Below are 72,089 nucleotides of genomic sequence, written 5' to 3'. Positions count from 1 at the left end.
TAGTGGTTGTAGAGGGTGCAACAGGTCAGCACCTCAGGAGTAAATGTCAGTTGGCTTTTCATAGCCTATCATTCAGAGTTAGATAGCAGGTGCGGTAGAGAGAGAGTCAAAAACAGCAGGTCCGGGACAAGGTAGCACGTCCGGTGAACAGGTCAGGGTTCCATAGCCGCAGGCAGAACAGTTGACCAGGTGGACTGGGGACAGCAAGGAGTCATCAGGCCAGGTAGTCCTGAGGCATGGTCCCAGGGCTCAGGTCCTCTGGGAGGGGAGGGGAGGGAGAGGGAGAGGGAGAGAATTAGAGGGAGCATAGCTAAATTCACACAGGACACCAGATAAGACAGGTGAAATACTCCAGATATAACAGACTGACCCTAGCCCCCCGACACATAAACCTAACCTAACATGCAGTATAAAACTATTCCAATTTACCAATCCAATCACTGTATATATTTATCAATGTTAAAACTGTAATGAATGTTTCTGTGTCATGCAAAGATGATTTAAAAGGATGTTTATTATTATTATTTTTTAAATGTGCCTAACATACAGTATAAAACTATTCCAATATACAAATCCAATCCCAGTATATATTTGTCAATGCTAATGCTAAAACTGTATTGAATGTTTTTGTGTCCTAAAAATATGATTTATAGGGATGTTTCGCATCTCATTCATGAGTTACGGCCTAACCTGTTGTCATTTGTGGTAAACTATGTCATAAATTGATATGAAGTATCCAATTGAGCAGCAAACTAAGGCAGTTGATTAATAACGGTTCATGCCTGAAGCCCTTTGTGCCCGCTCCCATAGCCTATAATTGTGTATTTCTTTGCCTGATTTACACAGACAGCCCAATATGATATTTTTTCATTAATTTGACTTTTGACCAATCAAATCAGCTTTGAAAAAGAGGTGATGTGAGAAGATCTAATGCGATTGGTCAAAAGACCATTTAGTGAACAAAAGATCACAATTGGGCTTCCTTTGGAAACGCAGAGTTTGTGATGGTAATACATATAGAGGTAGACCATAGACGCTACGTCCCTGATTGGCAGATTGGCTGATTAGAAGCACCTGCTGCTCACCGGTTACTCACCTGTCTTCCCTATAATAAATACTGTTTCTGATTTAAAAAGTTGCGAACCTACACACTGTAGAATCTCACACAAATTATCAATGAACCTACCAGGTACAACCCCAAATCCATAAACACGGGCACCCTCATAGAAATCATCCTAACTAACTCACCCTCCAAATACACCTCTGCTGTTTTCAACCAAGATATCAGCGATCACTGCCTCATTGCCTGCATCCGTAATGGGTCTGCTGTCAAACGACCACCCCTCATCACTGTCAAACGCTCCCTAAAACACTTCAGCGAACAGACCTTTCTAATCGACCTGGACGGGGTATCCTGGAATAACATTGACCTCATTCCGTCAGTAGAGGGTGCCTGGTTATTCTTTAAAAGTGCCTTCCTCACCATCTTAAATAAGCATGCTCCACTCAAAAAATTAAGAACCAGGAATAGATAAAGCCCTTGGTTCACTCCAGACCTGTCTGCCCTTGACCAGCACAAAAACATCCTGTGGCATTCTGCATTAGCATCGAATAGCCCCTGTGATATGCAACTTTTCAGTGAGTTAGGAACCAATATACACAGGCAGTTAGGAAAGCTAAGTCTAGCTTTTTCAAACAGAAATTTGCATCCTGTAGTACAAACTCAAAAAGGTTCTAGGACACTGTAAAGTCCATGGAGAATAAGAGCACCTACTCCCAGCTGCCCACTGCACTGAGGCTAGGAAACAATGTCACTACCGATAAATCCACAATAATTGAGAATTTCAATAAGCATTTTTCTACGGCTGGCCATGCTTTTCACCTGGCTACCCCTACCCTGGTCAACAGCCCTGCGCTCCCCACAGCAACTCGCCCAAATCTCCCCCACTTCTCCTTCACCCAAATCCAGATAGATGATGTTCTGAAAGAGCTGCAAAATCTGGACCCCTACAAATCAGCCGGGCTAGACAATCTGGACCCTCTCTTTGTAAAATGATCTGCCGAAATTGTTGCAATCCCTATTACTAGCCTGTTCAACCTCTCTTTCATATCGTCTGAGATTCCCATAGATTGCAAAGCTGCCGCGGTCATCCCCCTCTTCAAAGGGGGAGACACTCTAGACCCAAACTGCTACAGACCTATATCTATTCTACCCTGCCTTTCTAAGGTCTTTGAAAGCCAAGTTAACAAACAGATTACCGACCATTTCGAATCTCACCGTACCTTCTCCGCTATGCAATCTGGTTTCAGAGCCTGTCATCGGTGCACCTCAGCCATGCTCAAGGTCCAAAACGATATCATAACCGCCATCGATAAGAGACATTACTTTGCAGCCGTATTCATTGACCTGGCTAAGGCTTTCGACTCTGTCAATCACAACATTCTTATTCGCAGACTCAACAGCCTTGGTTTCTCAAGTGATTGCCTCGCTTGGTTCACCAACTACTTCTCTGATAGAGTTCAGTATGTCAAATCGGAGGGCCTGTTGTCCAATTCTGGCAGTCTCTATGGTGGTGCCACAGGATTCAATTCTCGGGCCGACTCTCTTCTCTGTATACATCAATGATGTCGCTCTCGCTGCTGGGGATTCTCTGATGCACATCTACGCAGACGACACCATTCTGTATACCTCTGGCCCTTCGTTGGACACTGTGTTAACTAACCTCCAGATGAGCCATACAACTCACCTTCCGTGGCCTCCAACTGCTCTTAAATGCAAGTAAAACGAAATGCATGCTCTTCAACCGATCGCTGCCCGCACCTGCCCGCCCGTCCAGCCTCACTACTCTGGACGGTTCTGACTTAGAATATGTGGACAACTACAAATACCTAGGTGTCTGGTTTGACTGTAAACTCTCCTTCCAGTCTCACATTAAACATCTCCAATCCAAAATTAAATCTTGAATCAGCTTCCTATTTCGCAACAAAGCATCCTTCACTTATGCCGCCAAACATACCCTCGTAAAACTGACCATCCTACCGATCCTAGACTTCAGCGATGTCATTTACAAAATAGCCTCCAACACTCTACTCAACAAATTGGATGCAGTCTACCACAGTGCCCTCCATTTTGTCACCAAAGCCCCATATGCTACCCACCACTGCGACCTGTATGCTCTCGTTGGCTGGCCCTCGCTTTTTACTCGTCGCCAAACCCACTGGCTCCAGGTCATCTACAAGTCTCTGCTAGGTAAAGCCCCGCCTTATCTCAGCTCACTGGTCACCATAGCAGCCCCTACCTGTAGCACGCGCTCCAGCAGGTATATCTCACTGGTCACCCCCAAAGCCAATTCTTCCTTTGGCCGCCTCTCCTTCCAGTTCTCTGCTGCCAATGACTGGAACGAACTGCACAAATCTCTGAAACTGGAGACTCTTACCTCCCTTACTAACTTTAACCTCTCTGGGGTATGTGGGATGCTAGCGTTGTTTTGCTCGATAAAGTTTATATTTATATCCAAAAACCCCATTTTACATTGGCCCGTAATGTTCAGAAATGTTTTTCATCCAAAAACTTCTGGTGAATGAGCACGCCAATTTATAGAAATACTCATCATAAACGTTGATAAAATATTAAACTGTTATTCAAAGAATTATAGATAAACATCTCCTTAATGCAACCATTGTGACAGATTTCAAAAAAGCTTCACGTGGAAAGTACACTTTGCAATAATCTGAGTACAGCGCTCAGAAAAAAACAGCAGGCAATACAGATACCTGCTATTTTGGAGTCATCTAAATTCATAAATAGCATTATAAATATTCACTTACCTTTGATGATCTTCATCAGAATGCACTCCCAGGAATCTCAGGTTCACAATAAATGTTGTTTTGTTCGATAAAGTCCATAATTTATGTTCAAATACCTTCTTTTTGTTAACGTGTTCAGTAAGCTACTCTAAATGTAGGAAGCGCGCCGAAAATTTCACGACAAAAAGTCAAAAAAAGTTATATTTACATTCGTAGAAACATGTCAAACGATGTATAGCATCAATCTTTAGGGCCTTTTTAACATAAATCTTCAATAATATTCCAACCGGACAATTCCAATGTCTACAAAAATGTAATGGAACACAGCTACCTCTCACGTGAATGCGCGACACTGAACTCATGTCATTCTCTCAGTCATCTGACTCCAGGCCCTCTTGTTCGCTCTCTGTTCACTGTAGAAGCCTAAAACAACATTCTAAAGACTGTTGACATCTAGTGGAAGCCTTAGGAAGTGCAAAATGAACCCCAATCACTTGAAAAAACTACAATCCTCAGATTTCCCACTTCCTGGTTGGATGTTTCTCAGGTTTTTGCCTGCCATATGAGTTCTGTTATACTCACAGACATCATTCAAACAGTTTTAGAAACTTCAGTGTTTTATATCCAAATATACTAATAATATGCATATCCTACCTTCTGAGCCTGAGTAGCAAGCAGTTTAATTTGGGCACGCCTTTCATCCGGACGTCAAAATACTGCCCCCTACCCTAGAGAAGTTAAGCACCGGCTGTCAAAGCAGCTCACAGATCACTGCACCTGTACATAGCTCATCTGTAAATAGCCCATCCAATCTACCTCATCCCCATACTGTATATATTTAAATATATTGCTCCTTTGCACCCCAGTATCTCTACTTGCAAATTTGTCGTCTGCACATCATACCATTCCAGTGTTTAATTGCCATATTGTAATTACTTTGCTACCATGGCCTATTTTTTGCCTTACCTCTCTTATCCTACCTCATTTGCACATGCTGTATATAGATTTTTCTACTGCATTATTGATTGTGTCGTGACGTTGTATTAGTTAATGTGACAACTGTTGCTCATCGAATGATTAACTGTTTATTATTGCGTGATTAAATGAATCAAGCAATGAATCAAGCAATTATTAATTCATTAACCTGGGGCACCATGGGAAAATTAGTTTTATTGAGTTTCTATTTCCCAAATTAACTCAAAGAATATCAGAATATCGATTTTACAACAGTCGCTAAATTAATCCATTTCCTCCAATGTCTCATTTCTGAACGTCGCATAATCCGGGAATCTGCACGAACCGGGGCTTCACCGATGAGTTTACCACACCAATCTTAGTTGATTATTTATTTACTAACAAGCTAAAATGATGATAAAAATACACATACACAAAACACAGTCTAGGCTATTGATTAGGACTTAGTATAACGGGCCAACACACTATGGCGCGTGTTACCAAAAATGGGGATTTAAAAGAGAGAGAAACAAAGAAAGTACACGAGAGAAATATACATTTGGGTTCATTTGTCAGCTATGCTTATTTAAACCTAGCCTTGCCCCGAACTGCCGCTCTTATGGGTCAGAATATAATGATGTAATTACGTGATGGAGATCTCAGAGGGGCGTCCCGCGTGGCTCGTTTAGGCTTCTCAAGGACGCACTGCTCCGACGCAACTCTCTGTCCTCACGATGTCAATGTCCTTCTTTTCTCTGTGGTGTCGTCTGAGGACATACAGCTCTGTAGCTCAGAGCTCACAGCGTAGGAATGGAATAGCGTAGATACCACGATTCGATGAAGAGTGGAGGCTAGGTGGTTCGGCTTGAATTCACCCGCTTAGACACAGCTACTCATCCGTAGCTTGGGTAGAAAAAGATTCCTTTGTCTTCAAACTTTGTGTTGCGTTTTGGGGTTCGTTGACCATTCAGACTGTGGCTGCAGCCTGGGGTCAGTAGTCTGATATGTAAATTCTTCACTCCCCTGTCTTATAGCTTCTGGTCAGAAGTGGGCGTAACCGCCTTTAGGGCAATTCTCTGGGCGTACCAAGTTAAGAGCAAGACCTAGATTTTACTCAAATCCAATTTTAGACACTTACTTCACATCTCATCTTTACCAAAACATTCTCTTTGATTTGGATATTTTCCACACAACGTACAATGTATAAACATCAGGCATATACTGGGAAAACTCTTAAAGGTACAATGTTTTCATAATAACGTAATCTGTTAACATTTAATAATAAAACAAAAATGACATACATTTTCATATTCCATCTATCGTTATGACCACCATTGTGGCTGATGGAAACCATTGTTCCAAAGTCCCTTTATTGCATGTTTAATGTTCTGAGGCCAGTTCTCCATAGTGAGGACAAAGGAATTTCTCTGTGGCCTAAGACTATCATGGGCGTGAGGGGTCATAAAACCCCCACATCCTCATACCCTAGATCTCTCCTCTGTTGGGAGTTGAGAGATAATCTGTAGGTTTGTGGTCTCCTGTAACCTGACCTGATCAGGACAGTCATGACAATTGTATGTTTGTTTATTCCATGTGTAACTCTGTGTTGTTGTATGAGTCGAACTGCTTTGCTTTATCTTGGCCAGGTCACAGTTGCAAATGAGAACTTGTTCTTAACCAGCCTACCTGGTTAAATAAAGGTGGAAAAAAAGAAAAAAAGAAGGCTGTTTAGCCGAATCATATGTGTATGCTATCCTGATGTAGTAAAAAATAAGAACAATATATACAAATTAAGTATGCTTTATGCGATATCTTTTGTGAAAAGGTATAAAAATACGCTTTTCTGTTCATATTTTTATGAATGGAGATAGAAGTAAATTTGAAAATCTGCTTCATGACTTTGTAGAATAGTATACACAGGGTAGCTAAGAGGTGGGAATGAGGAGGATCCATGGTTGTAGAAAGACAGTACTTGATTTATAGTAGATGCAGGATTTCAGCAAACATGATGTGGCTTGAACAAAAGTTGACATTAAATTATAGCCATTTAGCAGACTTTCTTATAGAGAACAACTAGATTTAAGTGTCACGTCCTGACCAGTAAAGGGGGTTATTTGTTATTGTAGTTTGGTCAGGGCTTGGCAGGGGGTGTTTGTTTTATGTGTTTCGGGGTTTTTGGTTTATGTTCTATGTTAGTATATTGCTATGTTTGTTCTAGTGTGTCTATTTCTATGTTTAGTTTCTTGGGTTGACCTTCAATTGGAGGCAGCTGTTCCTCGTTGCCTCTAATTGAAGGTCCTATTTAGTAGGGGTGTTTTTCCATGGGTTTTGTGGGTAGTTGTTTCCGTGTATCGTCAGTGTACCTTACAGGACTGTTTTTTGTCGTTTGTTTAGTATAAGTGTTTTTGTTTTCTTCAATAAAAGAAGATGAGCATACATATACCCGCTGAGTTTTGGTCCACTCACTACGACGCTTATGACAGAACTACCCACCAAAAAAGGACCAAGCAGCGGAGGAAGGAGCAACAGGAGAGCTATCTCGAGTCCTGGACATGGGAGGAGATACTAGCTGGAGAAGGACCATGGAGGAAGGCTGGAGAGGACCGGGAACGTTATGCCGGAACACGGCTGGCAAGGAAGCCTGAGAGGCAGCCCCAAAAAATATTTTGGGGGGGCACACGGGGAGATTGGCTAAGTCAGGCAATAGACCTGAGCCAATTCCCCGTGCTTATTATGGGGAGCAACTGATCAAGAAGGCACCGAGCTATGCGGAAATGCGCACTGTATTGCCCAGACGCAGTCAAAGCCCAGTGCGGTCGATACCAGTTCCCCGCAAGTGCCGTGCTAGAGTGGGCATCCAGCCAGGGAGAAGTGCGCCGGCGCAGCACATCTCCTAGGCCCAGGCTACCCTGCGCCTGCTCTACGCACGGCAGCCATCAGTCCTCAGCAAAGTCCAGTTCGCCCTGTGCCAGTATTGTCAGTGTACCTTACAGGACTGTTTTTCGTCGTTTGTTTAGTATAAGTGTTTTTGTTTTTGTTTTTTTCAATAAAAGAAGATGAGCATACATATACCCGCTGCGTTTTGGTCCACTCACTACGACGCTTATGACATTAAGTGCCTTGCCTAATTGAGGACACATCAACAGATTCTTCACCTCGTCAGATCAGGGATTCAAACCAGCAACCTTTTAGTTACTGGCTCAACGCTCTTAACCGCTAGGCTACCTGCTGCCCTAGTTGAGCCCGTGTCAGATTTTACATGTATATTACAGTATGTTAGATGTTGTCGGTTTCAGTGTCAATAGATTAAGTAAAAATATGCCCATGAAAGATAATAAAATATGCATTGTAAATAAAAGTTCATTTTTATTGTGTAATGCAAATATTTAATTTAAAAGGGTAGTCAGGTAGAACAGTTCACCATCCAGTGGCTTCATCAAAGTACACACATAAACAATACATACACACACACTAATTGGTCTTTTGATCAGCTCTGAAAAATAAATGTTATTGTTCAAAAGACCAATTATTGGTAAAAGTATAAGAACTTGTCTACCTGTCTAAATGCAGCCCTTGTGACTTCATCTACGGCCCACTGGGCAAACACTGGTTTAATCAACGTTTCCATGTTATTTCAACGAAATTACTTTGAACCGACATGGAATATAGTAGATGTTGAATTGACGTCTGTCCCAAGTGTGGGGTATGTGTGTGGAGTCTCTCATCACTATACAATATTTACACACAAAGTCACACTCTCACTCACACACATCCACCAAGAAACACAGACTAACATGAACTTCATAACAGGACATCAGCAAATACAGAATTATAAAACAACTTCCTCTGTCACAAATAAATTAGTTACATGTAGGGGATGACATGGGGGTATACAGTACAAATATGGAGGATCTGTTTTTACACCCAGTTGTTATTTCTTAATGGGACATTTCATCTTCGTCAACTCCAGCAACACTCCAACATCAACGTATATTAAAATGGCTGGTTTTTATGTTTTGTATTCAACAAGATAGAAGAAGGTAAGTGGTGATGGAGATGATGAATGTGAAGTTGAATTTATACCTTTTTCCTTTAAATGGTATTGTCTATCAACACAATATGTTAGTACTTGGCCTTGTATCACTGGGTCCATTCTGTTAGTTAATGTCTTACTACCCTCAACTAGGTGTTTCATTGAGTATGTGGAAAAACATGATTGCATATATAAGCATATAACTTCAGATCTGACATGATCCTTTGTTCTGGTACCAGATTGAGTCCAGAATTGCACCCTATTCCCTACATAGTGGGAGTACAGTAGTATTTAGGGAATGGGGTGCCATTTAGGGACGCAGCCTGGCCAAGGTGAGTAAAGGAAAGGAGGCAGGATTCCTGAGTGCATGGTGCTTCATCTTCAGACCTTACAGCATCATCATACCTAGTACACCTAGCAGGATCAGAAGAGCTATGGAAAGAGAGAGAGAGAGAGAGAGAGAGAGAGAGAGAGAGAGAGAGAGAGAGAGAGAAGAGGAAATGATATAGCCTTTCACATTGGTTGTCTACTCTAGGTAATATGGGATTATATTAGTTACTACGGTAACACTTTATAACAACTTCCATGAATTACAACATTATAAATAGTCATACACATTTATAAATGCATAATAAATAATTATATATTATTTATTTATAAATTGCTTTTAAGGCTTATAAATGAATAATGAAATACTTCTTTATCAATAGTTTAATAATACTTAATCATGTTATCAGTTATTATTATAAAGTGTTAGTGGTGCTTCTTATGTGGTTATTACCTTGAGCCAGGGTGTGCTGCAGGCCGAAGGTGTGGCTGGAGGTAGCAGCAGAAGTGGTGTTCTGGTTCAAAGAGTTGGTCACAGTAGTGTTGTAGGTGGTCAGGTCCACAAATCTATCACTTAACAGGACAACAGTGGAATTAACCAGTGTTCCTGAGGGAGGAGAACAAGGAGAGAGAGAGAGTTAGAGAAAGACAGACCCCTATATGCTGATCTGAGGTCAGTTTAGCATTTCCTCCAGTAATTGTTAAGGTGAGGATAGGGGTAGAGGGAGCTGATCCTAGATATGTACCTATGGGAAACTTCACCAGGACCGTGTTTGGAAGAGTGCCTCACCGTTATTGATTGACCCTTTTAAGATGGAGAAGAAGAAACTGGTGGAGGAGCCCCGGGTGCCCGTGGTCGCCGTAGCGTTGGGGACAGTAGCATTGAAGGTGCACTGGATGATCTTATCGTTGACTGAGTCCTTCACAGAGTCCACACAATGGTATTAACCACAATGAACATTAGTCAAATGTCAGTAGGCCTACACTGTAGTATTAGTCAGGTACACTGTTATTCTCCCAGGCACTGTCCCAAATGGCACCCAAGTGTATATGCAGGGAATAAGAGTCAGAATTGAGGTCAAATCCAACTTCAATAACCACCCAGAAAATATGGAATTCATATGGAATACTCATACTTTTGCTCTCAATATCTTGTCCAACTCATAAAACTCATTGATTGAATATAGTTAACTTCCTGAATTTGCCTGGAATCAAACCACGCCCTGAAAATTATTACAGAAAGTCACAAATTAAACACTGTGATCTGATTGGTCCAACTCACCATGTTGGTAATGGCCAGATGTTCCTTGTCAAGGACAGTGGTGAAGAATTTCACACTGCCGCTGTTGTTGGCGCACACATAGATGGTGGCGTTACCATCCTGTAGAGGAGAGAGAGGATGAATTCAAATAAATAATCATTTAAAAAGTATTCATTTTGGCCATTTCTTCCCAATTCATGAATAAAATGTCAATGTCAATAACCCAACACCAACTCCCTTGTCCTGGGTATGGTAACATGTATACTAATTCTAAAGGCAGGTTTCCATACCAGTGTGGAGGTTGTGGACAAGCCTACAGCGATGTAGCCACTGGACATTCCTCGTAGCTGGAAGGAGAAAGTCTGTCCCGAGATCTGATTGGTGGATGCGAAGAAACAGGAACCAGCCACGGCCGGATCACAGTTTTCCGGCTCAGCTGCACAGAGCTTAGTCTTTCCACATTCTCTCCTTGAGATATTATCCTGTGTCTGAAGAGTTCATCATTAGTTGCTGTCATGGTTGTCATTCTTTTGGAAATAGTGTAGCATATGAGTGCAAATGAAACTCCCAAACAGGCACTTTGCTAAATCTGCCTTCAGTTTCCATGGCAGTGTGTGAGGTTTATCATTGAGATCCTTCAAATTCACTTCAAGTAAAGTTTGATTTCAGAGAGAGAGAGAGAGCGAGAAAGAGAGAGGAAAGAAAGAGATACATTTAGAGAGGGAAGTAGTGATAATTAGCTGAAAGGAAAAACTGAGAGAGTGAGAAGAAATGTGTTGTTCCTTTTTCTAGTCAGAGACTGTGAGACCGAGTGAGACATGTAGCCTAGGCAACTCACCGTGACAGCTGTGACAGGTACCACTGTCGTCTGTGTTGTGTTGGGTGCCATAGTACCATTGGTTGTGATATTTACGCCTGGGGAATATGTTGTGCTAAGGGTTGTTGTTATGTTGAGTCCTGTAGTAGAAGCATTAGCTGCCATTGTGACGTTCAGGGCCATTGTGGAGTTCTGGGCCATTGTGACGTTCAGGGCCATTGTGGAGTTTTGGGCCATTGTGGAGTTCTGGGCCTGGGCTCCCATCGCCATGTACGCCATTACCATGACGACTGCGAACATCAGTCTGCTGCTATTGTCCATTCCTGATAGAGTAACAGAGATCCAGATGGTTAGGATATACTAGGCTCACACATGTTGTCGATGATACAAGCTTATTTCAAAAGCTTTGAGTTGTATCAATGGGAATATGAAACTATCATTCCAGCGTGAATAAAAACATTAACATACCAGTAAATAAACATAATCCTACCATTATTATGGTAATTGGTCATTCATTCATGGTGGTGTATTAGACAACAAAACACTGCATAGTGAATGGGTGACACTTGAATTAAAATAGACCAGCATTTTTTTGAAACGATTAATTAGCAGTGGTGTAAAGTACTTAAATACAACTAGCTTAAAATACTAATTAAGACGTTTTGCTGGGAATCTGTACTTTACTATTTATATTTTTCACAACTTTTACTTCACTAGCCTAAATTCCTAAATAAAATAATGTTATTTTTACTCCATACATTTTCCCTGACACTCCAAAGTACTCGTTACATTATGAATGCTTAGCAGGACAGAAAAATGGCCCAATTCACACACTTATCAAGAGAACATCCCTGGTCCTCCCTACTGCCTCTGATCTGGCCGACTCAATAAACACAAATGCTTCGTTTGTAAATGATGTCTGAGTGTTGGAGTGTGTCCCTGGCTATCTACAAATAATTTTAAAAAAAACAAGACAATTTTACCATCTGGTTTGCTAAAAATAAGGAATTTGATATTATTTTACTCAAGTAGTTTTACTGGGTGACTATTCTATTAAAGGTATCTTTACTTTCTGTCAAATATGTAAATTGGGTACTTTTTCCACCACTGTTAATTAGTATATCCCTTAATTAAATTAAATCATGAGACAAAAACCAACGTCCGTATTCCAAAAAGTTTCTAATTTATGATCTGATAGTGTAGGCTAACCATTAATCAAGCCAATAGCTGAAAAGAATAAACAACCACTATGTCATTGTTGAAAATGCCATCATGCAGTGAAACGTAAAAAAACAACGTTAAAAACAAATACATCGAGTTTTTTTATATACACATCATCAGACAAAAGAGATGGAAACGTTACCTGTAATTTCGTGACTTGGAAGGTTTCTTGAAGGAAAAAAGCGCCGTGGTTCTCCTTGAACAAGTTGTCTTTACGGTGATTGTAAGGTGAGCCCGAGGAGATGCTCTCAACAAGTGTCTTCGTGTAGATGTCACATCTGAGCTCTCTCTCGCTATTTAAAACAGCACTCGCGAGGGGAGGGACAAAATATGGAGAAACCTGCCTCTCCTCCGTTCTTGGGGGGTGTTCACAATAGCATGCAGGTACGTGTGACACCATAGGCTTCCCGGGGGAGGGGTGAACTGGCGACGACACTCAATGGAAAGAATGACAATAGATTGTGTCCAGTCACTACGGCCTTTTCCCAAAGACCCGTCTTCCTGGTTCCAATTTCTTCCATTCACTTATATCTGTATTAAATATGCTGGCGACTACAGGCAAGACTATTTGCATAGAAAAGGAACTAAATATAATTTAGGACCAAATATAAACCACATTCAAAGCCAAACGACATTTAATAATTTTATGTTGACTTATTCTGTGATTCATCCCGGGCCATAAAATGGTGTCATTTACACCTGTCCAACTCAAGTAACACTTTATTCTTTCTCTGTTCTTTGATCTAGCTGAGTTGAGCCTCACACAGTGGATGAGGGCAGGCAGTCTTTTGAATTCAATCTTGATTGTGTCAAGTTACCCAAAGGGTTAGATACCAGTTTTGGTGAATAACAAAAAAGATGACATACTAGCTGTAGTTAAAATTGAAAAATGTTTCTGGGGATGACAGAAGTTTAAGATATGGATGTCCTATTTTCATTAACTAGCCAGATAAAGAAAGTGCAATATTATGAACCCAGTAGTGTGTGTATTATGAAATGCTAAATATTTGTAAAATGTATGTAGTATAATTCTTCCATACTGTCATGGATTATATTGCCCCACCCTAGTGTTGTAAGGGAATGGGAGTGTTGATTCACTGGCTGTTGTAATGGAGAGAAGGTGAGGTTGTCAGGACATAGCCATTAACAACAAAAGGTCACTGTTACAGAAAATGGAGCCGATAACGGCAATGGGATTGATTGTCAGTAACACACGCGCATGGACGCACGCACACACACACACACACACACAGACACATATACAACACAGTACTATTTTTTAAAGGGACAGTGCACATTAATAGTCATATCTGTAAAAGTGCTTGTTTTAGTCAGATGGCTAATTTTCAACTGCAGTCCATGGGCAGATTATTAAAAACATCTAAATGACAATACAGACAATGAGCACATGCATACGTACATGCTTACAAACTAACTAATGTTCACACAGACATATTATGACTTTTAATCTACTATTGTGACATTAGTCGTGTTACTTGTACAGGCTCACAAAAATACTGATGCGTATATAGACATACCATAGTGTAATCAAACTCACCACAGGCCATGCACATAAACACAGGCAAACAACATCACACACACATGACTACTTCCTGACTAAGTAGTGTGTTATTAAATGTGATGGTATAACTGATAAACTGTGATGGTATGACTGATAAAGTGTGATGGTATGATGGTGTGTGATAGTATAACTGATAAAGCGTGATGGTATGAATGATAAAGTGTGATGGTATGATGGTGTGTAATAGTATAACTGATAAAGCATGATGGTATGACTGATAAAGTGTGATGGTATGATGGTGTGTAATAGTATAACTGATAAAGCGTGATGGTATGACTGATAAACTGTGATGGTATGATGGTGTGTGATAGTATGAATGATAAAGTGTGATGGTATGATGGTGTGTAATAGTATAACTGTGGGTCCCGTGTAGCTCAGTTGGTAGAGCATGGTGTTTGCAATGCCAGGGTTGTGGGTTTGATTCCCACGGGGGACCAGTACGGGGTGGAAAAAAATAACAAATGTTTGAAATGTATGCATTCACTACTGTAAGTCGCTCTGGATAAAAGTGTCTGGTAAATGACTAAAATGTAAAATAAAGTGTGATGGTATGACTGATAAAGTGTGATGGTATGACTGATAAAGTGTGATGGTATGACTGATAAAGTGTGATGGTATGACTGATAAAGTGTGATGGTATGACTGATAAAGTGTGATGGTATGACTGATAAAGTGTGATGGTGTGTAATAGTATGACTGATAAAGTGTGATGGTGTGTGATAGTATGACTGATAAAGTGTGATGGTGTGTGATAGTATGACTGATAAAGCGTGATAGTATGACTGATAAAGTATGAAGGGAGTGAACTAGGGAGTGAACTACTGCGTAATAACAGTCCATACAACAAGAACCCAAGGCCTAGTTCAAATACAGTCCTGAGAGGGTTGGGTTTGTTCAATCAATGTTCTGGAACACACATTCCTCTCTTCTTCCTCCTCTTCTCACTTACACAATTACATACAGATCGATGAAGGAATAAATCATTCAGGGCTGCAATGAACTTGGACAATGTGGAACGTTGGAAGATTTATATGACTCACACAAACGCGCGCACACCTCAAGTCTCATGATCTTGAATTGTAAGGGGGAAACAAACATGCACGCACACAGAAACACACACACCTTGGTTTTAAGCCACAGGTATGAGACTGCTGACGGTTAAAGATGCCACACCTGATTTTATCTGCCAGTATCAGGATCATGTCTGGCTGGTTCAGGAACTCTGACACTACTTTACTACTTAATAGGAAGACAACTAACGCCAAACTCACCTGCTGTTCTTACCTGACATAGACCACACCCAATGTTACCTTTCCCAAGGCCCTAACAACTTTCTATTGATACTGAAGACCTAAACTTGTTCTCAACTAGCCTACCTGGTTAAATAAAGGTGAAATAAACAAATAAATTAATAGGTATGCTGACAGGCAGGATAGAGCTTTGACATTTCTTGGTGTGTTCATATAGTTTCTGTACAGGTCTGAATAGTTTCTGGTAGCAATGTGCCAACAGGTGCAACAAAGACCTGTACACTCATTTGTCCCCCCCCCCCCCATACAGACACACACACACACGCGCACACACACACACACACACACACACACACACACACACACACACGCACACACACACACACACACACACACACACACACACACACACACACACACACACACACACACACACACACACACACACACACACACACACACACACAGCCATGGAAAGGTGCAGCCTTAATGACCTTCCTGGGTCCTTAGAGCTGATGTAAAGGCCAAGTTAAATTTAAACAACAAACTGTATGTGATTCCAATAAATGTAATTCTTAGCCATCCAGCTTGGGTGGACCCAAAACTTTTACAAGATTATTGTAAAAAAAAGAAAAGATAAAATAAACCAGTGTATGCCATAAGTTGGATATACTTTAGCCTGGTTCTTAACCAACTGCTGGATCACAAGTACTTCGTAAGAGTTGGTCAAAGCACAAAAAGATCCGGCGACCAGGCTAAGGTGGATAGTAGTTGAGACAGAATGGTTGGGTGTTTAGATCTTCTGATGCCCCACAAAAATACTGTCCCACCTGTTCAGCAACATGACAGGGGCCTTAACAATGAATCAAGTTTCACCACAAGAATTAAAGGTGATCTAGTCCTCTCTCTCTCGCTCTCTCTCTCTCTCTCTCTCGCGCCCCCTCCCTCCCCTTCTCTCTTCATTTGAATCTTACTTTTCTGATGAAAGTCCCACAGGCCTAAGTACACAGACACATAAACACACACACACACACACACACACACACAACATCAGCTTGTACATGTAAATGTCAAACTAAAATAATCCATATTGACTCACTCTCTTCAGAAAACATCAGTTTCATGGAAGAGGAGTGCGCATTCCATTTGTTTAAACAGAATGGCAGCCGGAGGTGGTTTAACTCTGTCTAGCTGTTTGGAATGGGTGTCATTTTGATCTGAAATACCGTTTATTTTTCTCCAATCGCTTCGGTGCTATTTTCACAAGTATGTGGTGAATGTTCAAAACTCTATACAAAACTCTAAACTGGAAACTCTTGTCATGCTCTTATGTTCATAACCTTTGACAGTGCATTCATTGGGGTTTCACACATCTTTCACCTCTGGGTCATTCATGCAAAATCAACGTCTTCTGTGAAACACCATGAGAACATTTCATTTAGTCACCAATACATCAGGTAATTATAGGCTCATCAGTTGTCATTTTAACTAACCATTAAATCCAACAGCAAAGGACACAAGATACAATTGTCTAAACAGTTCATTTTGAAGTGCTGAATAGAACGAATAGTAGATGGTAAATATCATTCACCCTCTGAATGGCATACATACACAATCCATGCATCACTTGCCTCAAGGCTTAAAAATTATTCTTTAACCTGTCTCCTCCCCTTCATTTACACTGATTGAAGTGGATTTAACAAGTGACATCAATAAGGGATCATAGCTTTCACCTGGATTCACCTGGTGAGTCTATGTCATGGAAAGAGCAGGTGTTCTTAAGGTTTTGTACACTCAGCGTATATTCCAGAATGTAAATCTATGTGGATGTCAACGTCAATTTGCAACATTTCATTCTAATGTTTTCAAGCATCACTCTCAGTAAAGGAAGCAGCGCCACCAGTTAGTTACAGTATCAACCTTATTCACCAAGACCTGTCCCCATCTCACCTGAACAGTACTCCATCTCACATATTTGCTCATCTATCACTCCAGAGTAAATTCCTCTTACTGCTCTCTGATAACTACTACAAAGGCATATTTGTCATTCCATCGTCTCTTCCTCTAACTGTCAGTTTATTTTTTTTGTCCGACAGGCCTCTGATGGTTTCTTGTAAAAGCGATACAACGATTAGCCTCTGACGTGTCAACGACAAATGGTAATTACACCCTAGATTCTGCTGACAGTGAGCTTGTTGACGAGGTGACAGTTTGTGTTTGTTTGCGTCATTCTGATCATTCATGTACCACCACGTCATTCCTATATCAGTCTGTCTGTCCGCCTGCCTGTCTGTCTGACTTCTACATGTAATTAACTGTATTCCTGTGATCTACTTCGTGGGTTCTTAAGTATGGCTGTGCACCAGTGGTGTAGTGGAGGGTATATGCAGGTATACGCCGTGTATACCCACTTATTTTTCAGTGGCTTTGCTGTATACCCACTTCTTCATCCCCACGATGCGTATGAAAGTAGTGGAGTGGAGGTATACACCATATATATTAATAAGGCTGATGGAACAGATCAGAATGTTTAGCTTAAAATGTTGAAAAACTATTATTTCTTTACAAAATAATAACAAAGTGTGTTCCCTGCCCCTGTTTCAATAAACATCTAAAGGATGGGGCTGGAGAAATGGAACCACTCTCAAATTCATAGACAGAGCTTTGGATCTAAGGACTGACCATCCATGACATCAAAATGATAGTTCTAACCATGTTTTGAATGTATTTAGTGTTTGTTTGCATTTACTTTGTTTCAAAAACATTGGAGTAAAACAAGCTTATATTTTGGGTTCTGATGTGGTATGGCAGTTGAACTAAGCTCATGAGGCATTTTTAAGCTCTATTTGTCAAGAATAAATGGGTAATTATATATTTAAAAGTCCAAAAATGGATGTAGCAACTGCTGATTGCCCCTTTAATGTCAATCCCTGTATTGTTGCCTTTTTTATCCGTCTTTGCCATGACCTATGTACTGTGTCTACTGTATGTATAGGCTATGCAAATGTATGTATGTATCAAAATGATTGGCAGCCATTTTCAATACCTTTCAATGTTTTATGAGATTGGAGAACACATTGGGAGGGAGCTTAGACCATTCCTCCATACAGAATCTTTCCAGATCCTTGATATCCTTCATATGCGCTTATGGACCGCCCTCTTCAATTCAAAATAGAGTATCAAGTCCCGAGACTAAGATGGCTATTGCAAAGTTTAGATTTTGTGGTCAATTAACAATTTCTTTGTGGATTTTGATGTATGCTGTAAGATCCATTTGCAGCCAAGTTTCAGCCTCCTGGAAGAGGTAACCAGTGTTTTGGCTAAAATGTCCTGGTACTGGGTAAAGTTCATAATGCAATTGACCTTAACAAGGGCCCCAGGACCAGTGGATGCAAAATAGTCAGATAACATCACAGATCCACCGCCATATTTTACAGTAGGTATGTGGTTCTTTTCTGCTTTATATCCTTATTTCAACACCAAACCTACCACTCGTGGGCGTGGCCAAAGAGCTCTACTTTCATGTCATCCATCACATGTAAACACCTGAAACTTGCTAAACGGCATTGTCACTTGGTTTGGAACCGGTGCTATGGTCAGATGACATGAACATAGAGCTCTGAGTGGCAAGTTTATTGTTCGCATTGTTTCATTCAGCCTCAACAAATAAAAGTGATATGAAGGGATAGGAGATACAGTATTGTCATTGGCTCTGATGATGTATATTACATATTTGTTTCAGAAAGGTGTAAGATATAACGAGCTCACAGAACAAGGCTCCGGGCAGCCGAGCGGAAATGGAGGAAAACTCGCCTCCCTGCGGACCTGGCATCCTTTCACTCACTCCTCTCTACATTCTCCTCTTCTGTCTCTGCTGCTAAAGCCACTTTCTACCACTCTAAATTCCAAGCATCTGCCTCTAACCCTAGGAAGCTCTTTGCTACCTTCTCCTCCCTCCTGAATCCTCCTCCCCCTCCCCCCCCCTCCTCCCTCTCTGCGGATGACTTCGTCAACCATTTTGAAAAGAAGGTTGACGATATCCGATCCTCGTTTGCTAAGTCAAACGACACCGCTGGTCCTGCTCACACTGCCCTACCCTGTGCTTTGACCTCTTTCTCCCCTCTCTCTCCAGATGAAATCTCGCGTCTTGTGACGGCCGGCCGCCCAACAACCTGCCCACTTGACCCTATCCCCTCCTCTCTTCTCCAGACCATTTCCGGAGACCTTCTCCCCTTCCTCACCTCGCTCATCAACTCATCCTTGACCGCTGGCTACGTCCCTTCCGTCTTCAAGAGAGCGAGAGTTGCACCCCTTCTGAAAAAACCTACACTCGATCCCTCCGATGTCAACAACTACAGACCAGTATCCCTTCTTTCTTTTCTCTCCAAAACTCTTGAACGTGCCGTCCTTGGCCAGCTCTCCTGCTATCTCTCTCAGAATGACCTTCTTGATCCTAATCAGTCAGGTTTCAAGACTGGGCATTCAACTGAGACTGCTCTTCTCTGTGTCACGGAGGCTCTCCGCACTGCTAAAGCTAACTCTCTCTCCTCTGCTCTCATCCTTCTAGACCTATCTGCTGCCTTTGATACTGTGAACCATCAGATCCTCCTCTCCACCCTCTCCGAGTTGGGCATCTCCGGCGCGGCCCACGCTTGGATTGCGTCCTACCTGACAGGTCGCTCCTACCAGGTGGCGTGGCGAGAATCTGTCTCCGCACCATGCGCTCTCACCACTGGTGTCCCCCAGGGCTCTGTTCTAGGCCCTCTCCTATTCTCGCTATACACCAAGTCACTTGGCTCTGTCATATCCTCACATGGTCTCTCCTATCATTGCTATGCAGACGACACACAATTAATCTTCTCCTTTCCCCCTTCTGATAACCAGGCGGCGAATCGCATCTCTGCATGTCTGTCAGACATATCAGTGTGGATGACGGATCACCAGCTCAAGCTGAACCTCGGCAAGACGGAGCTGCTCTTCCTCCCGGGGAAGGACTGCCCGTTCCATGACCTCGCCATCACGGTTGACAACTCCCTTGTGTCCTCCTCCCAGAGTGCTAAGAACCTTGGCGTGATCCTGGACAACACCCTGTCGTTCCCCACTAACATCAAGGCGGTGACCTGATCCTGTAGGTTCATGCTCTACAACATTCGCAGAGTACGACCCTGCCTCACACAGGAAGCGGCGCAGGTCCTAATCCAGGCACTTGTCATCTCCCGTCTGGATTACTGCAACTCGCTGTTGGCTGGGCTCCCTGCCTGTGCCATTAAACCCCTACAACTCATCCAGAACGCCGCAGCCCGTCTGGTGTTCAACCTTCCCAAGTTCTCTCACGTCACCCTGCTCCTCCGCTCTCTCCACTGGCTTCCAGTTGAAGCTCGCATCCGCTACAAGACCATGGTGATTGCCTACGGAGCTGTGAAGGGAACGGCACCTCCATACCTTCAGGCTCTGATCAGGCCCTACACCCAAACAAGGGCACTGCGTTCATCCACCACTGGCCTGCTGGCCCCCCTACCTCTGAGGAAGCACAGTTCCCGCTCAGCCCAGTCAAAACTGTTCGCTGCTCTGGCACCCCAATGGTGGAACAAGCTCCCTCACGACGCCAGGACAGCGGAATCAATCACCACCTTCCGGAGACACCTGAAACCCCACCTCTTTAAGGAATACCTAGGATAGGATAAAGTAATCCTTCTAACCCCCCCCCCCCCCCCTTAAAAGATTTAGATGCACTATTGTAAAGTGGTTGTTCCACTGGATATCATAAGGTGAATGCACCATTTTGTAAGTCGCTCTGGATAAGAGCGTCTGCTAAATGACTTAAATGTAATGTAAATGTAATATAATGAACAAAAATATAAACACAATATGCAATAATTTAAAAGGTTTTACTAAGACACAGTTAATGTAAGGAAATCAGTCAATTGAAATATTTTCATTAGGCACTAATCTACGGATTTCAAATGACTGGGAATACAGATACTCATCTGTTGGTCACAGATAACGTAAAAAGAAGTACGGGCGTGAAGCAGAAAACCAGTCAGTATCTAGTAAGACCGCTATTCGCCTTATGCGGCGCGAAACATCTCCTTCTCATAGAGTTGGTCAGGCTACTGACGGTGGCCTGTGGAATGCTGTCCCACTCCTCTTCAATGGCTCTGTGAAGTTGCTGGATATTGGTGAGAACTGGAACATGCTGTGGTACAGGTTGATCCGGAGCATTTCGTTTACGTTTTTGCTCAGTTCTGTAACTTCATTTACAATAATGTCTTATTCCTTTATTCATTTTTTTACATTTACATTATCCTGTACTTCTACCTTTGTTTCATCTCTCATTTTATAAAAAAAAAGAGTTTACACTACTGCGAACAAGTAGTAACTCCTTGAACCACTGTCTTCTGTCTTTTTCGGTTTGGCTGAGAATGTCAGGTTATATTTAAATTTACAGGTGATTTACACTTTCACATTTCATTGGTTGTAGCGTCAGTGCTGTGTTCTCTCATGGCACCAGAATCATGTGGTAAACAATCACCACCATAGAAAGGTCATGTGATTCCCAACTCTCATGACTTCGTCATCCCATAAATGTTATTGTTAATTAAACCAATTTCTGTCAAACCTGCTCCACCTGTAAGTTAGGTTTACCCTTCAGCTCTGAGTATGAGCTAATCATTGGCACTGACCCAAGATGATGATGTTAAGGTGTGCCCTGCAAAGCAGGAATTGAGAGTTGTTAAACATTTTCTTTATTCAGATTTGGAGCAGGGGGACTATATAGGATATATTAGGACATATTCTGTACAAGTTTATCCTCTAGTGCAGGGCTCTCTAACCATTCCTGGAGAGCTGTCATCCTGTAGGTTTTCAATCCAACCTCAGTTGTAACTAACCCGGTTCTGCTTATCAAACCATCCAATTATTAGAATCAGGTGTGCTAAATTACTGTTGTAGTGAAAAACCTACAGGATGACAGCTCTACAGGGACAGGGTTGGAGAGCCCTGCCCTAATGTAACATAGTAAACTGGTTGTTAAACAAAATATAATATACAGAGTAAACCAAACATTAGGAACACATCCCCTTTAGCCCTCAGAACAGCCTCAATGTGTCAGGACATGGACACTTCAAGGCTCTTGATACACATGGGAAACTGTTGAGCAGCGTTGCAGTTCTTGACACAAACCAGTGTGTCTGGCACCTCCTACCATACCCCGTTCAAAAGCACTTCAATCTTTGATCTTGCCCATTCACCCTCTGAATGGCATACATACACAATCCATGCCTCACTTGTCGCAAGGCTTAAAAATCCTTCTTTAACCTGTCTCCTCCCCTTCATTTACACTGATTGAAGTGGATTTAATAAGTGACATCAATAAGGGATCATAGCTTTCACCTGGATTCACCTGGTCAGTCTATGTCATGGAAAGAGCAGGTGTTCTTAAGGTTTTGTACACTCAGCAGTGGTGTAGTGGAGGGTATACGCAGGTATACCCACTTAGTTGTCAGTGGCTTTGCTGTATACTCACTTCTTCATCCCCACGATGCATATGAAAGTAGTGGAGTGGAGGTATACACCATATATATTGTAGCAGGCTGAAGGGTGTGGGGTTTCCACGTCACCGAGTTCAATAACAAAACACACAACAGTAGCACAACTAGAACACAAATGGGGAGTTTATTATGGATTTTTGTACACTGGGGAAAAGGGGGAATTCACCAACTATTTCTCCAAGGGTAATCCTAAAACCCAGGTCCTCAGCCAATCCGGTTCAGTACACTAGGGGGTAATCGCACAGCTATTGCTCTCTCTTCTCCCGCTCTCTCTTCTCCCACCCTCTGCCCCTTTGTGCAGGCCGCTTCCTCTTTTATCCCCAAGCATTCCCTGGCTTTATGAATCCACAGCCTCGCCTCGTTGGGGCAGGAAGTCCATATAAAGCTTGGGGGTGGAGCCAGCGGGGTGCAAGATATCTCCCCTCATTGCCCACTCCCCTCACCTCTCCCTGCCGTCTACCACAATATTAATAAGGCTGATGGAACACACAGTTAATATAATAACAAAGTGTCTTCCCCGCCCTTTTCAATAAACATCTAAAGGATGGGGCTGGAGAAATGGAACCACTCTCAAATTCATTGACAGAGCTTTGGATCTAAGGACTGACCATCCATGACATCAAAATGATAGTTCTAACCATGTTTTGAATGTATTTAGTGTTTGTTTGCATTTACTTTGTTTCAAAAACATTGGAGTAAAACAAGCTTATATTTTGGGTTCTTATGTGGTATGGCAGTTGAACTAAGCTCATGAAGCATTTTTAAGCTCTATTCATCAAGAATAAATGGGTAATTATATATTTAAAAGTCCAAAAATGGATGTAGCAACTGCTGATTGCCCCTTTAATGTCAATCCCTGTATTGTTGCCTTTTTTATCCGTCTTTGCCATGACCTATGTACTGTGTCTACTGTATGTATAGGCTATGCAAATGTATGTATGTATGTATCAAAATGATTGGAAACACCTTTCAATGTTTTATGAGATTGGAGAACACATTGGGAGGAATCTTAGACCATTCCTCCATACAGAATCTTTCCAGATCCTTGATATCCTTTGTCTGTGCTTATGGACTGCACTCTTCAATTCAAAACACAGGTTTTCAATGGGTTTCAAGTCCCGAGACTGAGATGGCCATTGCAAAATGTAGATTTTGTGGTCAATTAACAATTTCTTTGTGGATTTTGATGTATGCTGTAAGATCCACTTGCAGCCAAGTTTCAGCCTCCTGGAAGAGGTAACCAGTGTTTAGGCTAAAATGTCTGGTACTGGGTAAAGTTCATAATGCAATTGACCTTAACAAGGGCCCCAGGACCAGTGGATGCAAAATTGTCAGATCCACCGCCATATTTTACAGTAGGTATGTGGTTCTTTTCTGCTTTATATCCTTATTTCAACACCAAACCTACCACTCGTGGGCGTGGCCAAAGAGCTCTACTTTCATGTCATCCATCACATGTAAACACCTGAAACGTGCTAAACGGCATTGTCACTTGGTTTGGAACCGGTGCTATGGTCAGATGACATGAACATAGAGCTCTGAGTGGCAAGTTTATTGTTCGCATTGTTTCATTCAGCCTCAACAAATAAAAGTGATATGAAGGGATAGGAGATACAGTATTGTCATTGGCTCTGATGATGTATATTACATATTTGTTTCAGAAAGGTGTAAGATATAACGAGCTCACAGAACAAGGCTCCGGGCAGCCGAGCGGAAATGGAGGAAAACTCGCCTCCCTGCGGACCTGGCATCCTTTCACTCACTCCTCTCTACATTCTCCTCTTCTGTCTCTGCTGCTAAAGCCACTTTCTACCACTCTAAATTCCAAGCATCTGCCTCTAACCCTAGGAAGCTCTTTGCTACCTTCTCCTCCCTCCTGAATCCTCCTCCCCCTCCCCCCCCCTCCTCCCTCTCTGCGGATGACTTCGTCAACCATTTTGAAAAGAAGGTTGACGATATCCGATCCTCGTTTGCTAAGTCAAACGACACCGCTGGTCCTGCTCACACTGCCCTACCCTGTGCTTTGACCTCTTTCTCCCCTCTCTCTCCAGATGAAATCTCGCGTCTTGTGACGGCCGGCCGCCCAACAACCTGCCCACTTGACCCTATCCCCTCCTCTCTTCTCCAGACCATTTCCGGAGACCTTCTCCCCTTCCTCACCTCGCTCATCAACTCATCCTTGACCGCTGGCTACGTCCCTTCCGTCTTCAAGAGAGCGAGAGTTGCACCCCTTCTGAAAAAACCTACACTCGATCCCTCCGATGTCAACAACTACAGACCAGTATCCCTTCTTTCTTTTCTCTCCAAAACTCTTGAACGTGCCGTCCTTGGCCAGCTCTCCTGCTATCTCTCTCAGAATGACCTTCTTGATCCTAATCAGTCAGGTTTCAAGACTGGGCATTCAACTGAGACTGCTCTTCTCTGTGTCACGGAGGCTCTCCGCACTGCTAAAGCTAACTCTCTCTCCTCTGCTCTCATCCTTCTAGACCTATCTGCTGCCTTTGATACTGTGAACCATCAGATCCTCCTCTCCACCCTCTCCGAGTTGGGCATCTCCGGCGCGGCCCACGCTTGGATTGCGTCCTACCTGACAGGTCGCTCCTACCAGGTGGCGTGGCGAGAATCTGTCTCCGCACCATGCGCTCTCACCACTGGTGTCCCCCAGGGCTCTGTTCTAGGCCCTCTCCTATTCTCGCTATACACCAAGTCACTTGGCTCTGTCATATCCTCACATGGTCTCTCCTATCATTGCTATGCAGACGACACACAATTAATCTTCTCCTTTCCCCCTTCTGATAACCAGGCGGCGAATCGCATCTCTGCATGTCTGTCAGACATATCAGTGTGGATGACGGATCACCAGCTCAAGCTGAACCTCGGCAAGACGGAGCTGCTCTTCCTCCCGGGGAAGGACTGCCCGTTCCATGACCTCGCCATCACGGTTGACAACTCCCTTGTGTCCTCCTCCCAGAGTGCTAAGAACCTTGGCGTGATCCTGGACAACACCCTGTCGTTCCCCACTAACATCAAGGCGGTGACCTGATCCTGTAGGTTCATGCTCTACAACATTCGCAGAGTACGACCCTGCCTCACACAGGAAGCGGCGCAGGTCCTAATCCAGGCACTTGTCATCTCCCGTCTGGATTACTGCAACTCGCTGTTGGCTGGGCTCCCTGCCTGTGCCATTAAACCCCTACAACTCATCCAGAACGCCGCAGCCCGTCTGGTGTTCAACCTTCCCAAGTTCTCTCACGTCACCCTGCTCCTCCGCTCTCTCCACTGGCTTCCAGTTGAAGCTCGCATCCGCTACAAGACCATGGTGATTGCCTACGGAGCTGTGAAGGGAACGGCACCTCCATACCTTCAGGCTCTGATCAGGCCCTACACCCAAACAAGGGCACTGCGTTCATCCACCACTGGCCTGCTGGCCCCCCTACCTCTGAGGAAGCACAGTTCCCGCTCAGCCCAGTCAAAACTGTTCGCTGCTCTGGCACCCCAATGGTGGAACAAGCTCCCTCACGACGCCAGGACAGCGGAATCAATCACCACCTTCCGGAGACACCTGAAACCCCACCTCTTTAAGGAATACCTAGGATAGGATAAAGTAATCCTTCTAACCCCCCCCCCCCCCCCCTTAAAAGATTTAGATGCACTATTGTAAAGTGGTTGTTCCACTGGATATCATAAGGTGAATGCACCATTTTGTAAGTCGCTCTGGATAAGAGCGTCTGCTAAATGACTTAAATGTAATGTAAATGTAATATAATGAACAAAAATATAAACACAATATGCAATAATTTAAAAGGTTTTACTAAGACACAGTTAATGTAAGGAAATCAGTCAATTGAAATATTTTCATTAGGCACTAATCTACGGATTTCAAATGACTGGGAATACAGATACTCATCTGTTGGTCACAGATAACGTAAAAAGAAGTACGGGCGTGAAGCAGAAAACCAGTCAGTATCTAGTAAGACCGCTATTCGCCTTATGCGGCGCGAAACATCTCCTTCTCATAGAGTTGGTCAGGCTACTGACGGTGGCCTGTGGAATGCTGTCCCACTCCTCTTCAATGGCTCTGTGAAGTTGCTGGATATTGGTGAGAACTGGAACATGCTGTGGTACAGGTTGATCCGGAGCATTTCGTTTACGTTTTTGCTCAGTTCTGTAACTTCATTTACAATAATGTCTTATTCCTTTATTCATTTTTTTACATTTACATTATCCTGTACTTCTACCTTTGTTTCATCTCTCATTTTATAAAAAAAAAGAGTTTACACTACTGCGAACAAGTAGTAACTCCTTGAACCACTGTCTTCTGTCTTTTTCGGTTTGGCTGAGAATGTCAGGTTATATTTAAATTTACAGGTGATTTACACTTTCACATTTCATTGGTTGTAGCGTCAGTGCTGTGTTCTCTCATGGCACCAGAATCATGTGGTAAACAATCACCACCATAGAAAGGTCATGTGATTCCCAACTCTCATGACTTCGTCATCCCATAAATGTTATTGTTAATTAAACCAATTTCTGTCAAACCTGCTCCACCTGTAAGTTAGGTTTACCCTTCAGCTCTGAGTATGAGCTAATCATTGGCACTGACCCAAGATGATGATGTTAAGGTGTGCCCTGCAAAGCAGGAATTGAGAGTTGTTAAACATTTTCTTTATTCAGATTTGGAGCAGGGGGACTATATAGGATATATTAGGACATATTCTGTACAAGTTTATCCTCTAGTGCAGGGCTCTCTAACCATTCCTGGAGAGCTGTCATCCTGTAGGTTTTCAATCCAACCTCAGTTGTAACTAACCCGGTTCTGCTTATCAAACCATCCAATTATTAGAATCAGGTGTGCTAAATTACTGTTGTAGTGAAAAACCTACAGGATGACAGCTCTACAGGGACAGGGTTGGAGAGCCCTGCCCTAATGTAACATAGTAAACTGGTTGTTAAACAAAATATAATATACAGAGTAAACCAAACATTAGGAACACATCCCCTTTAGCCCTCAGAACAGCCTCAATGTGTCAGGACATGGACACTTCAAGGCTCTTGATACACATGGGAAACTGTTGAGCAGCGTTGCAGTTCTTGACACAAACCAGTGTGTCTGGCACCTCCTACCATACCCCGTTCAAAAGCACTTCAATCTTTGATCTTGCCCATTCACCCTCTGAATGGCATACATACACAATCCATGCCTCACTTGTCGCAAGGCTTAAAAATCCTTCTTTAACCTGTCTCCTCCCCTTCATTTACACTGATTGAAGTGGATTTAATAAGTGACATCAATAAGGGATCATAGCTTTCACCTGGATTCACCTGGTCAGTCTATGTCATGGAAAGAGCAGGTGTTCTTAAGGTTTTGTACACTCAGCAGTGGTGTAGTGGAGGGTATACGCAGGTATACCCACTTAGTTGTCAGTGGCTTTGCTGTATACTCACTTCTTCATCCCCACGATGCATATGAAAGTAGTGGAGTGGAGGTATACACCATATATATTGTAGCAGGCTGAAGGGTGTGGGGTTTCCACGTCACCGAGTTCAATAACAAAACACACAACAGTAGCACAACTAGAACACAAATGGGGAGTTTATTATGGATTTTTGTACACTGGGGAAAAGGGGGAATTCACCAACTATTTCTCCAAGGGTAATCCTAAAACCCAGGTCCTCAGCCAATCCGGTTCAGTACACTAGGGGGTAATCGCACAGCTATTGCTCTCTCTTCTCCCGCTCTCTCTTCTCCCACCCTCTGCCCCTTTGTGCAGGCCGCTTCCTCTTTTATCCCCAAGCATTCCCTGGCTTTATGAATCCACAGCCTCGCCTCGTTGGGGCAGGAAGTCCATATAAAGCTTGGGGGTGGAGCCAGCGGGGTGCAAGATATCTCCCCTCATTGCCCACTCCCCTCACCTCTCCCTGCCGTCTACCACAATATTAATAAGGCTGATGGAACACACAGTTAATATAATAACAAAGTGTCTTCCCCGCCCTTTTCAATAAACATCTAAAGGATGGGGCTGGAGAAATGGAACCACTCTCAAATTCATTGACAGAGCTTTGGATCTAAGGACTGACCATCCATGACATCAAAATGATAGTTCTAACCATGTTTTGAATGTATTTAGTGTTTGTTTGCATTTACTTTGTTTCAAAAACATTGGAGTAAAACAAGCTTATATTTTGGGTTCTTATGTGGTATGGCAGTTGAACTAAGCTCATGAAGCATTTTTAAGCTCTATTCATCAAGAATAAATGGGTAATTATATATTTAAAAGTCCAAAAATGGATGTAGCAACTGCTGATTGCCCCTTTAATGTCAATCCCTGTATTGTTGCCTTTTTTATCCGTCTTTGCCATGACCTATGTACTGTGTCTACTGTATGTATAGGCTATGCAAATGTATGTATGTATGTATCAAAATGATTGGAAACACCTTTCAATGTTTTATGAGATTGGAGAACACATTGGGAGGAATCTTAGACCATTCCTCCATACAGAATCTTTCCAGATCCTTGATATCCTTTGTCTGTGCTTATGGACTGCACTCTTCAATTCAAAACACAGGTTTTCAATGGGTTTCAAGTCCCGAGACTGAGATGGCCATTGCAAAATGTAGATTTTGTGGTCAATTAACAATTTCTTTGTGGATTTTGATGTATGCTGTAAGATCCATTTGCAGCCAAGTTTCAGCCTCCTGGAAGAGGTAACCAGTGTTTAGGCTAAAATGTCCTGGTACTGGGTAAAGTTCATAATGCAATTGACCTTAACAAGGGCCCCAGGACCAGTGGATGCAAAATTGTCAGATCCACCGCCATATTTTACAGTAGGTATGTGGTTCTTTTCTGCTTTATATCCTTATTTCAACACCAAACGTACCACTCGTGGGCGTGGCCAAAGTGCTCTACTTTCATGTCATCCATCACATGTAAACACCTGAAGTTTGCTAAACGACATTGGCACTTGGATTGGAACCGGTGCTATGGTCAGATGACATGAACATAGAGCTCTGAGTGGCAAGATTATTGTTCACATTGTTTCATTCAGCCTCAACAAATAAAAGTGATATGAAGGGATAGGAGATACAGTATTGTCATTGGCTCTGATGATGTATGTTACATATTTTCTTCACCAAGATGTAAGATATAGAAGATACTGTACATTCTGTATCTTCATTTACAAGTTACAGTAATGTCTTAATCCTTTATTTAAATGTTTCACATTTACGTTATCCTGTACTTCTACCTTTGTTTCATCTCTCATTTGATTCAAAATAAAACGAGTTTACACTATTGCAAACAAGCAGTAACTCATTGAACCACTGTCTTCTGTCTTTTTCTGTTTGGCTGAGAATGTCAGGTTATATTTTAATTTACAGGTGATTTACGCTTTCACATTTCATTGGTTGTAGCTTCAGTGCTGTGTTCTATCTCATGGCACCAGAATCATGTGGTAAACAATCACCACCATAGAAAAGTCATGTGATTTCCAACTCTCATGACTTCGTTATCCCATTAATGTTATTGTTAATTAAACCAATTTCTGACAAACCTCCAAGTCAGGTTTACCCTTCAGCTCTGAATATGAGCTGCTCATTGGCACTGACCCAAGATGATGATGTTAAGGTGTGCCCTGCAAAGCAGGAATTGAGGGTTGTTAAAGGTTCTCTTTATTTAGATTTGGTGCAGTAAAGCAAGGTTTATATATATATATATAACAATTTGTGTGTCATATGTGTCCTGGGGGACTATATAGGATATATTCTGTACCAGTTTATCCTCTAGTGCAGGGCTCTCTAACCCTGTTCCGGGATAGCTGTCCTCCTGTATTTTTTCAATCCAATCCCAGATTCTGCTTATCCACCCGCTAATTACTAGAATCAGGTTTTGTCCTGCCCATTCCCCCTTTGAATGGTATATGTAACCGGTTCTGCACCGGTACCTTTCTGCATTGTGTTCTGGTAAGGTGTAGGTGGAAGATAAGGCTCTGGACACAATTCTGCCAGTTGTCTCTCTTTTAATGACTGCATGGAATGGATACAAATACAAGGCAGACGTTAATGCTGCCGTCTGGACTCACATACAAGTATATTTGCCTCTCATGCTCTGAGCAAACTCCCACATCAACAAAAAAGTACATGTTCACATTTTCAAGACTCCCATTGTTTTATAAATGTTGTACACCAATAATAATTTGCTAATAAGTGCTAAATATTTGTGTAAGAGTGTACTATTGTACCATTATAACTGAGGCATACTAATGAAGCAACAATGCCATTTTTAAATGACCGGACAGGTAACAAAATGAACGACAGCTAACTAGGCACAATATACATGAAATATAAAATTGTCACAATTCATAACATACCTGCATGGAATGGATACAAATACAAGGCAAAAGTTAATGCTGCTATCTGGACTCCCATACAAGTATATTTGCCTGATAAAAGACAGTGCAGAATTCCCGTGAGAAAATCATCAGAAAACTCACTCCGTCTGCACCTGAAAGAGACCCTTTTCCCGCAACAAAGCTAGCGGTAGCTGGGCTAGCCTTGCAAAGTTGCACTCGAACATTATTCCCATTCACAATAATATATATTCCAATAAACAGTAATGCAACACTAAATCAGTGACGGTAAAACTTTTGCTTGCGTTTTCTTGTGCATTTGTGAACATTCAAAAGACCGTTGCATACATAACACATACTTCTCCTTATCACGCTCTGAGCAAACTGGGGAGTAAATGCATGGCTCCTGTTGATGACATCACAGCATTAACACAATTTAGAAAATAAATACAATAAAATAGTTCATTCTTGAAAGTAGTGCAATACATCTCAAAATAAACTTAAAATAATAAATACAAATAAATATGAGGGATTTTCGGTGAAATACGCTACCGTTCAAAAGTTTGGGGTCACTTAGAAATGTCCTTGTTTTTGAAAGAAAAGCAATTTTTTTGTCCATTCAAATAACATCAAATTGACCAGAAATACAGTGTAGACATTGTTAATGTTGTAAATGATTTTTAATGGAATATCTACATAGGCGTACAGAGGCCCATTATCAGCAACCATCACTCCTGTGTTCCAATGGCACGTTGTGTTAGCTAATCCAAATTGATCATTTTAAAAGGCTAATTGATCATTAGAAAACTCTTTTGCAATCATGTTAGCACAGCTGAAAACTGTTGTTCTGATTAAGGAAGCAATACAACTGGCCTTCTTTAGACTAGTAGAGTATCTGGAGCATCAGCATTTGTGTGTTTGATTACAGGCTCAAAATGGCTAGAAACAAAGTACTTTCTTCTGAAACGTCAGTCTATTCTTGTTCTGAGACATGAAGGCTATTCCATGTGAGAAATTGCTAAGAAACTGAAGATCTTGTACAACGCTGTGTACTACTCCCTTCACAGAACAGCGCAAACTGGCTCTAACCAGAATAGAAAGAGGAGTGGGAGGCCCCGGTGCACAACTGAGCAAGAGGACAAGTACATTAGTGTGTCTAGTTTGAGAAACAGAGGCCTCACAAGTCCTCAACTGGAAGCTTTATTAAATAGTACCAGCAAAACACCAGTCTCAACGTCAACAGTGAAGAGGCGACTCCGGGATGCTGGCCTTCTAGGCAGAGTCTGTGTTCTTTTTAATCTTAATATTTTATTTTTATTGGCCAGTCTGAGATATGGCTTTTTCTTTGCAACTCTGCCAAGAAGGCCAGCATCCCACAGTCGCCTCTTCACTGTTGACGTTGAGACTGGTGTTTTGCCTCTTCACTGTTGACGTTGAGACTGGTGTTTTGCGGGTACTATTTACCCGCTGATGCTCCAGATCCCTGAAAACACCATCCAACCTGGATCTGAGTGAGTAATGTTTAGTCTGAAGCCCCCTACTGCCGTTCAAAGACCATCCACTGGCATTTTCTACAAGAAATCTGCCACCAGAAATAAAATCTTGTCCCAAGTGGCTGACACCTACTCCCATTGTCTAAGACACTTCTGCTTGGATTCCACCTGGCGATCTGTTCACCATCTGCCCTGGCCTGAACCTCCACCCCCCCCCCCCCCCCCCTTCTCTCTCTCTCTCTCTCCCGAGCTTTCGCTCGCCTCTAGCACACATGCACTGTTGGGGTGAGTGACTCTGAACATACAATGGCTAGCCCCAAGTCGTTATATATATATTTTTTTCTTGTGCATTTTGCTATTTTGCTATTTGCCTCATGACTCCTGCATGCTTTGTTGACTATGAACTTTCCTTACCCAACCGTGGGACAGACTATGTTTGTTAGCCCCAATTCTGACTTGTGCTCTGATATCTGCTTCACTGATTTCTGCTCCAGTAAAAGCCTGGGTTTTCTGCACGTTAACACTAGAAGCGTATTACCTAAAATGGATCAATTAAAAGTGTGGGTTCACAGCTCCAATCCAGATGTGCCGGACATTACTGAGACATGGTTAAGGAAAGTGTTTTGAAAACTGATGTTAACCTTCCTGGTTATAACCTTTTTCTGCAAGACAGATCTTCCAAAGGTGGGGGAGTGGCAATCTTTACCAAGGCTCACTTTTAGTGCTCGGTTGTCTCCACCAAGTCGGTCCCCAAACAATTTTATTTGCTGGTTATAAGTATTAAAGTACAAAAAAAGAAAAAAAAATGCATGAAATGAAATGTATGCATTCCCTACTGTAAGTCGCTCTGGATAAGAGCATCTGCTAAATGACTAATATGTAAATGGAAATGTAATTAAACTTTCAAATAGCTCTTTGTTGACTGCTTTTGGGTGCAATCGTCCTCCATCAGCACCGGCCTGTACCCTACCTGCCCTAAGCTCTCTCCTGGCCCCTTACACCAAGTCTGAATTTGTCCTTCTAGGTGAACTAAACTTGGACATGCTTAAACCACCTGACCAAGTCCTAAAGCAATGGGACTCCCTAAATCTTTCTCAGATTATTACCAATCCCACAAGGTATGACTCCAAACACCGAGAAAAGGCTACTCTTCTTGATGTTATCCTCACAAATAATCCTGATAGGTATCAGTCTGGTGTTTTCCGTAATGACCTTAGAGATCCCTGTTTTACAACATGTGTTCGTAATGGCTGCTCAGTGAAATTACCTGTACTGATTTGTCATAGACACTTGCTAAAAAACTTAAATGAGCAAGCCTTCCTTCATGAACTGTTCTCTGTAAAATGGTATAGAATCAGCTTGATCCCCTCTGTCGAAGACACTTGGACCTTCTATTTTGATATTTTCAGTGGTAACAAACACGCCCCCATAAAGAAAATTAGAATTAAAAACAGGATCAGCCCCTGGTTCGATCGTGATCTTGCAGAGTTACTGCACCTTAAGAAATGCATTTGGCGAAAGGCTTGGCACACGCATACTCAGGCTGACTGACTCTCGTTCAGGCAAATGAGAAATAAGTGAACTCAGGCGATCCGGAAGGCCAAAGTAAGTTACTTTGAGGAGCAGTTCTCTCTCTGTGGGTCTAACCCCAAGAAGTTCTGGAAAACGGTTAAAGACCTGGAGAATAAACCCTCCTCCTGAGAATAAACCATCCTGCTTAAAGTTGATGATGTGGTTGTTACTGACGAGAAGCACATGGCTGAGCTCTTTAATCACCACTTCATTAAGTCAGGATTCCTATTTGACTCAGCCATGCCTCCTTGCCCGTCCAACATTTCCTCATCTCCGACCCCTTCTAATGCGACTATCCCCAATGCTTCTCCGTCTTTTTCCCCTGCCCCGCTACAAAGTTTATCCCTTGCAGGCAGTCACTGAGTCTGAGGTGCTAGAGGATTTCCTGAAACTTGAACCCCAAAAAACATCTGGGTCAGATGGTTTAGACCCTTTCTTCTTTAAGGTTGCTGCCCCTATCATCGCCAAGCCTATCTCCGACCTTTTTAACCTGTCTCTCCTTTCTGGGGAGGTTCACATTGCTTGGAAAGCAGCCACGGTTCGTCCTTTATTAAATTAAGGATCCGCCCCTTTTATTAAAATGTTCGCCTAAAATATCATACCCAAATCTAACTGCCTGTAGCTCAGGCCCGGAAGCAAGTATACGCATATTCTTGGTACCATTTGAAAGGAAACACTTTGAAGTTTGTGGAAATGTGAAAGGAATGTAGGAGAAAAATAAAACAATAGATCTGGTAAAAGATAATACAAAAAAACATTATTTTGTATTTTTTTGTACCATCATCTTTGAAATGCAAGAGAAAGGCCATAATGTATTATTCCAGTTCAGGTGCAATTTCGATTGTGGTCAATAGACAGCAGCAGTGTATGCTCAAAGTTTTAGACTGATTCAATGAACCACTGCATTTCTGTTCAAAATGTTGTATCAAGACTGCCCAAATGTGCCTAATTTGTTTATCAATAACTTTTCTTGTTCAAAATTGTGCATTCTCCTCAAACAATAGCATGGTATTCTTTCACTGTAATTGCTACTCTAAAATGGACAGTGCAGTTAGATTAGCAAGAATTTAAGCTTTCAACCAATATCAGATATTTCTATGTCCTGGGAAATTTTCTTGTTACCTACAACCTCATGCTAATCGCATTAGCCTATGTTAGCTCAACCGTCCCGTGGAAGGGACACCGATCCCGAATAAGTTTTAAAGGGGGAGATCAAGCTGATCTTAACTGTTACAGGCCTATTTCTATTTTGCCCTGTTTATCAGAGACGACCAGTTTACAGAAGAGTATAGAGTGCAGTGACCCACTGGCTGATGCTTATTTATAAAATCCTCCTAGGCCTCACTCGTCCTTTTCTGAGATATCTACTGCAGCCCTCATCCTCCACATACAACACCGCTCTGCCAGTCACATTCTGTTAAAACCTCTCTAGGCTAGGCGGGACGAATTCGTCCCACCTACGTAACAGCCACTTGCAGCCTGTGGCGCGATTTTCAAAACCTTAAAAATCCTATTACTTCAATTTCTCAAACATATGACTATTTTACAGCCATTTAAAGATAAGACTCTCGTTAATCTAACCACACTGTCCGATTTCAAAAAGGCTTTACAACGAAAGCAAAACATTAGATTATGTCAGCAGAGTACCAAGCCAGAAATAATCAGACACCCATTTTTCAAGCCAGCATATAATGTCACCAAAACCCAGAAGACAGCTAAATGCAGCACTCACCTTTGATGATCTTCATCAGATGACAACCCTAGGACATTATGTTATACAATACATGCATGTTTTGTTCAATCAAGTTCATATTTATATCAAAAACCAGCTTTTTACATTAGCATGTGACGTTCAGAACTAGCATACCCCCCGCAAACTTCCGGGGAATTCGCTAACATTTTACTAAATTACTCACGATAAACGTTCACAAAAAGCATAACAATTATTTTAAGAATTATAGATACAGACCTCCTCTATGCACTCGATATGTCCGATTTTAAAATAGCTTTTTGGTGAAAGCACATTTTGCAATATTCTAAGTACATAGCCCAGGCATCACGGGCTCGCTATTTAGACACCCGGCAAGTTTAGCACTCACCATAATCATATTTACTATTATAAAAATGTCATTACCTTTTGTTGTCTTCGTCAGAATGCACACCCAGGACAGCTACTTCAATAACAAATGTTGGTTTGGTCCAAAATAATCCATCGTTATATCCGAATAGCGGCGTTTTGTTCGTGCGTTCCAGACACTATCCGAAATAGTAAAGAAGTGTCACGCGCTTGGCGCAATTCCTGACAATAAAATTCAAAGTATTCCATTACCGTACGTTGAAGCATGTCAACCGCTGTTTAAAATCAATTTTTACGTCATTTTTCTCGTAGAAAAGCGATAATATTCCGACAGGGAATCTCCTTTTCGGCAAACAGAGGAAAAAATCCCAAAGGCGGGGGCGGTCGGGGTCACGCGCATAAGCTAGTGTCTCTTGATGGGCCACTTGAGAAAGGCGATAATGTGTTTCAGCCTGGGGCTGGAATGACGACATTCTGTTTTTTCCCGGGCTCTGAGAGCCTATGGAAGACGTGGGAAGTGTCACGTTAGAGCAGAGATCCTTAGTAAATGATAGAGATGGAAAACAAGTTCAACAAATGGTCAGACAGGCCACTTCCTGTAAAGGAATCTCTCAGGTTTTGACCTGCCATTTGAGTTCTGTTATACTCACAGACACCATTCAAACAGTTTTAGAAAATTTAGGGTGTTTTCTATCCATATGTAATAAGTATATGCATATTCTAGTTACTGAGTAGGAGTGGTAACCAGATTAAATCGGGTATGTTTTTTATCCAGCCGTGTCAATGCTGCCCCCTAGCCCTAACAGGTTTTAAAGGTCCCCAAAGCACACACATCCCTGGGTCGCTAGTCTTTTCAGTTCGCTGCAGCTAGCGACTGGAACGAGATGCAACAAACACTCAAACTGGACAGTTTTATCGCAATCACTTCATTCAAAGACTCTATCATAGACACTCTTACTGACAGTTGTGGCTGCTTTGCGTGATGTATTGTTGTCTCTACCTTCTTGTCCTTTGAGCTGTTGTCTGTGCCCAATAATGTTTGTACCATGTTTTGTGCTGCTACCATGTTGTTTTTCTACCATGTTGTTGTCATGTTCTGTTCCTACCATGCTGTGTTGTCATGTGTTGCTGGCTTGCTATGTTATTGTCTTAGTGTCTCTTTATGCCTCTTTTTATTGCCTCTTTATGTAGTGTCTCTCTTAATGTTTTGTACACTCAGCGTATATTCCAGAAAGTAAATCTATGTTGATGTCATTGTCAATCTGCAACCTTTTATTCTGATGTTTTCAAGCATCACTCTCAATAAAGGAAGCAGCGCCACCTTCCAGTGACAGTGAGACACATCGCCCTCATACTGTAGGCTAGTACGTAGGTTAATAATTTCATGGCTGCATCCCAATTCTCTACCCATCTCCTAAAGTGTACACTTGCACGCATTCTCAAATGGATTTAACAGTGGTGGAAACTCACACCAATCATGTGCTTTTAAATCTATAACTGAGTGTGTAAATGTACACTTCTGGAAAAGGGTGACAAATTGAGACTCTGCCCATTGCTCTGCCCATTGCTGGATGTTTCACAGGACCAACCAGTTCTAAACATGTGCAAAATTCAGAAATAGGAAGACTAGAGACATCATCAGCGTTATATTAAATAAGGCGCTACATTATCAACTGAAAAATAAAATGACAATAGAGGCAAGGTTTGGCCACACATTCAAGGCATGTTTTTGGCTGAAACAGAAGACGGAGGGGAGGGGAGACGAGGGTGGAACAGAAGGGGATGTGGTAGGATTAATAAAAATGTTTAACCTTTGTTTCAATTCAAAGTCATGCTGAAAACATGGTCTCTTTCACAGATGAGACCTGTACACACATGAAGACACGAATACACATCAATATACACTACACACATCAGTATACACATCACATCACTACACACCACCATAAAAAGCAAAACACAATCAGAGAAAGGGAGGTAGAGAAAGGGACCAGTGGTGATTAAGGATATTTATCCTCCTTCAAACAAGAGTGCTTTGAACATCCTACAAGAACATTCTCCTTTGAACATTCTACAAGAAGTAAGCCCTGATCATACATTATAAAGTGCCTTGAGAAAGTATTCACACCTGTTGACTTTTTCCACATTTTGTTGTGTTACAAGGTGGGATTAAAATGGATTTGTCATTTTTTTCCAGCAATCTATACAACATACTCGTAATGTCAAAGTGGAAGTAAAATTAGAACATTTGAAAAATAACAAAAAGATGAAAAATAAAACATTAATATACACTATATATCCAAAGTATGTGGACACCCCTTCAAATTAGTGGATTTGGCTATTTCAGCCACACCCGTTGATGACAGGTGTATACATTTGAGAACAGCCATGCAATCTCCATGGGAAACATTGGCAGTAAAATGGCCTGACTGAAAAGGTCAGTGACTTTCAGCGTGGTTCCGTCATAGGATGCCAACCTTCAACAAGTCAGTTTGTCAAATTCCTCCCCTGCTAGAGTGCCCCCGGTAAACTTAAGTGCTGTTACTGTGGAAACCTCTAGAAACAACAAAGGCTCAGCCGAGAAGTAGTAGGCCACACAAGCTCACAGAGCGGGACCTGTGAGTGCTGAAGCATGTAACGCTTAAAAACTGTCTGTCCTCAGTTGCAATGCTCACTACCATGTTCCTACCTCTGGAAGCAAAATCAGCACAAGAGCTTTATGAAATGGGTTTCCATGGCCGAACAGCCGCACACAAGCCCAAGATCACCCAAGATCACCATCTGGCAGTCTGATGGACGAATCTGGGTTTGGCGGATGCCAGGAAAATGCTACCTGCCCGAATGCGTCGTGCCAACTGTAAAGTTTGGTGGAGGAGGAATAATGGTCTGGGTCATTTTTCATGGTTCAGGCTAGGCCCCTCAGTTCCAGTGAAGGGAAATCTTAATGCTACAGCATACAATGAAATGCTAGACAATTCTTAGAATGAAGGTGCAATTTCGAAATTGGGTAGTGCATCAGCAGTTTTCCTTTTATCATGTCAGCCATTGCAGACCTTGGACAGATCTATGTATAACTTGTCAGAAATGTCCAGATCAACTAGCATATGTCAGCTAAAGTTTTGTTAGCAAATTTTGTTTAGCGCATTGATTTTGTTGTCACTCAGATATGCCTGGGCAACTTAAAATATTGATTGGGGAACTATTTGCTGAGGAATGTGGCTGTTTTTCTTGATTGTTTGTTGTCCTGTATTTTTGTTCATTTTTGTGCTATGTTATTTTTATTTGATTTTGTCTATGAATTGTATGGGCAGTGCTTCCTTACGCAAGAGACCCTAGTCTCAATGGTGACTCCCTGAATGACATTTGCTGTTATTTCAGAGAGGTTTGGAATGCTCTTTCTTATTGGTCGGTTAACTAATTTTCACATAGTGATGTCAACATGGAAGGCCAAAACTCCATCCCACTAAAACAGCCTGAAATTTCAGGCAGTCTTTTCAAATCAAATCAAACTTTATTTGTCACATGTGCTGAATACGACAAGTGTAGACCTTACAGTTGAATGCTTACTAACAAGCCCTTAAAACCAACAGTGCAGTTGAAGAAGAGTTAAGAAAATATTGACAAAATAAACTAAAGTAAAAAATTATAAAAAGTTACACAATAACATAACAATAACGAGCCTATATACCGAGTCAGTGTGCGGGGTTACAGGTTAGAGGTAATTTGTAAATGTAGGTAGGGGTGTAGTGACTATGCATAGATAATAAACAGTGAGTAGCAGCAGTGTACAAAACAAGTGGAAGGGGGGGGGTCAATGTAACAGTCCGGTGGCCATTTGATGAATTGTTCAGCAGTCTTATGGCTTGGGAGTGGAAACTATTAAGGAGCTTTTTGGTCCTAGACTTGACGCTCCGGTACCGCTTGCCGTGCGGTAGCAGAGAATACAGTCTATCACTTGGGTGACTTGAGTCTCTGACAATTTTATGGGCTTTCCTCTGACACCGCCTATTATAAACAGTTGAAGTCGGAAGTTTACATACACCTTAGCCAAATACATTTAAACTCACTTCTTCTAACGCCTCTTTATAGGAAAATGATCTAAAAGTAACTTAAAGTAAATCAGATTTCGTTACTGAGTTTGGGTAATCCAAAAGTACAATTTTGGACAGGTGACTATTAACTGTAATGGAAAACATTTAGAAAGTAACCTACTGTGGTCGATTGGGTTTCTCATATCCTGTGGACTGACATAATGCACACATCAATATCATGGACCGAATGAATAAATGAATGAATGATTGGATGAAAGAATGAGTGAATGAAAGAACAACAAGTGCTTTATTCGTCCATTTAATTGGAAACTTTTTTTTGCATCAGTATTCACTCGTCCATTTCCAGTATGTGAGCTCACTGGACTCAACAGGACACTACCTCACTGCTGGGTCTGGGTGGAACCACTGGAGGAGCCTTGTCCCTTCTGAGGATATTCATACTGACCTGAGGGACACACAAAAGTGATACATGGCAAACACAATATGTGGAAGGACAGGACACACACAAACAAATCAGGTATTAGTCACTTTAATACACTAGTCACTTTAATAATGCCACTTTAAGAATGTTTACATATCTCAAATTACTGATCTCATATGTATATACTGTATACTCTATCCTTCACTATCTATTTTTTACTTCTATTGCATCTCAGCCGCTGTGTGTATTAGGTTTTGTTGTGGGATTTGTTAGATATTACCTGTTAGATACTGCTGCACTGTCGGATCTAGAAGCATAAGCATTTCGCTACACTCGCAATAACATCTGCTAACCATGTGTATGTGACCAATAACATCTGCTAACTTCTATGGGCTACGTGGGACGCTAGCGTCCCACCCACGGGACACACTATTTAACAGCCAGCGAAAAATCAGAGCGCCAAATTCGAAAACAACAAAATGTCATAATTCAAATTTCTCAAACATACAACTATTTTACAACATTTTATAGATAAACATCTCCTTAATCCAACCACGTTGTCTGATTTCAAAAAGGCTTTACGGCGAAAGCATAAAGTTAGATTATGTTAGGACAGTACATAGACAAAAAATTACACACAGCCATTTTCAATGCAAGAACAGACGTCACCAAAAGCAGAAAACCAGCTAAAATGATGCACTAACCTTTGACAATCTTCATCAAATGACACTCCTAGGACATTATGTTAGACAATACATGCATTTTTTGTTCTATTAAGTTCAGATTTATATCCAAAAACAGCATTTTACAATGGCGCGTGATGTTCAGAAAATATTTTGCCTCCAAAAATGCCGGTGAATCAGCACAACAAATTACAAAATTACTCATTATAAACGTTGATAAAATATTAAACTGTTATTCAAAGAATTATAGATTAACATCTCCTGAATGCAATTGTGTTGACAGATTTCAAAATAACTTTACTGGGAGAGCACACTTTGCAATAATCTGAGTACTGTGCTCAGAAAAAAACAGCAGGCAATTATAGACACCGGCCATCTTGGAGTCATCTAAACGCATAAATAGCATAAGAAATATTCACTTACCTTTAATAATCTTCATCAGAAGGCACTTCCAGCAATCCCAGGTCCACAATAAATGTTGTTTTGTTCGATAAAGTTCATAATTTATGTCCAAATAGCTCCTTGTTGTTCGCGCTACTGTAAGCTACTCCAAATGTAAAAAAAATCTATTTACATTCGTTCAAACATGTCAAACGTTGTATAGCATCTATCTTTAGGGCCTTTAGAACGTGAAACTTCAGTAATATTCCAACCGGACTCATGCTATGTCTTGAAAAAAGTTTTGGAACACAGGTATCCTCTCACGTGAATGCACGCAATGAACTGAAGTGGTTTTCTCAGTGACCTGCTTCCCAGCCTTCTTGTTCGGTCTGTGTTTGCCGCAAAAGGCTTAGGAAGTGCAAAATGAACCCTAACTCACTGTGTGTCAGAAAGGCAAGGGCTTGAAAAAATACAGGCACCAGATTTTCATTTCCTGCTTGCAATCTTCTCAGGTTTTTGCCTGCCATATTAGTTCTGTTATACTTACAGACACCATTCAAACAGTTTTAGAAACTTCTGAGTGTTTTCTATCCAAATCTACTAATAATATGCATATTCTAGTTTCTGGGCCTGAGTAGTAATCTGTTCAAATTGGGTACGTTTTTCATCCGACCGTGAAAATACTGCCCCCTAGCCCCAACAGGCTAACCATGTGTATGTGACCAATAACATCTGCTAACTATGTGTATGTGACCAATAACATCTGCTAACCATGTGTATGTGACCAATAACATCTGCTAACCATGTGCATGTGACCAATAAAATTGGGTTTGATATTTGATATTGTATATTATCTACTCTGTTAAATGTGTCCCTATAACCACTGGGATCAAATAACTCCCGTTGAGATGACATTCGACTTTGCCTTTACAGTAAGACTATAGAAGAAAAAAAAAATATATATATATATATAATAATTAATTCCGTCACTTGGGAACTAGCCTACTGATGTGCACAAGCAGAATACGGTCTAAACAAACATGACTGTATTCAACGTTCTATCTGCTCCGGTTACATGGTAAGGTTTCTTTTAGTTCAAATGGTAACAATACACCAGTCACTCGAGTCAAAACTCTAAAAGCCCCGTTTCTGTGCTGTGTGAAAAGTTTGAGATGTAGGCTAGAGAAATTCCATCATTTGGTGTTTTCTTGTTGGTGGAAAACAAGTTCTCAGGCACCTCTCCAAAATCTCACATAAATGTTCAATTAGGTTGAGATCTGGTGACTGAGACAGCAATGGCATACGGTTTACATTGTTTTAATGCTCATCAAACCATTCAATGACCACTCATGCACTGTGGATGGGGGCAGAGCCTTGGTAGCCAAAATAATAGCCTGCCCAGCATTTTTATACGTCAGCCTAAGCATGATGGGATGTTAATTGCTTAATTAACTCAGGAACCACACCTGCTTTCAATATACTTTGTATCCCTCATTTACTCAAGTGTTTCCATTATGTTTACATTATTTTGGCATCAGTGATAGTCAAGCTTGAAAAGATATTGTAAGTCACTCTGGATAAGAGTGTCTGCTAAATTATTAAAATGTAAGGTTCAGTGGAAAGTTTACAACATAAGTTCAAATGCATAATTATCTTTACTAACACAACTCCAATAGTTACCTTATTGCACATTTAATTGATCAATATTGGACATTTAATTTGATTACAGGATAAATAGCCCATTGATTAACATTTAAAAACTGTATAACCGGTTTTAAAAGGATACCATCATTAGATCAATGAATATAGACCTATATAACACCAAGCATATATCTTTATCTGGCTACAATAATAATAAAAAATAAATTATAACTTTGTTAAAGATACAATGCAAACAACCAGCACACAGTAACTTGGGTCATATCTGCGGGTGAATGAGGGGTGTAGCTAAATCTTTAAATCAAGTGTCGTGGAAATTCACCACTAAGTACTCAAACTCAATGTAAATGAATCAATCTTTATCATCATGGCCTGAGAGGTTCACAAACTCAATCCAAGCTTGATGAAAACTCTGACAAGTGCGTTCCCTCTCAGTTCTTATGTACTGCTACACAAACAAGTCATGCAAGCATGATTTACATTTTTCATTATTAACGTTGGTTCCTGCACGTGACTGATTGACACCTCACAAGGCTTCTTCCCTCAAAGCTAGGACCTTGAAACTGAGATACTTCTTTTGGTTCCCAGAACAATGTTCTGGGCATACTGCCAATTGGTCTGAGGAGGAGGTCACAATCACCTGCATGAACCAAGATACAGTGAGAGGAGATACTGTTCACAATTCTTCAGACGATACAATTTTCCCTCACACAGGTGTAAGTCATATGGTCATATGAGTTGTGTCAGGTGATTTTGTTAATGTTTTTGTTTTTGACTACTTCACTTACAATCCAGTAAATTCATACATGCCCTTTATAACTAAAAGCTTCCCATGCTGCAGAGTTGTCAGAAGAGGTAGTTGTCAGAACTGTTTGCTGAATACAATCAGAGTTTGAAACAAATTTGATCACAAGTTAAAAGTTCTGTTTATTATTTTCATTTAAAGAGGACCAATATAAAAGGAGCTTATTACGTTTGGAAAGTCCTTGTTTGGTGTATGTCCCACAAAATAAAATATTCAAAGGAGATCCTGAAGACAAATCCTCAGTTTGACCAGAGGGGTCGTGTAACACATCAGACAAGTTGCATTGTGAGAGTTGTAGTTTTTCATATACTACCATTAGCATCCTTCTGCTCCTCCCTGATAGCATTCAGCTCCAACAGGCCCTTATGCAGCACCTGAGCTACCTGCCTAATCATCAACGCCATCATTTTCTTAAACCCCTTCTTCAGCTCAGGAATCCTTAGTAAAGTATTTATCCACTCCCTTGAAGATGCCCCTGAGGGCCACAGCGGCTCCTTCTGTGATCTCTGTGGCCCTCGACACCGACCATCTGAGCGGCCCTCCGGACCTCCCAGTTCCCAGAGTAGTGCTGGGTCTCTCTATACATTCTGCTATAGCAGTAGGCCTGTGTTCTTATCAAATAATTTGTATCTCTAAGAGGAAATACTGTGTCTGATTGTCCTTCACCTTCTTGTCTTCATCTGATGGCAGCTCATCCCATTCTGAGAGACATGACAATCACCAGATTACAAACTGTGTGTGTCCGCGAGTGTGTTTGTTTGTGTATGTGGATGCACGTTTTTGTGTGTGCATGTGACTCACGCTCCACAGTATTCCACCACTCCATCAAGCTGTCAGTATCCTGTGAGACAACAGAGCAACACTGATGTCATCTCTAGACATTGCTTTCGCACAGTCAATTTCTTCCACTATTATCACTGAAATAGGACAGAGAATATACAACGAGTATATCAAACACCTTCCTAATATTGAGTTGCATCGCCCCCTTTTTGCCCTTAGAACAGCCTCAATTCGTCAGGGCATGGACTCCACAATGTGTCAAAAGCATTCCACAGGGACGCTGGCCTATGTTGACTCCAATGCTTCCCACAGTTGTGTCAAGTTGGCTGGATGTTATTTGGATGGTGGACCATCCTTGATACACACGGGAAACTGTTGAGCGTGAAACCCAGAAGCATTGCAGTACTTGACACAAACCGGTGCACCTGGCACCTACTACCATAACTACTACCCCGTTCAAAGGCACTTACATTTTTTCTCTTGCCCATTCACTCTCTGAATGGCACACATACACAATTCATGTCGCAATCGTCTCAAGGCTTAAAAATCCCTCTTTAACCTGTCTCCTCCCATTCATTTACACTGATTGAAGTGGATTAAATAAGCGACATCAATAAGGGATCATAGCCTTCACCTGAATTCAGCTGGTCCGTCTTTGCCATGGAAAGAGTAGGTGTTCTTAATGTTTTGTATTCTTGGTGTATATAGTACTGACATTTTGGGGGGGATAGCTACATATTGGGATATTAGTTTTCTCCATCATTTTAAATAGGTAAAAGCCCTAATAATATGGTGATTTTTGAGTGACATTTGACTCTATTAAAATATAGACTGACCTCCTCTTCTTCCTCTTCATCAAATCAAATCAAAATCAAATCAAATCAAATCAAATTTATTTATATAGCCCTTCGTACATCAGCTGATATCTCAAAGAGCTGTACAGAAACCCAGCCTAAAACCCCAAACAGCAAGCAAAGCATGTGAAAGAAGCACGGTGGCTAGGAAAAACTCCCTAGGAAAAACTCCCTAGAAAGGCCAAAAACCTAGGAAGAAACCTAGAGAGGAACCAGGCTATGAGGGGTGGCCAGTCCTCTTCTGGCTGTGCAGGGTGGATATTATAACAGAACATGGTCAAGATGTTAAAATGTTCATAAATGACCAGCATGGTCAAATAATAATAATCATAGTAGTTGTCGAGGGTGCAACAAGCATGTCCGGTGAACAGGTCAGGGTTCCATAGCCGCAGGCAGAACAGTTGAAACTGGAGCAGCAGCACGGCCAGGTGGACTGGGGACAGCAAGGAGTCATCATACCAGGTAGTCCTGAGGCATGGTCCTAGGGCTCAGGTCCTCCGAGAGAAAGACAGAAAGAGAGAAAGAGAGAATAAGAGAGAGCATATTTAAATTCACACAGGATACCGGATAAGACAAGAGAAATACTCCAGATGTAACAGACTGACCCTAGCCCCCCGACACATAAACTACTGCAGCATAAATACTGGAGGCTGAGACAGGAGGGATCAGAAGACACTGTGGCCCCATCCGATGATACCCCCGGACAGGGCCAAACAGGCAGGAAAAACCCCACCCACTTTGCCAAAGCACAGCCCCCACACCACTAGAGGGATGTCTCCAACCACCAACTTACCGTCCTAAGACAAGGCCGAGTATAGCCCACAACGATCTCCGCCATGGCACAGCCCAAGGGGGGGGGGCGCCAACCCAGACAGGAAGACCACGTCAGTGACTCAACCCACTCAAGTGACGCACCCCTCCCATGGACGGCATGGAAGAACACCAGTAAGCCAGTGACTCAGCCCCTGTAAAAGGGTTAGAGGCAGAGAATCCCAGTGGAAAGAGGGGAACCGGCAAGGCAGAGACAGCAAGGGCGGTTCGTTGCTCCAGCCTTTCCGTTCACCTTCACACTCCTGGGCCAGACTATACTTAATCATAGGACCTACTGAAGAGATAAGTCTTCAGTAAAGACTTAAAGGTTGAGACTGAGTCTGCGTCTCTCACATTGGTAGGCAGACCATTCCATAAAAATGGAGCTCTATAGGAGAAAGCCCTACCTCCAGCCGTTTGCTTAGAAATTCTAGGGACAATTAGGAGGCCTGCGTCTTGTGACCGTAGCGTACGTGTAGGTATGTACGGCAGGACCAAATCGGAAAGATAGGTAGGAGCAAGCCCATGTAATGCTTTGTAGGTTAGCAGTAAAACCTTGAAATCAGCCCTTGCCTTAACAGGAAGCCAGTGTAGGGAGGCTAGCACTGGAGTAATATGATCAAATTTTTTGGTTCTAGTCAGGATTCTAGCAGCCTGTTCCACTTTCTGAGCAGAATGCCACTCAGCCTGAGAGAGAGAAAGACAGGGAGAGAGAGAGAGGGAGGGAGTGAAAGATCCAGTTAAAGAGACAGAGGAGGGAAAAATGTGAGAAAGAGAAAGGAGAGGTGGAGGAGCGATTGCTGTTTAGTTTTAACGTCTTTGCTGTGCATACCTTACTGTTATAATGGATAGTCTGCACAGCCTTTCATGAGAACCGTGGCCTTTGTGTTCTCTCCCTCTCTCCCTCCTGTCGTCATCTCTATGTTATCTTATCTGTTTCTGTTCATGGTCCATTTTTCCTGAGGACTTAAAATCCACTGTACAGTATGTAGAATAAGCTGTTCAGTTACATGGCTGTGAAGGGAATGTGTTTTCTATGGGAACCAGTCATTACAATTAGCCAATCCTCATATGTCTCCTCCCACCAGCCTCCTGTGTACTGCAAATAGTACTGTACATACAGGACATGCAAACACACTCACAGTACCTTGGACTCCATGAGCGGTGTATACCCATGGGGCACCTTTCAGTTCATCAAGAGGTTTCTCCTAAGAAACACACCATTATTAGAAACACCAACATACACATTATATGGGCAAATGCAAAAGTATAAAGAAACTAATGTAGTGTCACACACAGGCATACACACACAGTATAAATACATGAAGCACCTTGGAGCCTCTGCAAGGTGTGTATTCATGAGCACCTTTTGGTTCATTCCGGGAACTGTACAAGAAAAACTTTTCAGCGTCATACAGACATTTAAAAATGGCATGAATACAGAAGCATGTGCACATACGGTTTTCCTTCCTTACATTTTCGAGGCTGATTGCGAACCCTCTGTGAGGCACAAACTTGTTTTGACCCGTTTACTTCTCTTCTGTTCAGATGATGGAAAAGGTCTCAATGATAGACGTTTTATCCATTCTTTTGCAAGACCAAACCATACGAAATGGCAATCAACTTCCTTAAAGTGTTAAGCATGAGAAGAAAACATACATATCCACCTGTTTCTTAATTTTCTTCCTCCTCTTCAGAGTTGTTATCCAGACCCGCAGCCTGTTAAACCAGAAAACAAATGTGGTGTTCCACAAGGATCAGTGTTAGCACCGTCAATTTTGTCATCACAACATTTATGCAATATAATCTGTTTTAATTTGAATGCGTTTTTCAGAATTTCATCATCTCTAGCACCTAACCAGTGTCTACATATGTGAAAACAACACATATGATCAGTGGATAAAAAGATGAGAAGAAAGGTCATAAAAAATGCTTCTCTGTGACATCACAGGGTAGGATTAAAAGTTAGAAACGGTGATTTTCAAAACCTGTCATGAGTTTCTTGCCCAATGGAGGGTATTTTATTGATCCCCACGTCACTGTGAATCTCATAGGGTTTGAAAATCGCTGCTTTTAAAATGTTTTCACTTTTTAACTAAAAATGTAGAAATGCACCTTTTCAAATATGTTGACACTGGTATTGTGCTGGAGATAATAGAAATGAGGTTGAAAAGTGGAGTTGTCCTTTGAAGAGGACTGCCTTTAAAAAGCAAAAAATCCCTTTGAAAACAGCCTATGTGGCATCGATATGAGTCTGAAAAAGTTATTCGAGTGTCATAAAATTGACTACAAAGTGTAAATAGGATAATTTTGTAGATAAAGTCAGTCTGGTCTAAAACGGAGTTTGGAACATCCATGCGTCACAACGGGTAAATTAAGGTTGTGTTTTGATTACTGCAGTGATTGCTCTCTACCAATAGCATAGACAGTGTGACAGGCCTGCTCAGCAGCTCTGACTGTTTACATAAGACAACACGTCACACATTTTTTTACTTTAGAAACACAGCACCAAACACCTTAATTCGATTTAAAGTTGCACAACTAAAACATTCTTGAGGCATCTTAGATTCCTTCTGGGGATTTTGAGGAAGTGAAATAAGCTCATTTCCAAAATGCCGAATCGGTTAGGAAACACAGCTCCAAGACTGAAATCTAATTTTTCTAATGAGCAACATAAAAACACATGTGAAAATCTACATGTTCAGAGGAATTTTAGCCTGTTTTGGTGGGATGAAGTTTTGGCATTCCTGGTGACATCACCAGGTGGTAAATTAGCCAACTCATTCAACCCATTCAATAAACTCTTTGGAGAAAATAAATATTTGAGAAAAATTGCAATTGACTTTAAAAACATAGCTGGTGATCTTGCTCGTTTCAGGGTCAATTCATAGGGGCAGCTGGTGGAACTACTCTTCCTGGTTCCTTGAGGCCCCCACCCCGGCCCTTTTTTATGTCACTTTAGCAGTGTTAGTTTAACCAGGTGTTATACATTATGATATCGGCCCACTGGGTTAAAAAAGGCACTATGGCCAAGCTGTTGCTGCTTGAGTGAACCCAGTACATTAACATTTAAGTCATTTAGCAGACGCTCTTATCCAGAGCGACTTACAAATTGGTGCATTCACCTTATGATATCCAGTGGAACAACCACTTTACAATAGTGCATCTAAATCTTTTGGGGGGGGGGGGGGTTAGAAGGATTACTTTATCCTATCCTAGGTATTCCTTAAAGAGGTGGGGTTTCAGGTGTCTCCGGAAGGTGGTGATTGACTCCGCTGTCCTGGCATCGTGAGGGAGCTTGTTCCACCATAGGGGTGCCAGAGCAGCGAACAGTTTTGACTGGGCTGAGCGGGAACTGTGCTTCCTCAGAGGTAGGGGGGCCAGCAGGCCAGAGGTGGATGAGTGCAGTGCCCTCGTTTGGGTGTAGGGACTGATCAGAGCCTGAAGGTACGGAGGTGCCGTTCCCCTCACGGCTCCGTAGGCAAGCACCATGGTCTTGTAGCGGATGCGAGCTTCAACTGGAAGCCAGTGGAGAGAGCGGAGGAGCAGGGTGATGTGAGAGAACTGGGGAAGGTTGAACACCAGACGGGCTGCGACGTTCTGGATGAGTTGTAGGGGTTTAATGGCACAGGCAGGGAGCCCAGCCAACAGCGAGTTGCAGTAATCCAGACGGGAGATGACAAGTGCCTGGATAAGGACCTGCGCCGCTTCCTGTGTGAGGCAGGGTCGTACTCTGCGAATGTTGTAGAGCATGAACCTACAGGATCGGGTCACCGCCTTGATGTTAGTGGAGAACGACAGGGTGTTGTCCAGGGTCACGCCAAGGTTCTTAGCACTCTGGGAGGAGGACACAATGGAGTTGCCAACCGTGATGGCGAGATCATGGAACGGGCAGTCCTTCCCCGGGAGGAAAAGCAGCTCCGTCTTGCTGAGGTTCAGCTTGAGGTGGTGATCCGTCATCCACACTGATATGTCTGCCAGACATGCAGAGATGCGATTCGCCACCTGGTTATCAGAAGGGGAAAAGGAGAAGATTAATTGTGTGTCGACTGCATAGCAATAATAGGAGAGACCATGTGAGGATATGACAGAGCCAAGTGACTTGGTGTATAGCGAGAATAGGAGAGGGCCTAGAACAGAGCCCTGGGGGACACCAGTGGTCAGAGCACGTGGTGCGGAGACAGATTCTCGCCACGCCACCTGGTAGGAGCGACCTGTCAGGTAGGACGCAATCCAAGCATGGGCCGCGCCGGAGATGCCCAACTCGGAGAGGGTGGAGAGGAGGATCTGGTGGTTCACAGTATCAAAGGCAGCAGATAGGTCTAAAAGGATGAGAGCAGAAGAGAGAGAGTTAGCTTTAGCAGTGCGGAGAGCCTCCGTGACACAGAGAAGAGCAGTCTCAGTTGAATGACCAGTCTTGAAACCTGACTGATTTGGATCAAGAAGGTCATTCTGAGAGAGATAGCAAGAGAGCTGGCCAAGGACGGCACGCTCAAGAGTTTTGGAGAGAAAAGAAAGAAGGGATACTGGTTTGTAGTTGTTGACATCGGAGGGATCGAGTGTAGGTTTTTTGAGAAGGGGTGCAACTCTCGCTCTCTTGAGGACAGAAGGGACGTATCCAGTGGTCAAGGATGAGTTGATGAACGAGGTGAGATAAGGGAGAAGGTCTCCGGAAATGGTCTGGAGGAGAGAGGAGGGGATAGGGTCAAGCGGGCAGGTTGTTGGGCGGCCGGCCGTCACAAGCCGCAAGATTTCATCTGGAGAGAGAGGGGAGAAAGAGGTCAAAGCATAGGGTAGGGCAATGTGTGCAGGACCAGTGGTAGAAAGTGGACCAGCGGTGTCGTTTGACTTAACCTCTCTAGGGTATGTGGGACGAAATCGTCCCACCTACTCAACAGCCAGTGGAATTGTGTTATTCAAATACCTTAGCCTGTTAGGGCTAGGGGGCAGTATTTACACGGCCGGATAAAAAACGTACCCGATTTAATCTGGTTTTTACTACTTCCCAGAAACTAGAATATGCATATAATTATTGGCTTTGGGTAGAAAACACCCTAAAGTTTCTAAAACTGTTTGAATGGTGTCTGTGAGTATAACAGAACTCATATGGCAGGCAAAAACCTGAGAAGATTCTCTTTATTGAAAACTTAGGATCTTTGCTGTAACGTGACACTTCCTACGGCTCCCATAGGCTCTCAGAACCCGGGAAAAAGCTGAATGACGTCTTTGCAGCCCCTGGCTGAAAAACATTAGGACCTTTGGTAAGTGGTCTATCAGAGGACAATGAGACTGAGGCGCGTGCACGAGGCGACCCCATGTTTTTATTTTCTCTCTCTTTGAACTAAAACACAGATTCCCGGTCGGAATATTATCGCTTTTTTACGAGAAAAAGGGCATAAAATTGATTTTAAACAGCGGTTGACATGCTTCGAAGTACGGTAATGGAATATGTAGAATTTTTTGGTCATGAAACGCATCGGGCGCGTCACCCTTCTTTACACTTCGGATAGTGTCTTGAACGCACGAACAAAACAGAGGATATTTGAACATAACTATGGATTATTTTTAACAAACCAACATTTGTTGGTTTGAGGGAGAGAGAGAGACACGCAAACACACGCAGGCACACCCACACACACACACACACACACACACACACACACACACACACACACACACACACACACACACACACACACACACACACACACACACACACACACACACACACACACACACACACACACACTAAACCAGACAGAGAAAACACTTAATATATTGATATAGTGCTGCCACTCTGTGGTGTTATGTGGTACTGCAGTTTTGGGGAGAAGGAAGTGGAGGAGAGTGGAGGAGGAGAGTGAAAGTGAAAGATAAAGTACAATTGCGCAGAGAACGAACACGTGGTTGCGCAGAGAGTCGAAAACGTGGTTACAATTTCCATAATCGATTTCTCATCACTTTTCAACAACTAAGGTGAGAAAATGTGAACATTAAAGTAAAAACATTTTTGATTAAGGTTAGAAAATGTTTAAATTATTATGGAATTTGTGAAATCTGGTGTTACATTGACACTTCCAGAGAGACTTACAGTGAATGCCTCCATTTTATGATAACTTTTGGTGAGACAACCACATATCACAAAGTAAGAACATGTTCCCCCAATCAGGGTAACGGATTGTAACTGTAATCTGTTGCATTACTAACAAAAATATTGCAATCAGATAACAGATACTTTAAAAAAAAATGTATAATTATACATTTTTCGCAAACATCAGTTTTAGAAATTATGTTTGCGAAAAAATTATTTAAAACCTTTATTTTTTCTCAGTGTTATTGAAAATAGCAATGAAAAGAGTTACCATTTTAAGTTTGTTCCATCTGAGCGAGTCTGAGCACAAGTCAGACATCATTACTTTATGATGACAAACCAAATGTGTTTAATGGATCGAGGGAAAAGGGCCACGCCCTGACCATAGAGAGCCTTTTATTCCCTATATTGGTTAGGTCGGGGTGTGACTAGAGTGGGTATCCTGGTTGTTTTATTTCTATGCTGGCCTGGTATGGGTCCCAATCAGAGGCAGACGTTTCCCCACTGTATTTTGTGGGATCTTGTTTTGTTTTTGTGTAGTTGCCTGTGAGCACTCCAGAACGTCATGTTTCGTTTGTTCTTTATTGTTTTTTTTTGTGTGGTTCACTTCTAATAAAATGTCAAAACGTTTTCATTCTGCGCTTTGGTTTGAATGTTCTTACGACAATCGTGACAAAAAGGCTTTTGTAGGCTACAGTCCAAGCTATGTCTTCCTATGGTTATTTGGCATTTAAATGAATTTGAATGACTGGAAATCTGACAGACTTTGGTTTTTCATGTAGAGCTATAGCCTCATTTTATTATTATCTGTAGTAGAAAGCAATGGTTTAGAAGGAGCCTACATGACTAACCCATAAAGTAAAATACACCCATTTATGGCCAGCTTTGTAATCTAAAAAAAAATGTTTTCCTTTAATACATTTCGTTCAATTGGTAATATACATTTTTGTATTCTTCTAATGCATCTTAAAGGGAAAGTCATCTGAAAGTACATTACTGATTTGGGGTAATCCAAAAGTTACATTACTGATTACAATTTTGGACAGGTAACTAGTAACTGTAAAGGATTACATTTAGAAAGTAACCCAACCCTGCCTCCAATAAAGTAGTTATCAGCAAAGTCAGTCCTAGTAGGAAAAGACAAGTGCCAGTGTTATTCTGTTTATTATTTTATTATTCATCTTAGATCCCTTGAAGCTTTCCTCAGACAAACCTCAACCATCATCACCTCTGGATGTTCTACTACCACCAGACCTGCAGTAATTCAGCTGAGTATGTTTAGACAGGAGTTTATCATTAGTGCTGTTGTGGGGAAATGACATAGGGTATATTATACAATAGTGTGTTTATGTGAGACTTTTAATATTTGCAATCGAGTCGGTTTTAGCTATCTTTATGAACAGTATGTATATATGCATAAGTGTGTGTGTGTGTGTGTGTGTGTGTGTGTGTGTGATGTGTGTGTGATGGGGTAAGTCATTTGTACTAGGTTAATGAGATATGTATTATTTATTGATATGACCTTTGAACAGCAGTAAATACAGCAGATTGCAACTTTAGTATAACACCACACTTACAGTTCCCCTTATTTGTTTTACTGTACCTCCCTAAAGTTGAGGTTTGCAGAAATTGGTGAACGAAATCACCATGGAATAAAAAATGAATGCTTGAAGATCGTATACAGGCTACCTGGAGTGTTAACCATTTTTGGTGGGATGGAGTTTTGGCCTGCTTGGTGATGTTACCAGGCAGTACATTTGTTAGACCAATAAGAAAGAGTTCCAAACCTCTCTGCCAATAGCAGCTAGTTTTCAGTTTTCCCCTCCCCACTCAGACCACTCCCAGACAGTCCTACCAAAATATTTGCTTGAGAAATTGCTCTTTGCTAAGAAGCCATTTTTGTTAATTTTTGACCATTTAATTTAAAACAATCACAGTTAGGTACTTCATTTTTACCCAGAAAGTATTTGATATTGAGATAAAAGCAGCTGCGTTGGAACTTAACCTGTTGAGGATGGACGTTCCGCTAGCAGAACCCCGTTCCGCCAGCGTGACCCCTCGCCAACAGCCAATGAAATAGCAGGGCGCGAAATACAAAACTTTCAAAAATCTCATAATTCGAATTTCTCAAACATACAACTATGTAACACCATTTTAAAGATACACTTCTCGTTAATCCAACCACATTGTCCGATTTCAAAAAGGTTTTACGGCGAAAGCATAGCATTAGATTATGTTAGGACAGCACCTAGACAATAAAAACCACACAGCCATTTTCCAAGCAAGGAGAGGCGTCACAAAAACCAGAAATAGAGCTAAAATTAAGCACTAACCTTGGACGATCTTCATCAGATGACACTCCAAGGACTCAATGTTACACAATACATGTATGTTTTGTTCGATAAAGTTCATATTTATATCCAAAAACCCCATTTTACTTTGGCGCGTGATGTTCAGAAAATGTTTTGCCTCCAAAACATCTGGTGAATGAGCACATCAATTTACAGAAATACTCATCATAAACGTTGATAAAATATACAAGTTATTCAAAGAATTATAGGTACACTTCTCCTTTATGCAACCGCTGTGTCAGATTTCAAAACAGCTTTACGGCGAAAGCACATTGTTCAATATTCTGAGTACAGAGCTCAGCCATCAAAGCAAGCTATACAGTTACCCGCCATGTTCTGGAGTCAACAAAACTCAGAAATAGTATTATAAATCTTCACTTACCTTTGCTGATCTTCGTCGGAATGCACTCCCAGGACTCCCACTTCCACAAGAAATGTTCATTTGTTCGATAAAGTCCATAATTTTTGTCCAAATACCTCCGTTTTGTTTGCGCGTTCAGATCACTATTCCAAAGGCACAATGCGTGACGCAAAACCCTAGACGAAAAGTCAAAAAGTTCCATTACTGTTCGTAGAAACATGTCAAACGATGTTTACAATCAATCCTTAGGGTCTTTTTATCATAAATCTTCGATGATATTCCAACCAGACAATAGCGTATTCATTACAGAGGAAAAAGAAGGAACGGCGCGCCCGTGTGACTGCGCAGTAAACAACTCATTGGCCTCAGCTGGTTCACTAGTTTGGACAGCTCTTATTCTCTCCCCATTCACAGTAGAAGCATGAAACAAGGTTCTAAAGACTGTTGACATCTAGTGGAAGCCTTAGGAAGTGCAAAATGACCCCACAGACACTGTAGTTTGGATAGGCAATCACTTCAAAACCTACAAGCCTCAGATTTCCCACTTCCTGGTTGGATTTTTCTCAGGTTTTTGCCTGCCATATGAGTTCTGCTATATTCACAGACATCATTCAAACAGTTTTAGAAACTTCAGAGTGTTTTCTATCCAAATCTACTAATAATATGGAAATATTTGACTCTGGGCCCGAGTAGCAGGCAGTTTACTCTGGGCACGCTTTTCATCCGAACGTGAAAATCCCGCCCCCTGTCCCAAACAGGTTTTAAGCTGAGATAGTTAGTTCAATTAGGTATTAAATTACAAATGTTAATTTAGTCATCAAAATGGTTTGTGGGTTTGTTTCTTTCCTCTGGATAACACTGTCTGACAACGTTTTTTCCCCCAGAGTCTACTGAACTACAAAAGCTCAAAGACAACATCAACTTATTCAATGGAGAAAATAAATATTTACAAAAAATAGCAGATGACTTTAAAAACATAGCTGGTGATCTTGCTCGTTTCAGGGTCAATTACTAGGGACAGCTGGTGGAGCTACTCTTCCTGGTTCCTTGAGGCCCCCACACTGGCCCTATGCAGCCGTTTCTATATTAATATGAACTCATTTCTACGTAACAATTATGTACCTTACTGTAATATTATTTTCTTAAAATAGTCAAAAATAGATTCTTTTTTTAAATGTCACTTTTGCGGTGTTAGTTTAACCAGGTGTTATACATTATGATACGGCCCCATTGGGTTAAAAAAGGCACTATGGCCAAGCTGTTGCTGCTTGAGTGAACCCAGTACTCCCATTTGTCAATGCTGTGGTGCCTAAAAAGACTGCTTATTATATACAGGTGGTCACAAGTCCATAATGTACTATGGTTTGTTCAAATAGCACCACAGGGTCCACACCAAAATACCTGTAATGAGACAGACAGACAGACAGACAGACAGACAGACAGACAGACAGACAGACAGACAGACAGACAGACAGACAGACAGACAGACAGACAGACAGACAGACAGACAGACAGACAGACAGACAGACAGACAGACAGACAGACAGACAGACAGACAGACAGACAGACAGACAGACAGACAGAGTGAGATAGAGACACACCTGCACACACACTTAAAACCAGACAGAGAAAACACTTGATATATTGATATAGTTCTGCCACTCTGTGGTGTTATGTTGTACTGCAGTTTTGAGGAGAAGGAAGTGGAGGCGAGGGGAGGAGAGTGAAAGTGAAAGATAAAGTACATTTGCACAGAGACCCAACACCAACTGAGTGGAAAACGTGGTTACAATTTCCAAATCCATTTCTCATCACTTTTCAACAACTAAGGTGAGAAAATGTTTACATTAAAGTAAGAACATTTTTGATCAGGGGCAGAAAATGTTTAAATTATTATGGAATTTGTGAAGTCGGGTGTTACATTTAGACTTCCATTTAACTTAGCAGATGCTCCTATCCAGAGAGACTTACAGTTAATGCCTCCATTTTAAGATAACTTTTGGTGAGACAACCACATACCACTGACAAAGTAAGAACATATTCCCGCAATCAGGGTAACGGATTGTAACTGTAAATGTAATCCGTTGCATTACTAACAAAAATACTGCAATCAGATAACAGATACTTTGGAAAAAAATTGATTATTGTTTTTTCACAAATAGCAAATTTCGAAATTATGTTTGCGAAAAACTAATTGAATCACCTTTTTTTCTCAGTGTTATTCAAAATAGCAATGAAAGAGTCACAATTCTAAGTTTGTTCCATCTGAGCGAGTCTGAGCACAAGTCAGAGATCATTACTATATGATGAGAAACCAAATGTGTTTGATGGATCGAGGGAAAAGGGCAGGAAAAGGCTTTTGTAGGCTACAGTCCAAGCTATGTCTTCCAATGGTTATTTTGCTATTTCCAAGTCCCATTCTTGAAGATCAAGGAGAATTAAATGAATTGGAATGACTGGAAATCTGACAGACTTTGGTTTTTCATGTAGAGCTATAGCCTCATTATATTACTATCTGTAGTAGAAAGCAATGGTTTAGAAGGAGCCTACATGACTAACCCATAAAGTAAAATGCACCATCCATTTATGGACAGCTTGGTAAACTCTAAAATAGATTTATCCTGCAATACATTTCGTTCAATTGGTAATATACATTTTTGTATTCTTCTAACGCATCTTAAAGGGAAAGTAATCTAAAAGTACATTACTGATTTGGGGTAATCCAAAAGTTACATTACTGATTACAATTTTGGACAGGTAACTAGTAACTGTAAAGGATTACATTTAGAAAGTAACCCAACCCTGCCCCCAATAAAGTAGTTATCAGCAAAGTCAGTCCAAGTAGGAAAAGACAAGTGCCAGTGTTATTCTGTTAATTATTTTATTATTCATCTTAGATCCCTTGAAGCTATCCTCAGACAAACCTCAACCATCATCACCTCTGGATGTTCTACTACCACCAGAGCTGCAGTAATTCAGCTGAGTATGTTTAGACAGGAGTTTATCATTAGTGCTGTTGTGGGGAAATGACATAGGGTATATTATACAATATTGTGTTTATGTCAGACTTTTACAATTTGCAGTCGAATGAATCAGTTTTGTCTGTCTTCATGAACAGTATGTACAGTATACGTATATGCATGCATGTGTGTGTGTGTGTGTGTGTGTGTGTGTGTGTGTGTGTGTGTGTGTGTGTGTGTGTGTGTGTGTGTGTGTGTGTGTGTGTGTGTGTGTGTGTGTTAATCAGTCAGCATGCCAATTGCACGCTCACTCAAAACTTGAGACATCTATGGCATTGTGTTGTGTGACAAAACTGCACATTTTAGAGTGGCCTTTTCCTATCCCCAGCACAAGGTGCACCTGTGTAATAATCATGAAGTTTAATTAGCTTCTTGATATGCCACACCTGTCAGGTGGATGGATTATCTTGGCAAAGGAGAAATGCTCACCAACAGGGATGTAAACAAATTCGTGTTCAAAATTTGAGAGAAATATATTTTTTGTGCGAATGGAACATTCCTGGGATCTTTATTTCAGCTCATGAAACATGGGACCAACACTTTACATGTTACTTTTATTTTTGATCAGTATAAATATGCAGCACATAAAGACCTACAAATACACTATAAATAGCTACACTTTGATAACACTTAGGTCCACTAACATCATCCTGTCTAATGATTCATCCTCGTGTTCTGTTTCTACAGCCTCTCCCTCTCCAGCACACAACTAAGATCTGCAGCTTCTGGTGAACCATCTAAGAGGAAGACAATTAACAAAGTCAGATATGGCAACTGCTAGAAACAGAAGTAGCAAGGAACTTGGCCCTGAGAGTGAGTAATATTTATTAACTTTGTGAAGCGGTTTCACCCAGAGCAACCCACATAAAAAATAATACAGTTTACTATATAATACTAGTGGTTAGAGCGTTGGGCCAGTAACCGAAAGGTTGCTGTATTGAATCCCTGAGCTGACAAGGTAAAAATCTGTCATTCTGCCCCTGAGCAAGGCAGTTAACCCACTGTTCCCCGGGCGCCGAAGACATGGATGTTGATTTAAGGCAGCCACCCACACCTCTCTGATTCAAAGGGGTTGGGTTAAATGTGGAAGACACATTTCAGTTGAAGGCATTCAGTTGTACAACTGACTAGGTATCTGATAAGACAATTATCTAATGAAGGTAAATGAATCAATAATCCATTATGAATTAGTAGTTATGTAGCATGGATAATAAACTGTAAGTCAATGTACTGAACGTTAGTCCCATCAAGTCTAGACATGGGTGTGTGAGATACCAGGAGTAGCTTTCAAGGTTCTCCTAATCTATGGGGAAAGGAACAGGCAGTGCTGGAACAGTGGTAGGAGGTCAAGGAAGAGATACTGTTCACCTACTGTCTGTGCGTATGTGTGTGCATAGGTTATCTACGGTTGGTGTGGAGGTGTGAGCGTAAGCGAGAGAGGATAAAATGAACATCTTTGTTATTTGGACCTCAGAACGTTCTCTGAATAAACTGTACAAGACCTTTTGCAGAAAGCTGAGTCCTTGCCTAATTATTAACCCAGAGTTTTACAAACCCTGGGGATTAGTCAAGGCTTATTGATTGCTAATTTATAGCATTAGGATAGAAAATTCAGTATCCCCCTTTCCCTTTCCACCTATAGTACTTACCATAGAATTCTATAGTAAACTGTAGTATACTATACTACACTCTGAACTATCCCTCTATCATGTAGTGCTTACTATATCATTTTGTGGTGTGCTATAGAATACTATACTACACTTGGATTTTCATATGCTAATAGCTAATTTGCATATGTCCATTATCGTCCCACATATCCCAATTTGTGCGGCCCGTCAGTTACCTACAGGTTATAGAGAAGAGCTGTGGTGTAGATCCTAGCTGATCATACCCCAGTCCTGCCTACATACAGTTCATTGACAATCTGCTCTTTTAGTATTAGTCCAGTATTTTTCCTCAAGGAGAAAACCCCAAAAATATCAAATATAATTAAAAAAAGATAATTCACAGAAAACATAATAAAACAAAATCACTATTAGTAAATGCTACAGTATATTACAGTAATGTCTTTAAAAACACTACAGTAAATACTACAGTAATGTCTGCAAAAATACTACAGTAAATACTACAGTATGTAAGTATTGTAATACTACTACAGTATACTATAGTATTTTTTCATGTGGGAAGGCTTCAATTCGATCATGAGTTGTCGACAATGCAGATTTTAATTGCAGTGTTACCAAGTTCGGGGGGTTTGCTTTCACGGTAAAACGATGGAGATATTGTCTCAGTGTGAATTTACCTTTAAATGTCGAATTGTATACAGGCGCAATCCGATTTGATTCTGGCCCCAAGTTTCTTCCTGGTATACCATAAAACAGATGATTGTTATATTTCATGACATGGCTACAAATATTCCTGGACTAAAGATACAAATAACAATAATAATCCCCTACCTTTGTACATAGAGATTTAGGTGTAATAAAGTAGCCTAGCAGTTAAAAGAGTTGGACCATAATCGAAAGATTGCTCATTGGAATCCCCGAGCTGACGAGGTGAAAAATCTGCTGATGTGCCCTTGAGCAAGACACTTAATCCTAGTTGCTCTGGATAAGAGTGTGTGCTAAAATGTAAAAATATATTTTTAGACAGTGAAACTAAAAATGTACATTCGTCACTATACTCCAGCTTTTTGGAATAAAATGTTTTATATGAGGTGACCGTACAGAATGTAACTTTTTTATTTGAGGGTATTTTCATACATATCTGTTTTACCATTTAGAAATGATCAACTTTATGTATCTTTGATCCTATACTCCTAAAACGCAATGACTACATCAACCTTGTGACTCTAGAAAGTAGTTGGATGCAGTTGCAGTTTGTTTTGGTTGTGTTTCAAATTATTTTGTATCCTATAGAAATGAATGGTCAATAATGAATTGTGTCATTTTGAAGTCATTTTTATAGTAAATAATAATATTATATGTTTCTGAACAATTCTACATTAATGTGGTTGCTACCATGATTACGGATAATCCTGAATTATTTGTGAATAATGATGAGGAACAAAGATCATACCCCCAAGACATGTTAACCTCCCCTATTTTTTGTAATTATGACAGTTGTAACTTTAACTTTCATTATTCACAACCAAAACAAACTCCAAATGCATCCAACAAGTTTGTAGAGTCACAAGCTTGATGTAGTCATTGCGGGCTAGGAATATGAGACCAAATACAAAACTTTTGATTACTTTAATACACTACACCTAGTGCACAAAACATTAAGAACACCTTCCTAATATTGAGTTGTCCTCAGAACAGCCTGAATTCCTCGGGACGTGGACTCTACAAGGTGTCAAAAGCATTCCACAGGGATGCTGGTCCATGTTGACTCCAATGCTTCCCACAGTTGTGTCAAGTTGGCTGGATGTCCTTTGGGTGATTGACCATTGTTGATACACACGGGAAACTGTTCAGCGTGAAAAACCCAGCAGTGTTGCAGTTCTCGACACAAACCAATGTGCCTGGCACCTACTACTGTTCAAAGGCACTTAAATAATGTATCTTGCCCATTCACCCTCTGAATGGCACACATACACAATCCATGTCTCAATTGTCTCAAGGCTTAAAAATCATTCTTTAACCTGTCACCTCCCCTTCATCTACACTAATTTAAGTGGATTTAACAAGTGACATCAATAAGGGATCATATCTTTCACCTGGATTCACCTGATCAGTCGATGTCATGGAAAGAGCAGGTGTTCATAATGTTTTGTACAATCAGTGTATAAGTGCATTTGACCAAATACCTATGACACCTTAAGACACTTTCAACGTATTCATTTCTATTCGGTAAAACATATGTATGAAAATACCCTCAAATAAAAGGTGACATTCTGTGCAGTAAAACATTTGATCTCAAATACAAAGCCAAATTAACAGATATTTTAGCTTCACTGTCCAAATAAATATGAAGGGGAGAGTATGTGAACGCATAACTGAAACTTGGTTAAATTAAGATGTTTTTCAACACTAAATGAGATCAATTAACAAATTGTTAGTTAGTCAAGTAACCGGTAAATTAGGTATTCAATGAGAAACTTTAATTGTTGGGTGGGTTGTGGGTTTGTGTTTTTCCTCTGGAAAACACTGTCTGACAATTCTTTTTTTTCCAGTGTCAAAAGAACTAGGAAACCTCAAGCATGACATCAAGTCATTCAAGGAACTCTTTGAAGGAGAGAAAAACGATTTACAAGAAAGAGCAAATTACTTTGAACAGAAAGCTGCTGATATTAAGAAAATGCAGGACAACGCTGCCAAAGGCAGGATTACTGGGGTTGGAATGGGGGTAGCTGGTGCAGCCATCAGCGTGGTGGGAATAGGTATAGCTGTATACACTGGGGGCCTCTCCCTGCTCATGAATGGGGCAATCTTGACTGCATTTGGTGGAACTACTTGTGTTGTGTCTAATGTCGTCAAAATGTTGTTAGAGAACAATGGCCAAGACAAAATTAAGAAAAGTGCAGAAGATTTCAATAAAAGTATTCAACCAATTGTTGAACGCCTGGAAAAAATCCAAACAAATGTTCAAACATTAGAGGAACTGTCCTCCTCCACATCCATGGTAGCTACAGGTCTGAGTACAACAGTAGAAGTAACCAGACTGCTGAAGAGAGTGGCTGAACTGAGCAAAAACACTGAGCTTGGTGCAGTACGATTGGATGTGGTTTTACTTGAGATGATCCGTCTTCTTGACATGATCTTGGCCATCTTTAAGGTCCGTAGGGACGTGGAGCTTGAAAATGAGTTCTTTGATAAGATCATAGAATCAGCTGAACTGTGTCAGAAGACTATAGATGACTTTGAAACGTTGACAGGAGAATTCAACAAAGTGTCAGATTTCTTACAACATTTCTGAAAACAGTCAGGTGGTACACTGTGCCATGATAGATCTGAGAGTGACGAAAACTGCTCTGTTTTATTAATGCTGTGATGCATAACAAGTCTGTATATGATGCACAGGTGGTCGAACCTCTACTTTAACTTGGACAAGTGCTCCATAGTGTACATCATTTGTCAAATCAATGTCATAAATGTTTCATGTTCATGTCTATTCTCTTTTGTGAAATGTACATGTCACATTTCAAGTGAACTAATCATTTGGCATTGTTGTTAAATTAATTTCAGTGTATGATGTTTTTTTTTTACAACTATTGACAAATCTAAAATAAATATTGTTCAACAAATACCTGGTTTCAGTTGTAAATGTTTTGTTTAAAACAAATGCAATAGAAATATGTGTTACATTGTTTTGTATTGGTATTGTTTTTTTCTGGAGATGCATTATTTTCTTACAGTATTTCTCAATTGCTAAAACACTAAAACCCATTGGCTGAACAAAGTTCTCAGTTGCCTGGACTCATTTAGCTAATTATGCAGTCTGTTGTCAATACCTTAAACCATTTCACATGGTAAAACACAATTTGCAGATCTCACTTAGACTTTTCAGCAAAACTCTAAACACATTCTCATTCTCAAAACACATTCTGCACTCTAATGTACATGTCATCCATACTGGTAAACACAAGTGGCAACAATCAAATACAAATAGAGAACACATGTCATTGACTGAACACAACCACTCAAAATTGATTTAACCTGTTTCAAATGATGCAACACAACCAATATAAGCCAATTCAGAGAGCAAACAGGTTGTTGAAGGTGGGAAGGAGAAAGTCTGAAAATGGATAGAAGAAACAATGTGAGAGGACGAGGACGAGTGCGTATGCGAGGTGGGCGACGAGGAGGAAGAGGAGGAGGGCAAGAAACAGGAAGAGGAGGACGAAGAGGAAGAGGAAGACAAAGAGTGGAAATATCTGATGAAATTCGAGCAACAGTTATAGACCATCTTCTTGTCCATGGACTGACAATGAGGGAAGCAGGACTTAGAGTGCAACCCAATTTGAGCCGATTTTCTGTGTCCACCATAGTAAGGACACTCAGAGAAGAGAACAGGGACAGTATACTACTGTAGTTTTGTAATTGCAAATTTACTGTACTACACTATATGCAGCTGTTTCAATAGACATTTGTAAAGTTAATCACTGTATGTATTGTACTGCATGAATATGTTTTGTAACTGCACAACTACTTCTTGTAGAATTGCAAGGCTGCTACATGCAGGTGGAAGGACAGCTATATTCACTCGGGAGCAAGAGGCCGTTATAGTTGGCATGGTCCTTCAAGATAATGCAATACGACTCAGAGAAATCCAGGAACGACTGATACAAGACAACACACACTTCCAGGGAATCGACAGTGTGAGCATTTCCACAATTGACCGTGTCCTCCATCGTAACAGGATGCGAATGAAACAAGTATACAGAGTACCTTTTGAGCGCAACTCACCAAGGGTGAAAGAACTGTGAGCTCAGTATGTGCAAGTAAGTGTACATTCAGAAACATTTACTGTAATCCAGATTGTCTACAGTACTAACACATACTATGTGAATGACATTACTCTTCAGTACATACAATGTATGTGAATCAGAAGTGCATACAGTAGGCCTAATTGTACTCTACAGTATAGCACTGTCTCTGTACGACTTACAAAATCCTACATACAGTATATTGTATTTCTACACAGACAATATTTGACTTGGAATCCTTGGACAGACCCTATGAGTTCATCTTTTTCGATGAAGCAGGCTTCAATCTAACAAAGAGGAGAAGGAGAGGCCGAAACATGATTGGACAGCGGGCCATTGTTGAAGTCCCTGGTCAACGAGGTGGCAATGTCACAATCTGTGCTGCTATCAGCAACCATGGTGTTCTACATCACCATGTTACACTCTGGCCATATAACACCCAGCACCTTCTAACATTTAGTGCCAATCTAAGATATATTTTATTTGAGCAGCAGGGTCAAGAGCTAAATGAGAATCCCATTCCCACCTATGTGATAGTGTGGGACAATGTCAGTTTCCACCGAGCTGCTCAGGTAAGGGAATGGTTTAACATCAATGGGCAGTTTATGAACTTGTACCTCCCTCCATACTCGCCTTTCCTGAATCCGATTGAGGAGTTTTTCTCCTCTTGGAGATGGAAAGTGTATGATAGACAACCCTACACCAGAGTAAATCTGCTGCAAGCCATGGATTTAGCCTGTGGTGATATAGGTGAGGAATCATGTCAGGGCTGGATACGGCACACAAGAGGCTTCTTCCCCCGTTGCCTCAGGAGGGACAATATTGCTTGTGATGTCGACGAAGTGCTCTGGCCTGACCCAGCCCAAAGACAAGAAGAAGCACATTGATCACATGTTTACTCCTTTGATTTTTGTCCCTTTTAGTATTGTATACTGTAGTACAGTGCATTGTAGGCTGTATACTGTACAATGGACAAATTGTATGGCCCTGAACATTGTGCTTTCCATTTATTAACAGTACTGACTGCTCAATAGATTTTGACTGGTTGCAGGTTCATATTAACAAAGAACAAGAATTACAGTATCACAGAGACAAAGGACAAGTTTGTGAGATGCAGGGTACAGTACTGTAAAAATAGGGGTACAAGGAGGAGGAAGAACAAAAAACAAAATTGCAAAGAGCAAAGCAGAGTAGTAATTTCTGATCAATTTTGAGCTACTATGATAGAACATGTTTTCGTTCATCAAAAGACAATGAAGGGAAAATATGAATATTTTTTTCGATTAAAAATGTACTTCTCCCTGAGAATTGTATGTTTTGAACAATGTGTTTTCTATTTTTCGGTGTATTGTTTACTGACTGCTTGAGAGTGTATACCATTTTGATCACTTTGTTTCTGATTTGAGAGCAGTGTTTGATTTTGAACACAGGTAAAACTGTTTTGAGGCGAATGTTTCATTTAGCGAGAGGAGTCAGAGGTTATGTAAATAGTGCTTGAAGATGAGGTTTTGTGTTTAATGTTTTCAGGAAATGGAGCAAGGTTTCAGAAATTGTGTTTTAGCAATTGAGAAAAACTGTAACTGTCAACTGTTGATCAAAGTCAAGAATGCACCAAAATACCTGTAACGAGAGAGAGAGAGAGAGGTAGGGAGAGAGAGGTAGAGAGAGAGAGAGAGAGAGAGAGAGAGAGAGAGAGAGAGAGATATGCATGCAGGTACACTTAACACCAGACAGAGAAAACATTTGATTTATTGTTATAGTGGCATCACTCGGTGGTGTTATGTTGTACTGCAGTTTTGGGTGGAGGCGAGGAGAGTGAAAGATAAACTACAATTGTCAGAAAACAAACACCCATCTGAGTGGAAAACGTGGTTACAATTTCCAAATCCATTTCTCATCACTTTTCAACAACTAAGGTGAGAAAATGTTTACATTAAAGTAAGAACATTTTTGATTAAGGTTAGAAAATGTTTAAATTATTATGGAATCTCTGAAATCTGGTTTTACATTTACACTTCCATTTAATTTAGCAGATGCTCCTATCCAGAGAGACTTACAGTTAATGCCTCCATTTTAAGATAACTTTTGGTGAGACAACCACATATCACAGACAAAGTAAGAACATGTTCCCCCAATCAGGGTAAGGGACTATAACTGTAACAGTAATCCGTTGCATTACTAAGAAAAATATTGCAATCAAATAACAGATACTTTTGAAAAAAATGGATTTTTTTTTTTTTCACAAACAGCTAATTTTGAAATTATGTTTGCGAAAAACTAATTTAATCACCTTTTTTTCTCAGTGTTATTCAAAATAGCAATGAAAAGAATTTTAAGTTTGTTCCGTCAGAGCGAGTCTGAGCACAAGTCAGACATCACTACTATATGATGACAAACCAAATGTGTTTGATGGATCGAGGGAAAAGGGCAGGAAAAGGCTTTTGTAGGCTACAGTCCAAGCTATGTCTTCCTATGGATATTTGGCTATTTCCAAGTCCCATTCTTGAAGATCAAGGAGAATTAAATGAATTGGAATGACAGGAAATCTGACATACTTTGGTTTTTCATGTAGAGATATAGCCTAATTTTATTATTATCTGTAGTAGAAAGCAATGGTTCAGAAGGAGCCTACGTGACTAACCTATAAAGTAAACTACATCCATTTATGGCCAGCTTGGTAAACTCTAAAATAGATGTTTTCCTTCAATACATTTCGTTCAATTGGTAATATACATTTTTGTATTCTTCTAATGCATCTTAAAGGGAAAGTCATCTGAAAGAACATTACTGATTTGGGGTAATCCAAAAGTTACGTTACTGATTACAATTTTGGAAAGGTAACTAGTAACTGTAAAGGATTATATTTAGAAAGTAACCCAACCCTGCCTCCAATAAAGTAGTTATCAGCAAAGTCAGTGCTAGTAGGAAAAGACAAGTGCCAGTGTTATTCTGTTAATTATTTTATTATTGATCTTAGATCCCTTGAAGCTATCCTCAGACAAACCTCAACCATCATCACCTCTGGATGTTCTACATCCACCAGACCTGCAGTAATTCAGCTGATTATGTTTAGACGGGAGTTTATCATTAGTGCTGTTGTGGGGAAATGACAGTGTATATTATTCAATTGTGTGTTTGACATTTACAATCGAGTCAGTTTTAGCGATCTAGATGAACAGCATGTATTTATGCATATGTCTGTGTCTGTGTGATGGGTTAACACATTTTTAGTAGGCAAATTAGATTATTTATTGAAATGACCTTTGAACAGCAGTAAATATAGCATTATATATAGCATTTAACATAACATTTAACATAACACCTGTAATGGAGATGAAGGGAGTCAGGAAGCAGGTGCAGTTGGTGAGTTTAACACAAACAAACATGGAGCGATACAAAAGAAGAGAAGCGTCTGACATGAAAACAGAACCAATACAGCCTGGTGAGAAAAGCTACAGAGTACTAGATATAGGGATAGAAATCAGGGTAGCGATGAAGTCCAGGTGTGTCTAATGATAGGGCGCAGGTGTGCGTAATGATGTGCTGCCAGGACCGGTGACGTTGAGCGGGAGTAGACGTGACTGTACACCCACTAGAGGGATGCCCCGAGGGCGAGGATCGGACCGGTCGGGAAAGGTAGAAATCTCAGATGATGTTCGATATTGAATGTCGTCCATCGGTACCCAACACCGCTCCTCTAGACCGTACCCCTCCCAATACACCAGGTACTGGAGCCGACCCCCACGATGTCGGGTGTCCAGGAAGGATCTGACGGCATAGGCAGGGCTTCCCTCGATGTCCAGGGGATGTGGAGGGGTGTCGTGGTGTTTGGCCTCAGCTTGCGGACCAAGAACCCCCGGCCTGAGGAGGGATCCGGTAGTTAGTGGGGAGCTGTAATCTAATCTAAATGTCACCTCATTGACCCTCTGGAGGACCTTGAACGGTCCCACAAACCGGGGACTCAGGTTCTTACAGGACAGGCGGAGTGGAAGGTTCCTAGTGGAGAACCAGACACGATCACCAGGATGGAACACGGGAGCCTCACTGTGGTGGCGATCTGTCTGCTTCTTCTGACGGCGGAGGGAACACTGGAGCCTCACCTGGGCATCATTCCAGAACTCTTCTGCACACTTCCATATTTTGTGAGGTAGTATTCTATAACGTAGACACAGGGAGTCAGGAAACAAGTGTAGTGTGACTTTAAGGATAACTAATACAAAACAAGAGAAGTTTCTAACAAACAATACTACCTGATGACTGACAGAACAAAGTGATAGATACAGTGACTTGCAAAAGTATTCACCCCCTTGGCATTTTTCCTATTTTGTTGCCTTACAACATGGAATTTAAACAATTATTTCTGGGGGGGGGGGGGGGGGGGTGGTATGTCTCTATAAGCTTGGCACATCTAGCCACTGGGATTTTTGCCCATTCAAGGCAAAACTGCTCCAGCTCCTTCTAGTTGGATGGGTTCCGCTGCTGTACAGCAATCTTTAAGTCATACCACAGATTCTCAATTGGATTGAGGTTTGGGCTTTGACTAGGCCATTCCAAGACATTTAAATGTTTCCCCCTTAAACCACTTGAGTGTTGCTTTAGCAGTACGCTTAGGGTCGTTGTCCTGCTGGAAGGTGATTCTCTGTCCCAGTCTCAAATCTCTGGAAGACTGAAAGAGGTTTCCCTCATGAATTTCCCTGTATTTAGCGCCATCCATCATTCCTTCAATTCTGGCCAGTTTCCCAGTCCCTGCCGTTGAAAATTGTGTTCTCGGGGTGATGAGAGGTGTTGGGTTTGCGCCAGACATAGCGTTTTCCTTGATGGCAAAAAAGCTCAATTTTAGTCTGACCAGAGTACCTTCTTCCATATGTTTGGGGAGTCTCCCACATGCCTTTTTGAGAACACCATATGTGTTTGCTTATTTTTTCCTAAAGCAATGGCTTTTTTCTAGCCACTCTTCCGTAAAGCCCAGCTCTGTGGGGTATACGACTTAAAGTAGTCCTATGGACAGATACTCCAATCCCTGCTGTGTAGCTTTGCAGCTTCTTCAGGGTTATCTTTGGTCTCTTTGCTGCCTCTCTGATTAATGCCCTCCTTGCCTAGTCCATGAGTTTGTGGGCGGCCCATTCTTGGCAGGTTTGTTGTGGTGCCATATTCTTTCCATTTTTGAATAATGGATTTAATGGTGCTCCGTGGGATGTTCAAAGTTTCTCATATTTTTTTAGAACTCAACCTTGATCTGTACTTCTCCACAACTTTGTCCCTGACCTGTTTGGCGAGCTCCTTGGTCTTCATGGTGCCGCTTGCTTGGTGGTGCCCCTTGCTTAGTGGTGTTGCAGACTCTGGGGGCTTTCAGAACAGGTGTATATATACTGAGATCATGTGACAGATCATATGACACTTAGATTGCACACAGGTGGACTTTATTTAACTAATTATATGACTTCTGAAGGTAATTGGTTGCACCCGATCTTACTTAGGGGCTTCATAGCAAAGGGAGTGAATACATATGCACGCACCACTTTTCTGTTTTACATTTTTTTTATTTCACTTCATGAATTTGGACAATTTTGTGTATGTCCATTACATGAAATCCAAATAAAAATGACAGGTTGTAATGCAACAAAATAGGAAAAACGCCAAGGGGGATGAATACTTTTGCCAGACACTGTAAATGATAAGTAATTAAGGTAGTAATGAAGTCCAGGTGTAACTGATGATGGGGTGCAGGTGTGCGTACTGATGGTTGCCAGCTGTGCGTAAAGGTGGGTTGCCAGGACCGGTGGTTAGTAAACCTGCAATGTTGAGCGCCGGAGTGGGGGAGCGAGAGTAGACATGACAACCGCACTTGTGGGCAAAAATTTAAAACTGCCCTGCCCTTCACCTCCCATAAATATAAAAACATATTAATATCTATACATTATAATATATGGGTGGCCATATGCCCTCCCAGGCCCACCCATGGTTGTGCCCCTGAGAAGTCATTTGAAAGCCATAGATTAGGGCCTAAGGAATTAATTTCAATTGACTGATTTCCTGATATGAACTGTAACTCAGTAAAATCGTTGAAATTGTAACATGTTGTGTTTTTATTTTTGTTCAGTATATACACTGCTCAAAAAAATAAAGGGAACACTTAAACAACACAATGTAACTCCAAGTCAATCACACTTCTGTGAAATCAAACTGTCCACTTAGGAAGCAACACTGATTGACAATAAATTTCACATGCTGTTGTGCAAATGGAATAGACAACAGGTGGAAATGATAGGCAATTAGCAAGACACCCCCAATAAAGGAGTGGTTCTGCAGGTGGGGACCACAGACCACTTCTCAGTTCCTATGCTTCCTGGCTGATGTTTTGGTCACTTTTGAATGCTGGCGGTGCTTTCACTCTAGTGGTAGCATGAGACGGAGTCTACAACCCACACAAGTGGCTCAGGTAGTGCAGCTCATCCAGGATGGCACATCAATGCGAGCTGTGGCAAGAAGGTTTGCTGTGTCTGTCAGCGTAGTGTCCAGAGCATGGAGGCGCTACCAGGAGACAGGCCAGTACATCAGGAGACGTGAAGGAGGCCGTAGGAGGGCAACAACCCAGCAGCAGGACCGCTACCTCCGCCTTTGTGCAAGGAGGAGCAGGAGAAGCACTGCCAGAGCCCTGCAAAATGACCTCCAGCAGGCCACAAATGTGCATGTGTCTGCTCAAACGGTCAGAAACAGACTCCATGAGGGTGGTATGAGGGCACGACGTCCACAGGTGGGGTTTGTGCTTACAGCCCAACACCGTGCAGGACGTTTGGCATTTGCCAGAGAACACCAAGATTGGCAAATTCGCCACTGGCGCCCTGTGCTCTTCACAGATGAAAGCAGGTTCACACTGAGCACGTGACAGACGTGACAGAGTCTGGAGACGCCGTGGAGAACGTTCTGCTGCCTGCAACATCCTCCAGCATGACCGGTTTGGCGGTGGGTCAGTCATGGTGTGGGGTGGCATTTCTTTGGGGGGCCACACAGCCCTCCATGTGCTCGCCAGAGGTAGCCTGACTGCCATTAGGTACCGAGATGAGATCCTCAGACCCCTTGTGAGACCATATGCTGGTGCGG

General features: G+C 41.5%; 1 protein-coding gene and 1 long non-coding RNA gene across 2 annotated transcripts; one reads left to right on the top strand and one right to left on the bottom strand.

Annotated features, from left to right (window-relative positions):
* Window positions 1-8,107: 8,107 nt before the first annotated feature.
* LOC106577994 (uncharacterized) lies at window positions 8,108-12,708 on the bottom strand. The gene is made up of 7 exons (XM_014156505.3): window positions 12,563-12,708; window positions 11,221-11,522; window positions 10,673-10,870; window positions 10,404-10,502; window positions 9,912-10,041; window positions 9,576-9,728; window positions 8,108-9,226 (listed from the first exon to the last, which is right to left on the bottom strand). Exons 2-7 carry the CDS (start codon window positions 11,518-11,520, stop codon window positions 9,183-9,185), a joined length of 924 nt encoding a protein of 307 aa, XP_014011980.1. The 5' UTR covers window positions 11,521-11,522; window positions 12,563-12,708; the 3' UTR covers window positions 8,108-9,182.
* A 39,905-nt stretch (window positions 12,709-52,613) lies between these two features.
* LOC106577993 (uncharacterized) lies at window positions 52,614-63,343 on the top strand. The gene is made up of 6 exons (XR_006760504.2): window positions 52,614-52,711; window positions 54,013-54,098; window positions 57,226-57,368; window positions 58,436-58,521; window positions 59,246-59,371; window positions 62,736-63,343. It is a non-coding gene; the product is annotated as an uncharacterized LOC106577993 (long non-coding RNA).
* Window positions 63,344-72,089: the final 8,746 nt, after the last annotated feature.

Source organism: Salmo salar, chromosome 18 (assembly GCF_965601325.2).
Source record: "Salmo salar chromosome 18, fSalSal1, whole genome shotgun sequence".
Taxonomy (NCBI): domain Eukaryota; kingdom Metazoa; phylum Chordata; class Actinopteri; order Salmoniformes; family Salmonidae; genus Salmo; species Salmo salar.
This window is presented reverse-complemented; position numbering and strand designations above follow the sequence as displayed.

Excerpts from the sequence above, each read along its gene's own strand:
- LOC106577994 (XM_014156505.3), bottom strand. The coding sequence starts at position 11,520 with ATGGACAATAGCAGCAGACTGATGTTCGCAGTCGTCATGGTAATGGCG. Across the intron at positions 10,871-11,220 it reads TACCTGTCACAGCTGTCACG|ACACAGGATAATATCTCAAG; the intron begins GTGAGTTGCCTA and ends TGAACTCTTCAG. Across the intron at positions 10,042-10,403 it reads ATCTGGCCATTACCAACATG|GACTCAGTCAACGATAAGAT; the intron begins GTGAGTTGGACC and ends GACTCTGTGAAG.